General features: G+C 41.5%; 2 protein-coding genes across 2 annotated transcripts in view; both read right to left on the bottom strand.

Annotated features, from left to right (window-relative positions):
• igsf9b (immunoglobulin superfamily, member 9b) overlaps nucleotides 1-23,637 on the bottom strand; it is a 105,872-nt gene extending 82,235 nt beyond the window's left edge. The window contains exons 1-2 of the mRNA XM_039804050.1: nucleotides 22,341-23,637; nucleotides 18,623-18,740 (exon numbers count right to left, since the gene is read on the bottom strand). The gene's annotated coding sequence lies outside the window, so the exon portion shown is untranslated. The remainder of the gene's footprint in view (nucleotides 1-18,622; nucleotides 18,741-22,340) is intronic.
• A 2,491-nt stretch (nucleotides 23,638-26,128) lies between these two features.
• Nucleotides 26,129-44,857, bottom strand: tmem230b (transmembrane protein 230b). Its single transcript, XM_039802032.1, has 3 exons — nucleotides 44,502-44,857; nucleotides 43,069-43,209; nucleotides 26,129-26,436 (listed from the first exon to the last, which is right to left on the bottom strand). Exons 1-3 carry the CDS (start codon nucleotides 44,580-44,582, stop codon nucleotides 26,296-26,298), a joined length of 363 nt encoding a protein of 120 aa, XP_039657966.1. The 5' UTR covers nucleotides 44,583-44,857; the 3' UTR covers nucleotides 26,129-26,295.
• Nucleotides 44,858-72,089: the final 27,232 nt, after the last annotated feature.

Raw genomic sequence — 72,089 nt, 5'->3', positions numbered from 1 at the left:
TCCTAAACTCACTGTCACAGAATAGCATCAAAGAGTGGCATCTTGGGGTCACGAAGTCTCAAAAACAACATCAGACGCTCTCTACATGCCAACAAGCTGTTTGGGAGGCATGCATGGAAAAAGCCTTTTCTCACTAACACTCACAAACATAAACGTCTGGAGTTTGCTAAGCGGCACTGGGACTTCAACTGGGATCGTGTGCTTTGGTCAGATGAGACTAAGATTGAGCTTTTTGGCAACAAACACTCTCACACTGGGTCTGGCGTAAAACAAAAGATGAGTATGCCGAAAAGCACCTTCACCACCGTGAAGTATGGTGGAGGATCTGTGATGCTTTGGGGCTGTTTCTCTTCCAAAGGCCCTGGGAACCTTGTTAGGGTGCATGGCTCATGAATGCTTTGAACTACCGGGACATTTTAAATAAAAACCTGATGGCCTCTGCCAGAAAGCTGAAGATGGGTCGTCACTGGGTCTTTCAGCAGGATAATGATCCTAAACATGTGGCAAAATCTACACAAAAATGGTTCAGCAGTCACAAACTCAAGGTCCTCCCATGGCCATCTCAGTCCCCAGACCTCAACCCAATCGAAAACCTGTGGGGTGAGCTAAAGAGGAGAGTGCATGAGAGAGGACCCAGGACTCTGGATGATCTAGAAAGATTGTGCAAAGAAGAATGGTCAAAGATCCCTCTCTCTGTGTTCTCCAATCTTGTGAAATGTTATAGAAGGAGATTAAGTGCTGTCTTGTTGGCAAAAGGGGGTTGTACAAAGTATTAACATCAGGGGTGCCAATAATTGTGGGACACATGATTTCAAGTTTTTTTTTTCTAAATGTGTGATTTTTTTTTTTTACCACAAAAGTAATGTACTTAAATAAAAGGTTGGATTTTTCTCTTTTTTTGCATTTGAGTTCTATGTTGTTTAAAAAAAAGGAGAATTTTTAGAAGTCCATGACCCCATCTTAAACAGGGGTGCCAATAATTGTGGAGGGCACTGTATTAGCTGCTGCTCTAACTAGGTGCACAGTACTCAATCACACGACGGACATGTCTAGGCCCTTGGTGGTTATATTTGCACTAGGGTAAACAAACATCGCAGAATAGAGCAGCAGAAAGATGCATTTATTTTCTAATAATTGACTGACAGGGTTAGGACTGTTGCTGCTGGAGCTGGATGCGAAACACTGTGGTAACTAGGGATGTAACTAGGGTCGGGCATCCTTTGGATGTTCACAATTCTGATTCTGCTCGTCGATTCTGGTTCTTAACGATTCCTGATTCCGTACGCTGACCGTAACCCTCCCGAAATGACACAGGGTCCAAAATCCATCGGGCCAGAAAGACGTTACCCTGCGTGCTCTTCTCTCCGAGACTTTGCTCGCAGCACGGAGACAGACACAGGCAGACTTGTTACCTTCATACATGAAATGGCGACCTATATAAACAACAAGGTAAAACGCAAAATAACAAATACCGACTCCTCCTCCCATCCTCAGTCCATGAACACAGTAAACACATGAATGAAGTAAACAGGGACTGTCCTTCCTTTGCCGTACCTGAAGTTGCTGCATTCTGGTTGCTGTCTGGAGATTCCTTCGTGCACAACTCGTATTCTTTCAGATGTTTCAGACCAGATGTTGTCACAGCGGCCATGTTGTGTATAGTTTAGGGTCCTCGCCACCACCAGACCAATCAGCATTGAACAGATTGAACATGTAGCTGAGTAGGGCTGCTCTCTCTTAGTCGATTAGTCGACTAATCGCTGGTTTTGGTCTTAGTCAACTTAGATTTCTTTAGTCCATTAGTCATGTCTGATGCTTTTTTCACACTGAATGACTTATTTCCAAGAAACGTACGAGCACATCTCTGGTAAACACAAGAATTAAAGTGGTGCTTTAGCGTGCCTCTTTGCGGAGAAACTCAGATTTACAGATCTGTCGAATGAGTGTTAATCGACTAAGAATTTCTTCAGTCGAGCACAGCCCTAGTGGTTGGACTTGAATGGCCTTCTTTTGACTGAAAGTACTGCCAAACAACAACTTTTTCTGCTCACCAGATCCATGTCCACTTCCTCCCAGCCTACTGCTCACCAGATCCATGTCCACTTCCTCACAGCCTACTGCTCACCAGATCCATGTCCACTTCCTCACAGCCTACTGCTCACCAGATCCATGTCCACTTCCTCACAGCCTACTGCTCACCAGATCCATGTCCACTTCCTCACAGCCTACTGCTCACCAGATCCATGTCCACTTCCACAGTCTACTGCTCACCAGATCCATGTCCACTTCCTCACAGCCTACTGCTCACCAGATCCATGTCCACTTCCTCACAGCCTACTGCTCACCAGATCCATGTCCACTTCCTCACAGCCTACTGCTCACCAGATCCATGTCCACTTCCTCACAGCCTGCTGCATTGAACGCTCCACCTACGTAAACACCTTCCCGTCATTACGACGAGCAACGTAGCGCGCCGAGTGCAAGCGTAGGGTTCGGTTCCCTGGGGACAAACTCTAAAGGTTCAGCAGAAACCGAAACCCCGTCAAAAAGCCCAACATTCAGCCGAATCAGAAGCCCAATCCTGGATTCGGTGCATCCCTGGTTTTGTCCTCTGTCTCCAATAAATAAAAATAAATACATTAAAACTGAAGAGGAGTGGGACGAAAGCGCATTAGAGCTTTACAGTTAAAGCTGATGAAGAGGGGAGGATGGCACGAATAAAAGCTGAGGTCTGTAGTTTCTGCACGACAGAATGTTTGTTAATGAGGAAAGGATTACTCCCACTGAGCAAACATTACTTACTCAGTGGGGGTCTCGGGGGAAAGAAGGACTCTTATAATGGATTTAAAGAAATAAATTCCGTCTAATCATTTGTGTTTCACCTCCAGCAGTCACAGAAACGATGGAAGTGATTGCACATCACTGGCGGTCATCTTCACAGTCACTTTAACGACATGACAGCAAAAGTAATGAGCAAATCCTCTGAAATATCTAGAGTTCTAGCTCATATCTGCACCTTGAGTTACTTTTGACAATGTGAAGATTAGGGTTGGGCATCGTTTGGATTTTAACAGATAGTTTGGGGGCATTTTCAGGCCTTTATTGACAGCTGAACACATTTTTATTTTGAAAGGCCAGTTATTTCATGGATCCAGGATACTATGCATCCTGATAAAGTTCCCTTGACCTTTGGAATTAAAATAGCCCCCCAACATCATCACATACCCTTCACCATACCCCCCACATCATCACATACCCTTCACCATACCCCCACATCATCACATACCCTTCACCATACCCCCAACATCATCACATACCCTTCACCATACCCCACATCATCACATACCCTTCACCATACCCCACATCATCACATACCCTTCACCATACCCCCCACATCATCACATACCCTTCACCATACCCCCACATCATCACATACCCTTCACCATACCCCCACACATCATCACATACCCTTCACCATACCCCCCACATCACATACCCTTCACCATACCCCCACATCATCACATACCTTCCACCATACCCCCCATCATCACATACACTTCCTACCATACCCCCACATCATCACATACCCTTCACCATACCCCCACATCATCACATACCCTTCACCATACCCCCACATCATCACATACCCTTCACCATACCCCCACATCATCACATACCCTTCACCATACCCCCACATCATCACATACCCTTCACCATACCCCCACATCATCACATACCCTTCACCATACCCCCACATCATCACATACCCTTCACCATACCCCCCCATCATCACATACCCTTCACCATACCTACAGATTGGCATGGGGTACTTTCCATAAGATCATCTCTCAATGCAAATCAAACCAGCTATTAGTCTAACTGAAATAAAACCATTTTTGTATTCCTCTTTTTAGTCAACTTTAGCATGGGTTCATAAACTTATGAGCGCCACTGTATGGTGGCCGGGTTGGTTCAGTGGGTCGAGCAGGCGCACGTGTGCTGAGAGGTTTATGCCTTGACGCAGAGGTCCAGGGTTCAAATCTGACCTGTGATGATTTCCTGCATGTCTTCCCCCTCTCTCTCTCCTTTCTCGCCTAGCTGTCATGTCAAATTAAAAGGTGGAAAAGCCCCCCAAAAAATGACATGTATATGACAACTCCTTTCTTCCCTTCGGCTCTGCCTCCACACCAGAATCCATAATAAATGACTAGCTTGTGGCAACAGACAGACGCGGACTTAACCGACTTATGGAGGAAGCCCAGGGGTGGTGGGGGGTGGGGGCTTTGTCTGCAGGTGCACGAGTAGACGGATGACAAACAGGTTATTTCCTCAGGCAGCCGAGCAGAGACAAGGGGCCATTTAATTGGATATAGAAAAGACCTCAGAAAAGAGCTCAAAAGGTTAAGACAGAACACAACATGAATTGCGTGTCTGTGACAAGTCAAAAACAGCCAAGCAGCATTGTGATAATATTAGACACTTGCAGACATTATGGAAAGGATCCCTACAGAGATAGACCTTTTTGTTAAAGAGTAAGATCCTTTTAGTTTAACATGAAACAGCCCCGAAATCACCATCACCAAACTCCACCAGACTCCATGTAAATAATCAGGACTTTTAGCGTGTAGAGAGCCAGCATATCTCCACCAGACTCCATGTAAATAATCAGGACTTTTAGAGTGTATAGAGCCAGCATATCTCCACCAGACTCCATGTAAATAATCAGGACTTTTAGCGTGTATAGAGCCAGCATATCTCCACCAGACTCCATGTAAATAATCAGGACTTTTAGCGGTATAGAGCCAGCATATCTCCACCAGACTCCATGTAAATAATCAGGACTTTTTAGCGTGTATAGAGCCAGCATATCTCCACCAGACTCCATGTAAATAATCAGGACTTTTGTGTATAGAGCCAGCATATCTCCACCAGACTCCATGTAAATAATCAGGACTTTTAGCGTGTATAGAGCCAGCATATCTCCACCAGACTCCATGTAAATAATCAGGACTTTTAGTGTGTATAGAGCCAGCATATCTCCACCAGACTCCATGTAAATAATCAGGACTTTTAGTGTGTATAGAGCCAGCATATCTCCACATGTAAATGGGTGAATTAAGGGTTTATTTCAACCAAACCAGAGAGGTGATTGTTGGAACAGTGGAAAGATGAACCAAGACGGCTTTTGATAGTTTTATTTAGTTTCTGTCCACTTTGAATGAAGTGTGTTTTATGATGATAAAAGTCCTGATTATTTACTATGGAGTCTGGTGTGGAGTTTGGTGATGGTGATTTCGGGGGCGTTTGATGTTAAACTAAAAGGATCTTACTCTTTAACTAAAAAGGTCTATAGTGATCCTTTCATAATATTGTCAGATTCTCTTAGCAATTAATCTGATACCATCGAATGGATCGCTTTCATGCCTGGTATTTTACCCTACGGATAGCGTACTACGCATCAAGGGGTTACCGGGGCTACTCCTACGACGATATCCCCGACTTTGATGATTGAAAACGCCAAAGCTTCAGCCACAGTCTTCCTGTACTCACGTATACTCTTAATATTCTGCTTCGGCTAATTCGAGGGCACTGATATTTTAAAAGAAGATGAGTTTAAAAACATAGTGTGTAAAAAAAATAACAGACGTAGCAGCTGTGACGTCACCCATTGGTTTGTGGACTTGGCCGTTTATTTAACAGCCTCGTGTTTTGGCATTTTGGCCATCGCTGTCCTGTTTTGATTTTTAATGGACGTGATGATCGACGATCTGTGAGTTCATCTAAATCTGAATGATTTGGATGTTATTGTCATGAGGTTATATGACCGCCTGCTGTTAGGAAGCCCAGTCAGTATCAGACGTTGTTTGATTAGTATATTTGTTGTTTTAGCTTGATAAATTAATTAAAGTTTATGTTAAAGAGTATAATAATAATCTGAGTCTGTCAGCGGCAACAACAGAAATTTTAGTGGACGCAAATTGAAGTTAAATGTCCAGTAAATGTTACATTGCAGCTTGTTTCGCCACTGCCGACTGCAGCGGTCTTGCTTAAAGGCTCTCAAAGACACCCACACAGGTGTTTTCAGGTAACCTGGCTTAAGACTGATTGACTGACAGTCTCCGGTTAGCTTTGCTGCACATTTAAAGTGATGGTTCAGAGTAATTTCACCCTAGGGTCCTTTGCACCATGACCTCGAGCCAAACACCCCCCCAGAAGCTTTTTTCACCTGGGTCTAACATTGGGCGAGTTAGCGTAGAGTAGCGTTATCAGCTGAATAGCTTAGCGCAGAGGCTAATGGATCCACGTTTGTATCTCGTAAATGACCCCACTAATAATGCCCGAAATGATACCAAACGTCTACAGTAGTACAAACAGGTTATGCTCTCATAAAACGATGGATTGGAAAGTTTGTAAGTACACCAGAAGTTTATGAACACTTGCCTGCTCTCTTCTGCTGCTGCTGCTACCTGCAGTTAGACGAGTGCTTAGGGACGTCTACAAATTACTACACCGAAAAGAGATACAACAAAAATATTTATTAATTTAATGATTAAATAAGATAATGTCTCCAAACTTACCTCAATTATTACTTGTCTCCTGCTAGTTATACTACAGCACTTACGTAAAAAAAAAAACTTAAATTAATAAATATTTTTGTTGCATCTCTTTTCGGTGTTGTAATTTGTAGACGTCCCTAAGCACTCGTCTCACAGCAGCAACAACAACAGCAGAGAGCAGAAGCCAGCAGGCAAGTGTTATTTACATAAACTTCTGGTGTACTTACAAACTTTCCAATCCATCGTTTTATGAGTGCATAACCTGTTTGTACTACTGTAGACGTTTGGTATCATTTCGGGCATTATTAGTGGGGTAATTTACGAGATACAAACGTGGGTCCATTAGCCCCTGCGCTAAGCTATTCAGCTGATAACGCTACTCTACGCTAACTCTCCCAATGTTCGACCCAGGTGAAAAAAGCTTCTGGGGGGGGGGTGTTTGGCTCGAGGTCATGCTGCAAAGGACCCTAGGGTGAAATTACTCCGAACCATCACTTTAAGGGCAGGACAAATGAGCTTTAACATTCTTCTAGGTAGAAAATATTTGTGACCTAATACACTTCTCCATCTAAGCTTCAACATGAGCAGAGATCTAATCAGCCTGAATAACTGAAATCACCTGTGTGGCTGTTCAGAGGCTTTTATACAGCACCTCAAAAAAATTTCTCACAGTGGCCAGGTTAGCTCAGTTGGTAGAGCAGGCCCACATATACGGAGGTGTATGCCTCGATGCAGAAGGTCTAGGGTTCGAGTCCGACCTGAGACAATTTCCTACATGTCATCCCCCTCTCTCTCCCCATTAAAGGCTGAAATGTAAAAATGTAAAAATAAAAATTGCTGTCACTTAGACACAAGGCTTAGGCTACATTCAGACTGCAGGAAAAAGTGGCCCAAATCTGATTATTTTTGGGGTCATGTGACCAGGTCAGACTTCTTCAGAAGTAGTGTGAACACTCAAATCAGATTCAGACCACTTCCATATGTGGTCCTGAATCAGACCCAGGTCAGATTTATTTCAATGCGGCCGCAGTGTGAACAACCGAGGTGGATTTAATGCGACTTTTAAGAAAATTGAGCACCTGCAGCGCGTTTAACGTAGACTCACGAAACTTGGTACACATATGTAACATGTCAAGATGTACAAAAAACTTCATTAGAGCCATACCCTAAACCCAACAGGAAGTCCGCCATTTTGAATTGAACGTTTGAAATTAGTGCGATTTTGGCCATTTCCACATGTCGTACTTTAACGAACTCCTCCTAGAGATTTCATCCGATCAACTTCAAACTCGGTCCGTGCCATCTTAAGACGTTAAAGATGAAAAGTTGTTAAAAGAAAAACGTTTCGTCATAGGGCGTGGCCGTGGCGGGGCGGCCATTTTGTGCGTTTCACCATCAAAGCAGGAAGTGGGTGTATTATTGGTCTTGTGCGCATTTGCGGGTCATCTGGAAACCGCACAACAGTTCCCACTGGAGTCTGATATAGGCCGCATTTTAAAAATGTAAACGACAACAAACAAAAACAAATCAAATCTGAGCAAAAAACAAAATCAAAATTCAGCATTAAAGGTCCCATGGCATGAAAATTTCACTTTATGAGGTTTTTTTAACATTAATATGAGTTCTCCCAGCCTGCCTATGGTCCCCAACTGGCTTGAAATGGCGATAGGTGTAAACCGAGCCCTGGGTATCCTGCTCTGCCTTTGAGAAAATGAAAGCTCAGATGGACCAATCAGGAATCTTGCTTGTTATGAGGTCATAAGGAGCAAGGCCTATATAAAAGAGACTTCAGATACAGTATTAGGGGACCACTAAGGTCTATATAAAAGAGACTTCAGATACAGTATTAGGGGACCACTAAGGCCTATATAAAAGAGACTTCAGATACAGTATTAGGGGACCACTAAGGTCTATATAAAAGAGACTTCAGATACAGTATTAGGGGACCACTAAGGTCTATATAAAAGAGACTTCAGATACAGTATTAGGGGACCACTAAGGTCTATATAAAAGAGACTTCAGATACAGTATTAGGGGACCACTAAGGTCTATATAAAAGAGACTTCAGATACAGTATTAGGGGACCACTAAGGTCTATATAAAAGAGACTTCAGATACAGTATTAGGAGACCACTAAGGTCTATATAAAAGAGACTTCAGATACAGTATCAGGGGACCACTAAGGCCTATATAAAAGAGACTTCAGATACAGTATTAGGGGACCACTAAGGCCTATATAAAAGAGACTTCAGATACAGTATTAGGGAACCACTGAGGTCTATATAAAAGCATCCAAAGAGCACCATGTCATGGGACCTTTAAGACTTGCGGTGTGAACGCAGCCAAAAACATGGGAAAATAGGGTCCAGCTTGCAAAAAGAAATACCAAAAGTTACCCTTTAAGAAAAGGTTTTTCCACTTGAGGATTTCCTGCCGTAGCACGAGAAGCGTAGCTCCGCGACACGCGTCTGGACACACTTCACTGCTCCGACGTTTGACTGGATTTCAATGACACAAATTGCTTTAGATGTGGTCATGACTTAGCCTTCTGGTCTGGACATTTCTAACACCCTGACTAATCCTGCCGTACCGCTGCGAGTGCCACCGGTGTAATTGAATTAGAGATCAAATTGGGGAGACAAATCAAGGACACACATGTCATCTGGCTGCGCAGTGATCAATCACGGGCAAATGAAGTCACTAAGCACTCCAGATTACTCGCTGGGAGTCCATAAAACCCTCGGTGGAGATAACACGGACGGTTTGTTTGCGGTACAGCCAGCAGGCCGAGACACCTTTTAGAGAAACCACAGACAACGGGGGAAACAACGTGGACCTTGGCTCAGAGTGGATCGATGATCCTTTGTAACAGATCACTGATCCTCCTCTGTGGCAGAAGCTACTTTACTAAACTTCTAATAAATCGAGTAGTTAATATTAAATTAATCGCCAACTATTTTGATAATCAGTTTAAGTCATTTTTTTAATGGGGAAACAAGTCAAACTTGTGTGATTCCAGCTTGTTAAAATGTGAATGTTGTTCTAGTGTCTTCTCTCCTCTGGGACAGGAAACTGAAGATATTTGAGTTGGGGACACAACAAGACATTTGAGGACGTCATCTTGGGGCTTTTTGGGGAAACACTGATCCAGATTTTTCACCATTTGAGAGACTAAACTGGGGCGGCAGTAGCTCAGTCCGTAGGGAGTCGGGTCAGGAACCGGAGGGTTGCTGGTTCAAGTCCCCGTACGGACAAAAGTATGGAGGTGGACTGGTGGAGCTGGTGAGATGCCAGATCACCTCCTGGGCACTGCCAAGGTGCATTTGAGCAAGGCACCGACCTCCCCCCCCAATCGCTCAGAGTACCTGTTCAGCAGTCTCAACCCCCCCCACCACACACTCTCTCGTTGTGTGTGTGTGTGTGTGTGTGTGTGTGTAACAAGGGCGTAACATTGGGGGGGTTGAGATCGTTTTTAAAAACGAAGGGAGAAAAAAACCCTCAAAAAGCGACAAAAAAAACCTTGAAAAATATACTAAAAAGGCGAAAAATGCCGAAAAAAGCAGCAAAAACTCTGGAAAATAACCTTGGAGACATTTCTCCGTGTGTGTGTTATTAATGTGTTATATGTTTGTGTATGTAAGGGCGTAACTTTGTGTTCAACATTGGGAGTGAGATTGTTTTAAAAACGAAGGGACAAAAAAAACTGTTGAAAAAAACCTCAAAAAGCGACAAAAAAACCTTGAAAAATATACTAAAAATCGACAAAACATCAAAAAGGCAAAAAAAAGTGTCAGAAAAGGCCACAAAAACTAAAAAAAAAAAAAAGCAGCAAAAATGTTCTAAAAGCGTTTAAAAAAAAGAGCCCACTTTTGATTATTAAATTACGCTTATGTATGCACCAATCCCCTCTTTTCTGTTTCTGTATTTATTCGTATTAATGTGTAATATGTTTGTTTGTATGTATGCACCGATCACCAAGTCAAACTCCACGTACTTGTAGTCACAGCTCCATTTAAAAAACCTGAGCCAAAGTTTCTCTGTGTGAGCGAATGACAAACATTCAGTCGCTGCTCATTACTAGAGAGTTCCCTGCAGAAGCACGTGTTAGGCTACCAGCGATCTCTACGCTAATCCATACACAGTAGGCTTTCCCTCTCACGAGACCACAGCTAATCTCCCAGTGGGGGGCCCAGCTCATTTCCTTTAGTCCAAACTATCGTCGATACTAAACTGGGTTGCCGAGCCGGGGACCGAATCTATGAATTGATTGCTGTGATGTGAAGGCTGGTTCAACCAGCCGAAGGTTGGCTTGGTGGTTTACAATCTGTGTCACATGAACCGTCAGGGCTTCCCTGCATAGGAACCCCAGAGAGGTTTGAGCCAGCCCCCAAATAGAGCTGTAACAAGGCCCTGAGCCCGACAAGCACATTTAGATTGACATCTTTTTAAAAGCTCGAACCCGTTTACAGCCCGACATTATTCAAATGTGCGCACGCGCACACAGCTCTTCTGCCAAGAATGATTTATTTATACATCTTTCTTGCATCTTTTGCATTTCACATTCAACCCACTGGCTCATTATTCTCATTATGCAAAGGAGTCAAAAGTTTTCCACACCTCAGACTTTGCTTTCTTTGCCGGTGCAACCAAAACATAATCGCCAGAGGCCAGCCTCCCGTTTCACCTCCTCAGCATCCATTTTAGCGCATCACCTGACCCGCTCATGTACCGCGCAAGCCCGAGCCCGAGCCCGGCCCGAGCCCAGCCCGTGTAAAATGATAGAAATTAAGACCGAACCCAACGATCTTCAGCTGTAGAAGCATCACCAGCACCAAAATGGCAAGAATTGAGAATAAAAATAGCAATTCTAAATGTGTTTCATGCCAACCTTCCACCGTCTCAGACTAACGTCTGAATGAAGAGAGTCTCGTCGCTGTCTCAGACTAACGTCTGAATGAAGAGAGTCTCGTCGCTGTCTCAGACTAATATCTGAATGAAGAGTCTCGTCGCTGTCTCAGACTAATATCTGAATGAAGAGAGTCTCGTCGCTGTCTCAGACTAATATCTGAATGGAGAGAGTCTCGTCGCTGTCTCAGACTAATATCTGAATGGAGAGAGTCTCGTCGCTGTCTCAGACTAATATCTGAATGAAGAGTCTCGTCGCTGTCTCAGACTAATATCTGAATGAAGAGAGTCTCGTCGCTGTCTCAGACTAATATCTGAATGAAGAGAGTCTCGTCGCTGTCTCAGACTAATATCTGAATGAAGAGAGTCTCGTCGCTGTCTCAGACTAATATCTGAATGGAGAGTCGTCGCTGTCTCAGACTAACGTCTGAATGAAGAGTCTCTTACTCTCAGACTAATTCTGAGAAGTCTGTGCTGTCTCAGACTAATGTCTGAATGGAGAGTCTAGTCGCTGTCTCAGACTAATATCTGAATGAAGAGAGTCTCGCGCTGTCTCAGACTAATATCTGAATGGAGAGATCCTGCTGTCTCAGACTAATATCTGAAGGAAGAGTTCTCGCTGTCTCAGACTAATATCTGAATGAAGAGTCTAGTCACTGTCTCAGACTAATATCTGAATGAAGAGAGTCTCCCTGTCTCAGACTAATATCTGAATGAAGAGAGTCTAGTCACTGTCTCAGACTAATATCTGAATGAAGAGAGTCTCGTCGCTGTCTCAGACTAATATCTGAATGAAGAGAGTCTAGTCGCTGTCTCAGACTAATATCTGAATGAAGAGAGTCTCGTCGCTGTCTCAGACTAATATCTGAATGGAGAGAGTCTCGTCGCTGTCTCAGACTAATATCTGAATGAGAGAGTCTCGTCGCTGTCTCAGACTAATATCTGAATGAAGAGAGTCTAGTCGCTGTCTCAGACTAATATCTGAATGAAGAGAGTCTCGTCGCTGTCTCAGACTAATATCTGAATGAAGAGAGTCTAGTCACTGTCTCAGACTAATATCTGAATGAAGAGTCTCGTCGCTGTCTCAGACTAATATCTGAATGAAGAGAGTCTCGTCGCTGTCTCAGACTAATATCTGAATGGAGAGAGTCTCGTCGCTGTCTCAGACTAATATCTGAATGGAGAGTCTCGTCGCTGTCTCAGACTAATATCTGAATGAAGAGAGTCTCGTCGCTGTCTCAGACTAATATCTGAATGAAGAGTCTCGTCGCTGTCTCAGACTAATATCTGAATGGAGAGGTCTCGGTCTTCTCAACTAATATTGAATGAAGAGAGTTCGTCGCTGTCTCAGACTAATATCTGAATGGAGGAGTTCGTACTGTTCAGACTAATTCTGAATGAAGAGAGTCTCGCTGTCTCAGACTAATTCTGAATGAAGAGAGTCTCGTCGCTGTCTCAGACTAATATCTGAATGAAGAGTCTCGCTGTCTCAGACTAATATCTGAATGGAGAGAGTTGCTGTCTCAACTAATGTCTGAATGAGAGAGTCTGTGTGTGTCTCAGACTAATATTGAAGTTTGTCCTTATTGTTTCTTCTCAGACTAATTTGAAGGAAGAGAGTCTCGCTGTCTCAGACTAATATCTGAATGGAGAGAGTCTGGTCGCTGTCTCAGACTAATATCTGAATGAAGAGAGTCTCGTCGCTGTCTCAGACTAATATCTGAATGAAGAGTCTGTGCTGTCTCGTATTGGGAGGTTTCCTATTTGGGTTCGCTTTCAGACTAATATTGAATGAAGAGAGTTCGCGCTGTCTCAGACTAATCTGAATGAGAGCGTCGCTTCTCAGACTAATATCTGAATGAAGAGTTCGTCGCTGTCTCAGACTAATATCTGAATGGAGAGATCTCGTCGCTGTCTCAGACTAATGTCTGAATGAAGAGAGTCCGCTGTCTCGAACTTGTGTGTCTCACTAATATCTGAATGAAGGTCGTGCTGCTCGATATTCGAATGGAAGAGCTGCGTGTCTCAGACTTACGTTGAATGAGAGAGTGGTGTGTCTCACTAATATCTGTGGTGGCTGCTATGAAGTGTCTTAATAATTTGTGTCCAGACTAATTTGAATGAAGAGGTCTGTCGCTGTCTAGACTAATATCTGAATGAAGAGCGTCAGCTGTCTCAGACTAATATCTGAATGGAGAGAGTCTCGTTTTAATTCTATGAGAGAGTATTTCAGACTATTCTGAATGAAGAGCTGCCTGTCTCAGACTAATATCTGAATGAAGAGAGTTCTGCTGTCTCAGACTAATTCTGAATGAAGAGAGTCTAGGCTGTCTCAGACTAATATCTGAATGAAGAGAGTCTCGTCGCTGTCTCAGACTAATATCTGAATGGAGAGTCCGTGCTGTCTCGACTAATATCTGGAGAGTTCTGTTCACTAACGTCTTGTTCTTCGCTTCTCAGACTAATCTGAAGGAGAGAGCTGTCGCTTGTCTCGACTAATTCTGAATGGAGAGTCTGTCGTGTCTCCTAATTCTGAAGAAGAGGTCTCGCTGTCTCAGACTAATATCTGAATGGAGAGGTCTCTGCTGTCTCAGCTAATATGAAGGATTCTTCAATAGGCTGTCTCAACTAATTTATGTTGTCCCTAACTGATGGAGAGTCTAGTCGCTGTCTCAGACTAATGTCTGAATGGAGAGAGTCTAATCGCTGTCTCAGACTAATATCTGAATGAAGAGAGTCTTCGCTGTCTCAGACTAATATCTGAATGAAGAGAGTCTGGCTGTCTCAGACTAACGTCTGAATGAAGAGAGTCGTCGCTGTCTCAGACTAATATCTGAAGGGAGAGAGTCTGTCGCTGTCTCAGACTAATGTCTGAATGGAGAGTCTAGTCGCTGTCTCAGACTAATATCTGAAGGAAGAGAGTCTCCTGTGTCTCAGACTAATATTATAATTGTTTATATTGGAGAGAGTGTGCTGTCTCAGACTAACATCTGAATGAAGAGAGTCTAGTCACTGTCTCAGACTAATATCTGAATGAAGAGTTCCGTACTGTCTCAGATATAGGCTGTCTGTCTCAGACTAATATCTGAATGAAGAGTCTCTTAGCTGTCTCAGACTAATATCTGAATGAAGAGAGTCTAGTCCTGTCCAGACTAATGTCTGAATGGAGAGAGTCTAGCTGTCTGCTAATTCTGTGGAGAGTTAGTTCTGTCAACTAATAGTCAGACTAATTTGGGGTCAGTTTTATTTTGCTGTCTCAGACTATATTGCGTGGCTGTCTCAGACTAATATCTGAATGGAGAGTTCGCGCTGTCTCAGACTAATATCTGAATGAAGAGAGTCCTCCGCTGTCTCAGACTAATATCTGAATGGAGAGTTCGCTGTCTCAGACTAATATCTGAATGGAGAGAGTCTCGTCGCTGTCTCAGACTAATATCTGAATGGAGAGAGTTCTTCGCTGTCTCGACTAATTCTGAATGGAGAGAGATCTCATCGCTGTCTCAGACTAATATCTGAATGGAGAGTCTCGTCGTGTCTCAGACTAATATCTGAATGAAGAGTCTCGTCGCTGTCTCAGACTAATATCTGAATGAAGAGAGTCTCGTCGCTGTCTCAGACTAATATCTGAATGAAGAGTCTCGTCGCTGTCTCAGACTAATATCTGAAGGAAGAGTCTCGTCGCTGTCTCAGACTAATATCTGAACACAGACTCATTGCCTTTACTGTACGTGGACCAGAAATGCTCACTGACATGTGTAGCCCCACACACACACGCACACACGCACACACGCGCACACACACACACACACACACACACACACACACACACACACACACACACACACACACACACACAGAAGGCCCATTCTGAGTCTGTTGGTGCAGACCTGCTGTCTTTACTGCCTCCGTCTGACATCGTTCACCTGGGAAAGTTCCTGCCTGAGTTTTGTAACTCCTGTTTGCTGCAGGCTCGTTTCCACGGCTACGGCCTCGGTCAGGATTAACCGGGATTACTGAGAGAGTAATGCTGTTTCTTATCAGGTCGCTGAAATCATCACTGATGACTCTGCTTACAGTAGGTACAGAATGGGATAACACACACACACACACACACACACACACACACACACACACACACACACACACACACACACACACACACACACACACACACACACACACACACACACACACACACACACACACACACACACACACACACTGACATCAGATCAAAAAGGTGACTTTTGGTGTCTGCTTTTTGGTGTCCTGAGTGTCGGAGAAGATGCTGAAGACTGCAGAAGCCACAAGATGGAACTGCTGCACTGGGGTACACCTGCACAGTAATGCAGGATGTAATGTGAACCACTCTAAAACTGTTCTACAGCCGTTTAGGTTGCTTGTTTGCTGTTACTCTCCTTTCTGGGGATAATCTTTGCCCTTCTCCTTCCCCACCACTACCTGATCTACATATACCAACTACATATAACATATAACATACATAAATAAATAACATACAAACCTTTTATATTACTTCTTTCTCATAACTCTCTCTCTCTCTCTCTCTCTCATATCTATTTCTTTTCACATATTATGTGTGTGTGTGTTGATATATATGTCACATACATATATACATACATTCACATACATATATATACATACATATGTCTATACATACATATGTATTCAAAAACCCCCCCACACACACACCCCAAACATGTGTATATGTTTATGTCACATAACCTATCCTGATCACACACACACACACACACAAGCACACCCCCCACCCCTGTGATGTTGGACCAGGGTTGGCCCTTTTGCTGAAGGCTGATTATGAAGTAAGCTGATATTTATGAAAGTAAACAGTGTTCCTAATATACAGCCTTACAGAACAACACAGAGATTACAGGCAGCCGGAGAAACGAGTGCACCTTAACGAGAACAACAACAACAACAACAACAACAACACAGGAACAGGAAGGGAAACACTACAGCAGGGAGGATGTGCACTAAACAGCCCAAATTAGGATCATCAGGTGAAGCAGCCGGCAGGTAATGGCTCTGTTCCACGGATGCAACCTGTTAGTTAGTCGTCTGGTCTCTAAAATGTCAGGAAATGGTCCATCTTTTCCCTCTGTCAAGACTTAAGTGTATATAGCGCCACCTCACCGTGTTTATTTATCTTGATGGTCTTTTCTGAGTGTCTGTACTTCAACTGTCACACTGAGAGCAATAAAGATCTATTATATCTAAAACTATGGACCAGTGTTTCCGCAAAAAGACGTCCCTCAAATGTCTTGTTGTGTCCACAACTCTCCTGTCCCAGAGGAGAGAAGACACTAGAACAATATTCACATTTAACACGCTGACAGCAGAGAAGGTTGAGTCGTTTTCTTATAAATAAATGACTGAATAGTTGGGGATTCATTTAATATTTGACAACCAATCGATTAATCTCTGCAGCTCTATGAAACAGGCAAGTCAAGCTATTTATTCTACACACACACACACACACAGACAGACAGACAGACAGACAGACAGACAGACAGACAGACAGACAGACAGACAGACAGACAGACAGACAGACAGACAGACAGACAGACAGACAGACAGACACACACACACACACACACACACACACACACACACACACACACACACACACACACACACACACAGACAGACACACACACACACACACACACACACACAGAGACACACAGAACAGCGCTTCACACACACAGAGACACACACACACACACAGAGACACACACACACACAGCGCAGCGCACACACAAAGAGACACACGTGTATTTATTGTAAAACACACACACACACAGAGACACACACACACAGACCCGAACACACACACACACACACACACACACACACAGAGACACACAGTGTATTTATTATACAACACACACACACACACACACAGATACACACACATACACACACACACAGAGACACACACACACACACACAGAGACACAACACAGACAGCAACGCACGCACACACACACACACACACAGAGACACACACACACAGACACACACACACACACAGAGACACACAGTGTATTTATTGTAAAACACACACACACACACACACACACAGATACACACACATACACACAGACAGACACACACAAACACAGAGACACACACAAACACAGAGACACACATGCACACACACACACACACAGATACACACACAGAGACACATACACACACAAACACAGAGACACACACACACACACACACAGAGACAGACAGAGAGACACACACACACAGACACACACATACAGACAGACAAACAAACAAACACACACACAGACACACACACACAGTGTATTTATTGTCAAACACACACACACACACACACACACACAAACACAGACACACACACACACACACACACACAGACAGACAGACACACACACACAGAGACACACACACACACACACAGTTTATTTATTGTCAAACACACACACACACAGGAACACACACAGTGTATTTATTGTCACACACACACACACACACACACACACACACACACACACACACACACACACACACACACACACACACACACACACAGACACACACACACATACACACTGCATCCCTACAGTGAACTGTGGTGCTCAGAGCTCCTGTAAACAGGTGCATCTTTTGTCTGCCTCAGTGAGTCTGAAACCAGCTGAGAGGAGGCAGCTCAGGATAACACACACACACACACACACACACACACACACACACACACACACACACACACACACACACACACACACACACAGCCGAGAGGAGCGAGCTCAGGATAAAACATAAATAAATTAAAAAAATTTAAAAAACACCACTATTTTGTCTGTCTATTGTTCTCATTATTTGAAAGCTAGGAGTTCACTTCCAGGGGATTACAGCGCCTTACACCTTTTCACTATCAGACTAATAAACAGTCAATGGCACATTATACAAGTGCATGTGTGTGATACACTACATGTAAACAAAGGCGCCGCAGTTTATCTTAGTATTACAGGACACACACACACACACAGACCCACACACACGCGCGCACAAACACGGGACATTTTGCAGGGACTGTGTACTACATGCGAATACGGCCTTTAGCGGATGGGGCGACTTCAGCTTCTTACCTTGCTCGAGGCACTTTTCCCACTTGAAGCTGAAAGTATAATCTTTCAATCCATTGAAGCTCTTCTTTTTAGACTCGTCTTTGCAGCCCAAATTCACCCGATTCCTCCCCTCTCTCTTCTGGGAAAAGTCAGATAAAAAACACAAACAAGACGGACTTTTCAAATTAAAAGAAGAAAAAGTAGAGCGTTGGATTAAAAAAAAAAAAAAATGTAAAAAAAAAAAAAAGCAGGTGGTCACATTGTTGTTCTCATAGTGCGTGCGTGGATCAAAACAAAATCAAATTAATCCGCGGCATCCATGGGTGTTTATATTCTTCCTAAAAAAATTTAAATTAATGTTTTTTTTGTGTTAATTAAATCCATAAACAGTCCGCTTCATGAGTGCGACATCAGCCCATTTAAAGTCCATTTAAACTTCTCCACGCCTTCACGTCTCCGCAATCGTCGTTGCCCAAAACTTGCAGGAAGAGCATTAAAATCACACGTGAGAGTTGATATTAAATATCCTAAATGTGTAGAAATGTCTCTCGGTCGACGCAGGGAACACTTCTCATCAAACAGGCGCAAATCTCATCCGAGTGCGAGCTCACACTGCACGTTTCTGTTGATAGTCTCTCACTCCGTCTCTCCTCCCATTCTCACGGGTCCCTCCTCCTACTACGGAGCCGCCGTCAAGCGACGTGTAATACTACACTACACTTCCGGGTATACCTTTCAAAATAAAGCGCCGAGTGACGAACAAGAAGGGCGCAAAAAGAAATACAGATGCATTGTTAAAAGTTTGAAATTTAGACGAATAGGCCAGCTGTCGAGCAATTAAAACTATTATTATTATTACACAAAAACACACACTGAGACACACACACACACATACACACAGTCAGACACTCAAAGACACACACACACACAGTCAGACACTCAAAGACACACACACACACACACACAGTCAGACACTCAAAGACACACACACACACACACACGTGTACACACACATACACACAGTCAGACACTCAAAGACACACACACACACACACAAACACACACAGTCAGTCAGACACGCACACAGAAACACACGCGCACACATACACACACGCACGGCATACACACAGAAACACACACACAGTCAGACACTCACAGGCAAACACACGCACACACACACACACACACACACACACACACACAGTCAAGACACACACACACACAGAGACACACACACACACGCAGACACACACACACACACACGCACACACAGAGACACACACACACGCAGACACACACAGAGACACACACAGACACACACACATACCCGCAGACACTCACACACACATACACACACACAACTTGTTGATTATTCGTTGCAGCTCTGAAACTCAAGACTACTTTTAAACCTCAGAAATTCTAAATTACAATCTGAATTTTCCACAAAGTATTTTTTTTAAAAGGCTGTTAAATAGTGTAGAGTCAAGTTTTTGGTCAGAGCATATTCAGTATGTGGTGGTCAGAGTCTAAGAATCAGTCACTGGATAAAAAATTAAATTTAAATTTAAAAAAAAAAAAGCTTTTATTTTGAAGTTAAAATAATCCACTTCCGGTAGTCTGTCCTGTGTCACCGTGTGACTTGATGCTGCTGGTAATTAAGCGGCCCAGACAAAAGCGCCTTCTTGTGGGAAAGATTTAACAAAAGGCAAACTAACACCTAGCTAAGGGGAACATTGAGCCGTTTGGTAGCCAGCATATTTAAAAATATTTACAAATAAAAAACATATGTTGTTAGGAGACATCTCCAAATGTCAGGTAAAGACGTCATTTCTCCAGTATGTGAAACGGCTGTTATATATTCAAAATGTCATTTCAAGTAAATGATTAATGAGATAGATTTTACACACACACACACACACACACACACACACATACACAGTCATATATATATATATATATATATATATATATATATATATATATATATATATATATATATATATAATACACACACACACACACACACAGTCACATATAGACACACACACACACACACACAGACACACACATAGTCAGTCACATATATATATATATATATATATATATACACACACACACAGTCATATATAGACACACACGCACACACACACAGACAGCCGCAGTCACACACATAGTCAGTCACACACACGCAGTCACACAGACACACGCACACACATATATATATGTATATATATATATATACACACACACACACACAGTCATATATAGACACACACGCACACACACACACAGACACGCAGTCACACAGACACACACACACACAGTCACATACACACACACATAGACACACACACAGACACACACAGTCACACAAACACACACACACAGTCTGGAAGAAGCTATAACGTTGTATGTGTAGTTAGAGGAGAAGCTAATTAAACATGTAATGTGTAGCTAACCTCCCTTTACAAGCTCATTCAAATATTAAGCTAAAGTAAGCTAGCTACATCTAACGTTAGTTACCGTTAGCTAACGGCTCAAGCTAGCATTGGCTAACGTTAACGGTTAACCGTTATTAATTATACATTTATTACCAACGAAGTAAACCAGTTAGTAAGTTTTAGCTGTTATTTTGTTAACGGAGATGTTATTGTACCCAGAATAGAGTTTGGTAACGTTATGTTAAGTTAGAAGACTCATTCATAACTTACCTTTTGTTTCTTGACTACTGTTCAAAGTTTCTAACGGTTTCTTCTGACCGTTGGGGACTTTTTTTTTTTTTTTTACACCGCCGCGCGCTAACTCGCCGCCTTCTCTCCAGTCATTTCAATGAGGAGTAGGCGGCAGACGGGAAGCGGTTTTGTATGATCACGGCGGAAAGCCTTGGAAGCGGTTGCCGCCCACCTGAACGCGCTCAGATTCTACTCTGCCGCCCAGAGTTCACCCAGAGTGCTGAACTTCTAGCGGTAATCCCCATGCGGCAGGAACTACTTCTTTTTTTGGGAAACGCTCTTGTAGGTAGGCGGTAATCAGAGCGGTTGCCGCCCACTTGAGAGCGCACAGATTCTACTCTGCCGCCCAGAGTTCACCCAGAGTGCTGAACTTCTATCGGTAACCGCCATGCGGCAGGAACTAGGCCTACTTTTCTTTTTTGGGAAACGCTCTTATACGTAGGCGGTAATCAGAGCGGTTGCCGCGCGGCAGGTTGAGAAAAAAACACTTTTATCGCTTTTCCTGATGTTTTTGGCGTTTTTCAAGCTTTTACGAAGTTTTTGCCACTTTTTTGTCACTTCTTTCAATGTCTGTCAATTTCTTCTGCACTTTATTTTAAGTTTTTGTTTTTTTTCCCACGTTTTTGAAGCTTTTTTTCACAACATTTTTATCACTTTTTTCAACGCTCTTTTATAATTTTTTTTTTTCAAATGCTATACAATTAAATAACACTCCCATATTCAATGGAAGTACTGAACTGATCATTTATTTAACTTGTTAAGAGCGTGATAGGGAACCATCCACGTTACTTTTTTTTGACAATTTGTCCCAAAAAAATTGACAATTTGAAAGAAACCTACATTTTGGATAAAGAAACTTTGAAAATGGGTCATAAAATAATCATATATATATATATATATATATATATATATATATATATATATATATATATATAGAGAGAGAGAGAGAGAGAGAGAGAGAGAGAGAGAGTTTTGTTACTTTACTATCAATATTTCCATAATCTTACCTCAAAACCAGGACTTTTGATTTGTTACTGAGCAGATATATGAGCTACTGGAACTCTACTTCATACAGTCTCTGATGAAGATGTGGCCGGTTGGTTTACTGGGGTCATACAGTCTCTGATGAAGATGTGGCCGGTTGGTTTACTGGGGTCATACAGTCTCTGATGAAGATGTGGCCGGTTGGTTTATTGGGGTCATACAGTCTCTGATGAAGATGTGGCCGGTTGGTTTATTGGGGTCATACAGTCTCTGATGAAGATGTGGCCAGTTGGTTTATTGGGGTCATACAGTCTCTGATGAAGATGTGGCCAGTTGGTTTATTGGGGTACACATTGCTGTGTTTGTTGTTTACAGGTATCACCACAAGGGGGAGGCACATAATTTCATTTTGTTTATTGAATTGTCATTTTTCTGTCCTTTAAAAGTGTCCATTATTACACTACTACAATGATAAGTAGTGTCTCTCTCTCTCACACACACACACACACACACACACACACACACACACACACACACACACACACACACACACACACACACACACACACACACACACACACACACACACACACACACACACACACACACACACACACACACACACACACACTTTATTAAATAGGCTATAACATATGTTTTCTATCAGACAAGAAATAGAAAATGATGTATGATGCAGGTACATCACTCTGCCTATAATCTTTATCTGAAAGGGTAAAACTTTGGTATTTTTGTAACTTGGCCCCTAATTTTCCATGTTTTTGTGTCAACGTGACTGATGGGAACAACCATCTTTGAAACTGTATTTGTTTGCAGATTGTAGAAATATATTGGGCTGTTTAGAATAAGAATGTCCCGTAGCCTGGCATGGCCTCGCTGTCTCCTCCGGTCAAATTTAGTGGAGCAAAAAGTGCTCCTGATTAAATTTGATGAACATTTGAAACAGAAATGCACCTAATGAAATATCTTAAAGCAACAGACAGACAATCTTTAGGCAGTGCGAGAAGAAGAGAATGAGAGCGACCCCAAGGCTATAGCAGCGCAACTTTGCCATCTTCTCGGAGACAGAAAGTCGGGGTGATATCCAACCGACTGGCGGCCCAGACGCCATGGCGCGAGGAGGAACCTGAAGATGGATAAAAGAACAGGTCCGGTGTCAGACCCGGAGAGACTTTGTTTGCTGGCTAGGGAGTGAAAGTCTTGAAGGAGCGGCTGATCCATATTAGAGGTGTTGAAATTAATCAAATAGTCGATGCATGGAATCGTGGACGTGGACGATGCTGCATCGATAATCGGCCGGCTCATAATCAATTATTTCTGTTTACAATTTAATGTAAAGTAGGCCTAACAACATTTCTGTTTACATATTCTGGTATGTTAACACATTCAGGAAGAGCCATGTGCTCAGTGCTGTATAGTTTTATGTATCCAAGTTATTTAGTATTAGAGCACTGCAGAATGTTTGGTTTTTGAAGCTTGAAAAGCTATGAATTAAATATCCTACATGGCTTTAATAGAAACATGGATTTGACGCATCGTTTTGCATCGAGATATCGAATCGCTGACATGATAATCGTAATGGAATCGGCAGATCAGTGAAGATTCACACCTCTAACCCATATGCATATGAAAAGTCTGTTTGCAATATCATTTTACTAAAGATTGTTTTAGTTTAACTGAACGAATCCTGAGTATTCATTTCCTGGTCTGCCTTTCAACGAACAGCATCTTTTCCTACAAGGTATCACCACAAGGGGGGGGGTACTGTCCATCAGCAGGAACAGAAACACATGAGACTTTCATCAGTCCACAATGATTTAGCCTTGACAAGGTTACTTATACATTAAGATATCAACTGTGCACAGACATACCTTAAAAGGGAAGGGGTTTTGAATAGCAGACCAGAATACCAACATATAGGAAATATTGTTAAATGTTAACCTTCTCCATCAGGAAGATGGATCAGCTGAATTGGTGACTTTTTAAAATCAATTTAGCATCCTTTTCGTGGTCTTTTTACATGGTGATTTCACACACACACACACACACACACACACACACAAAAAAAAAAACACACACACACACACACACACACACACACACACACACACACACACACACACACACACACACACACACACACACACACACACACACACACACACACACACAGTTTTATCAAACCAATAATAGCCTTTTATTAAATATCTGTTTTCTATCAGACAAGAAATAGAAAATGATGTATGATGCAGGTACATCACTTAGCCTATAATCTTTATCTGAAAGGGTAAAACTTTGGTATTTTTTTTTTTTAACTTGGCCCCTAATTTTCCATGTTTTTGTGTCAACGTGACTGATGGGAACAACCATCTTTGAAACTGGTCCAAAAGAAACAGGCTGCAACGTAACGTTAACGATCAGCGTCCACTAAAAGTTCTGTTATTATTATTATTCTAAGTGTCTGACAACATTATGGGATGGATCCCTACAGAGATAGACCTTTTAGTTAAAGAGTAAGATCCTTTTAGTTTAACATGAAACAGCCCCGAAATCACCATCACCAAACCCAACCAGACTCCATGTAAATAATCAGGACTTTTAGCGCGTATAGAGCCAGCATATCTCCACCAGACTCCATGTAAATAATCAGGACTTTTAGCGTATAGAGATACACCATATCTCCACCAGACTCCATGTAAATAATCAGGACTTTTGGCGTATATAGACCGCAGCTATCTCCACCAGACTCCATGTAAATAATCGGACCTTTAGTGTGTAGAGCCAGCATATCTCCACCAGACTCCATGTAAATAATCAGGACTCTTAGCGTTATAGAGCCAGCATATTTCCACCAGACTCCATGTAAATAATCAGGACTTTAATCATCGTAAAAAACACACTTCATTCAAAGTGGACAGAAACTAAATAAAACTACCAAAAGCCGTCTTGGTTCATCTTTCCACTGTTCCAACAATCACCACTCTGGTTTGGTTGAAATAAACCCTTAATTCACCCATTTACATGTGGAGATATAATGGCTCTATACACGCTAAAAGTCCTGATTATTTACATGGAGTCTGGTGGAGATATGCTGGCTCTATACATGCTAAAAGTCCTGATTATTTACATGGAGTCAGGTGGAGATATGCTGGCTCTATACACACTAAAAGTCCTGATTATTTACATGGAGTCTGGGTGAGATATGCTGGCTCTATACACTAAAAAGTCCTGATTATTTACATGGAGTCTGGTGGAGATATGCTGGCTCTATACATGCTAAAAGTCCTGATTATTTACATGGAGTCTGGTGGAGATATGCTGGCTCTATACACGCTAAAAGTCCTGATTATTTACATGGAGTCTGGTGGAGATATGCTGGCTCTATACACGCTAAAAGTCCTGATTATTTACATGGAGTCTGGTGGAGATATGCTGGCTCTATACACCCTAAAAGTCCTGATTATTTACATGGAGTCTGGTTGGGTTACTGAGTTTAGATTATCTAAATGTAATAATATATAAAATAATATAAAAAAAATAAAAGATACTCTTTAACATAAACTTTAATTAATTTATCAAGCTAAAACAACAAATATACTAATCAAACAACGTCTGATACTGACTGGGCTTCCTAACAGCAGGCGGTCATATAACCTCATGACAATAACATCCAAATCATTCAGATTTAGATGAACTCACAGATCGTCGATCATCACGTCCATTAAAAATCAAAACAGCACAGCGCAGGGCAAATGCGCAAAAAACACGAGGCTGTTAAATAAACGGTAAGTCCACAAACCAATGGGTGACGTCACAGCTGCTACGTCTGTTATTTTGTTTTTACACACTATGTTTTTAAACTCATCTTCTTTTAAAATATCAGTGCCCTCGAATTAGCCGAAGCAGAATATTAAGAGTATACGTGAGTACAGGAAGACTGTGGCTGAAGCTTTGGCGTTTTCAGTCATCAAAGTCGGGGATATCGTCGTAGGAGTAGCCCCGGTAACCCCTTGATGCGTAGTACGCTATCCGTAGGTGGTAAATACCAGGCAGGAAGACGAGGATCCCGATGATGAGGACGGGTACGGTTCGGTCCGAGTGCTGAGAAAGAAGAGAGAGAGAAAAACATTTCAGTGAGGCATCCAGTTTAAAAAGGTCCCATGGCATGAAAATGTCACTTTATGAGGTTTTATTAACATTAATATGAGTTCCCCCAGCCTGCCTATCCTGCAAATTATTATTCTAAGTGTCTGACAACATTATGGAAAGGATCCCTACAGAGATAGAGCTTTTAGTTAAAGAGTAAGATCATTTTAGTTTAACATGAAACAGCCCCGAAATCACCATCACCAAACTCCACCAGACTCCATGTAAATAATCAGGACTTTTAGCGTGTATAGAGCCAGCATATCTCCACCAGACTCCATGTAAATAATCAGGACTTTTAGCGTGTATAGAGCCAGCATATCTCCACCAGACTCCTATGTAAATAATCAGGACTTTTAGTGTGTATAGAGCCAGCATATCTCCACCAGACTCCATGTAAATAATCAGGACTTTTGCAGTGTATAGAGCCGCCATATCTCCACCAGACTCTATGTAAATAATCAGGACTTTTAGTGTGTATAGAGCCACCATATCTCCACCAGACTCCATGTAAATAATCAGGACTTTTAGCGTTATAGAGCCAGCATATCTCCACCAGACTCCATGTAAATAATCAGCTTTTAGGAGGTATAGAGCGCATATCTCCACTCAGACTCCATGTAAATAATCAGGACTTTTAGCGTGTATAGAGCCAGCATATCTCCACATGTAAATGGGTGAATTAAGGGTTTATTTCAACCAAACCAGAGTGGTGATTGTTGGAACAGTGGAAAGATGAACCAAGACGGCTTTTGGTAGTTTTATTTAGTTTCTGTCCACTTTGAATGAAGTGTGTTTTACGATGATAAAAGTCCTGATTATTAACATGAAGTCTGGTGGAGATATGCTGGCTCTATACACGCTAAAAGTCCTGATTATTTACATGGAGTCTGGTGGAGATATGCTGGCTCTATACACGCTAAAAGTCCTGATTATTTACATGGAGTCTGGTGGAGTCTGGTGATGGTGATTTCGGGGCTGTTTCATGTTAAACTAAAAGGATCTTACTCTTTAACTAAAAGCTCTATCTCTGTAGGGATCCTTTCCATAATGTTGTCAGACACTTAGAATAATAACCTGAGTCTGTCAGCGGCAACAACAGAACTTTTTAGTGGACGTAAAAAAATAGGGTCCAAGGTTGAAAAACTCAAAAGTTAATTTTAACCTTTAATAGAGATCGCTCCATACTGTGAAATACTGTAAAAACTCTGTTCCTAATACTCACAGTGACCCCGAAGTATCCAGCCAGGAGAAGAGAGCCGATGATGATCAGCAGAGAGCCGATTAGGAAGAGGACTGTGGCAGCGCTATGGCTTTGTGTCTGCACTTTTGGGGGGCCCTTTGAACTGCAGATTGGGAGAAATATTTCATTAAAACACCTTTCTCTGAGACACAGCAGGCTTTCTGTTGTATTCCGTGTTTTTTCCCTACCATGTACTAAAACTTGACGGCAAAGTGTAGTCTCATTATGCGCTTGGAGTTGTGAAAAGGAAAGCCAGTGACTGTCTGACAGATGAATGACCGTAGTGAGCCATGAAACTATCCTGCTACATTTAGTCTGAAGAGGTCCATGGGTTCTTTAGGCATGGAAACTGTTTTTACAGAAGTTATGGGTGTTCATTTTAAAAAGGGTAAACCCACACGTTTACACACAAAGATCAATTAACCGGGTCAACACACACAAACCACACACCACACACACACACACACACACACACACACACACACACACACCACACACACACACACAAAACACACACACACACACACAACAACACACAGAGAGAACACACACAAACAGAGAGACAGACACAGACACACAGAGAGACACACACAAACAGAGAGACAGACACAGACAAACACACATACCAAGACGGACAGAGACAGAGACACACACACACACACACACAGAGACAGTGACAGACAGAGACACACACACAAATACACACACAGAGACACACACACACACACAGAGACAGTGACAGACAGAGACACACACACAATACACACACAGAGACACACACACACACACAAGACAGACAGAGACAAACACAAAAATACACACACACACACACACACACACACAGACAGACAGAGACACAAACACAAATACACACACAGAGACACACACACACACACAGACAGACAGAGACACACACACAAACACACACACACAGACACACACAACACACACAGACAGACAGACACACACAACACAAAACACACACACACACACCCACACACACACACGCGACAGACACACACAAAAACAACACACATACCACAGACACACACACAGACAGACGATAGACAGACAGACAGACAGACAGACAGACAGACAGACAGACAGACAGACAGACAGACAGACAGACAGACAGACAAACAACACACACACACACACACATACACACACACACACACCCACACATCACACACACACAATACAAGGATCAAGTCTTTTGGGAGCTTTGACCCATAGCCTACGGTTTGAAGCTGTCAATTTGTCAACTCAACACTGACAAAATGTCGTCACATGTTCAGTGACATAGTGCGCAGAAGTGACATCATTTGCCCAAATGATACTGAGCTAAGAGTGGTCTTTTGTTGTCTTCTTACCTGTAGGTCGATGTGCGCCGTCATCATCAGAGGCCACCCGGGAGTACCCGACTCTACCCGACACGACGTTCCGAGCAGGCATCTTCTTCAGCCGCTTCCACGCTGTTCACGCTGTTTCAATCTACCGACGCCGTCATAACGTCACCAAGTCAAGCGGAATATTAACGTTACTGCGACGTGATGAGGGCTGCTAGCTGTTATTCCCTGAAACTAGCTAGCTAGTTTGAGGAGGTTACAGCGAGCTGTTGTTCGTTACCAAGGCTTCTATGACCGTTAAACCGCCTCTGGCTGGCTGCTGAGACTCTTAACGGCTCTTCCGTGTTTATGCCTCGTGTACGTGCGTGCGCAGCGCACGGCGGCACAACGAAGCGTCATCGGATAATGTAGGCTATAAAACAACATCCGCAAACCAAAACATGTACAGTAACACACACATGGTATAAATACACACACACTACAACACACACGTACACATGTACACATGTACACAGTACATACACACAGACACACACACACGCACACACACCTGTACACGCACGCACACACACGCACACACACACACACACACACACACACAAACACACACACACAGACACACACATACACACATACACACACCCCCAAAACGCACACACACACACACATATACACACACACGTAGATATGTACACACACACATCAAACACACGCACATGTAGGCCACACATACACACATTACACACATGTATACGCGCGCGCCCGCAACACACACATACACACGTACACACACTCCAAAACACACACACACACAACACACACTACGTACACACACATACATGTACACAGACACACACAACGCACAATAATACGCACACGCACACACACGCACACACACACAAACACACACCACACACAGACACACACATACACACACCCCAAAACACACACACACAACACGTAGACATGTACACACAATACTCAGACACACATGCACATAGTACACTTGCACACCCCTAACAACGTACACATGCACACAACACGCACACGCACACGCACGTACACACATAAACACAACACAACACACACGCACGCACACACCACACAACACACACACACACACAAATTCCAAACATGTACAGTAATCTTATTGGTTTAATTTATTTAATTTGACTTCACAAAATAAAAAATAACACATCTTAACCGCTTTAAAATGCATTTGTATGTGAATTAAAAAATATGTTAAGACTCTCAAACTCAAAACACCACCAACAAAAAAAAGTAACACAATTGTCAAATTGTAGAACTTTTTGTTCATTTTTAGTCTGTCATTTGTCTTATTGACGTCACTCTGGAAAAATTCATGTCAGTCATTGTCCCCAACTCAAAGATATCCAGTTTGATGTCACAGGGGAGGAGTGAAGAGATACGAAAAAATTCACATATAAGAAGCTCTGTTGAAGAAGATCTCTATACATGAATATTATTATTATGATGAACGGTCTCCTTGATGGCGACGTGCACTGCTCCATGTCCGCTACACGGGGCGCGGGGGGCGCGTCTTTAGAGACCAGGTCCTGACGCTGTGGTGTCAGGATTCATCTCTTTTGTGTCCGTGTTCATTTCCCTGAGATGTTCTCGCGGGGTCAGATTTTAATAAAAACCGCGTGCTCTCTTGAAGATAAGGTGTCTGTCTCCACTGCAGGTTTTAACACACAGTCAGACGGTGACCTCTTGAAGGCTGCTTTTGAGCTCTGGACCACACACACACACACACACACACACACACACACACACACACACACACACACACACACATACACAGACACACTTTTAACCATTTTATTATATTTCCACGTGGAAAAATAGTAGCCTACAGGGACAACAAATAATACAGATGCAGTACACTATACACAAACTCATGGACCAGTGGCACGTGTGCATATCTTCACAATATCACTTTACAGTTTTTCACAATCGTATGACACTTTTATCAATACTTTTAATAACTTTCCTAAACTCTTAAGGCACCAACACACCTACAACACCCCCATTGGCAAAACAGTTAATTTCATGCTCAAAATCACACATTGTAAACTAAACTCCAACACTGATTTTCAAAATACAATAATTCACTAACATAATACACTATTTACCAAAACAATGCAATCATGTCTCAAAATCAAATAATTCTTCCAAAACACTAACACATGTTCCTCTCCCAACAGGAATATTTAGTCAATCATAGCACAATGTCATACAAAACACTAACATCCCATGGAATTACAGAAATCTGCATTATTTTAAATATGTCAGGTCTGCCCTTATAGAATAGACAATAGTGATTGTATTGATCATAGGTTGTGTTTTGCACTGCAGTCTCTTTGAAGCCTCTCACATTTTTGTTCTTGTTGGTTTTAGTAAATTTTTAAAGATTATTTTTTGGCCTTTTCCCTTTAATTGGACAGGACAGCTAGTTGAGAAAGGGTTCTTAGAGAGAGAGAGAGAGAGGGGGAGAGACATGCGCAATAGTCACAAGTCAGATTTGAACCCTGACCTCTCAAGGCCGAGGCATAAATCTCCAACATATGTGCTCTGCTCTACCCACTGAACCCAATCTCGCCTCCATTTTTGTTTCTTTTGCTGCAGAGATTCAATACAAAAAGGATTAACCCATCTCTAGAGTAGCTTTATAGAATGTGGGTTTATGAAAAAAAGGAGACAGAGACAGAATTGTCCTGGTACTCCTCTTCCTCTCACTCTGTGGAAGGCATTTTTCTTATTTCTCTGTGTTCATCTACAGTATATTGTTCAAATAGGTCCCTCTTTACTGTACTACCATATGATCATGTGGATGGAAGGAACCTCAACACCTGAGTGTGTTTCCTAGAAGGAACCAGCTGTGATCGATCTTATAACTTCAATCAGCTGTTTCTCAATAAATGCATGTATAAAACCAGGGATATATTTTAGTGTTTCAATTTACACATGAACAGCTGTCTCACTTTGACTTTAGCCTATAAGTTAGGGTTTAGAACATGATGTTATCTGTTCTGACATACAGTGTGAAAGCATTTGTAACTTTGGCAGTGAAGATCCATTGTTTTGGTTTCTTGTGGAGCTTGTATGTATAAGCAGTTCAAGCATTTAAAATTTTATGCTAAATACACATGCATTTTGTGTCAAAGCAACAAGAAATGTGTTAATTTTATAGCCTACACAGACGGATGTTGTGCTAACTGTGTTAAGAGTTTAGGAAAGTTGTTAAAAGCATTGAAAAAGTGTCATAGCCTTACTGTAGCAACTGTAATAAGTAATAACACTCACTAGTAGATAAGTAGTACCAATACTCACTCTTAAGAGATAAGTAGCACAATACTCACTCTTAAGAGGATATATAGCACAATACTCACCTTTTTATGGAGTATAAGGGTAATTAACACCTCACTCTGATAAGGTAAGCCACACAAACACTCACTCTTAAGGGTATAAGTAGCACAATACTCACTTCTTAGGCCCAGAGGATAAGTAGCACAATACTCACTCGGTATAAGTAGCACAATACTCACTCTTAAGAGGATAAGCAGCACAACACCTACTTCTATGGGTATAAGTAGCAACAACACTCACTCTTAAGGGTATAATAGCACAATACTCTCCTAAGAGGATAAGTAGCACAATACTCACTCTTAAGAGGATAAGCAGCAATCAACACCACTCTTGCATATAGTATAAATAACAATACTCACTCTTAAGGGCATAAGTAGCACAATACTCACTCTTAAGGTATAAGTAGCACAATACCCACTTCTTAAGAGGATAAGTAGCACAATACTCACTCTTTAAGAGGAAAGCAGCACAAAACCTCACTCTTAAGAGGATAAGTAGCAAAATACTCACTCTTAAGAGATAAGTAGCAACCACAATACCTCCACTTCTAAGGATAAGTAGATACCACTTTTAAGAGGAAAATCCAAGTACAACAAAAACCTCACTCTTTAAGAGGATAAGTAGCACAATACTCACTCTTTAAGAGGATCAGGCCACATACTCATCACTCTCTTAAGAGGATAAGTAGCACAACACTCACTCTTATGGTATAAGTAGCAACAACACCACTCTTAAGAGGATAAGTAGCACAATACCACTCTTTAAGAGGAAAAGTAGCACAAACACACTTACTTTAAGAGGATAAGTAGCACAATACTCACTCTAAGAGGATAAGTAGCACAAACCTCACTTCTTAAGAGGATAAGCAGCACACAATACTCACTTCTTAAGAGGATAAGTAGCACAATACTCACCCTCTTAAGAGGAAAAAGCACAATACTCCACTCTTAAAGAGGGTAAAAAACCAAAAAAAAAAAAAATTAAAAAAAGCACACACTCATTAACAAAAAAAAATAAGTAGCACAATACTCACTCTTAAGAGGAAAGTAGCACAAACCTCACTTCTTAAGAGGATAAGTAGCACAATACTCAACTTCTTAAGAGGATAAAGTAGCACAATACTCACTCTTAAGGTATAAGTAGCACAATACTCACTCTTAAGAGGATAAGTAGCACAATACTCACTCTTAAGAGGAAAAAGTAGCACAATACTCACTCTTAAGAGGATAAGTAGCACAATACTCACTTCAATACTCTAAGAGGATAAGTACCCACAATACCTCACCCTCCATGGGTATAAGTAGCACTATCCACTCTTAAGAGGATAAGCCCCACAAGAGCAAAAGTAGCACAAAAACTCAATTTTAGATAGCACAATACTCACTTCTTAAGAGGAAAAGTACACACAACCCAATTTATAAGAGGATAAGTAGCACAATACTCACTCTTAAGAGGGATGGAAGCACAATACTCACTCTTATGAGGATAAGTAGCACAATACCTAACTCTTAAGGGCATAAGTAGTACAATACTCACTCTTTAAGAGGATAAGCAGCACAATACTCACTCTTAAGAGGAAAAAGTAGCACAAACTCACTTCTTAAGAGGATAAGTAGCACAATACCCCACTCTTAAGAGGATAAGCAGTACCCATAACACCACTTCCTTAAGAGGATAAGCAGACCAATACTCACTTCTTAAGGGAAGTAGCACAATACTCACTCTTTAAGGGTATAAGTAGCACAATACTCACTTCTTAAGAGGATAAGTAGCACAAATACTCACTTCTTAAGAGGATAAGTAGCACTAATACTCACTTCCTCAAGAGGATAAGTAGCCACAATACTCACTTCTATGTATAAGGGTAGAAAGCACAATACTCACTCTTTAAGAGGATAAGTAGCCCCGCCCCACCACCAAAAGCACAATACCCTCACTCTTTAAGAGGAAAAGTAGCACAATACTTCCACTTCTTAAAGGTGATAGAATGCAAAACCGATTTTCCCTTGTCATAGTTGAATAATGATGGGTAACTAGGACATACATAGACGCCTAAATCCCATTGACACTCTCTTTCCGCTAAGTCTCACTCATTTGAAACTGCCTCTGACAACTCAATCAAATCTCCATGAGCTCCCTCCTTATTTGGCTCTTAGTCATATAGGCTAGCACCACTGATCTGGAGGTCAGCAGTCTTCAGAATAGGTCGGCAGATCCTTGTGAAATTAGCATACATTGTTCATATGCTATTTTACCATTCAATCCACTTCTGAGACTTTTCACGCTGAAATGAACTACGAGGCTCAATATGGGCCGCTTTAGGGAAAATGCACGACCTAAACCGCCTGGGTGTGAGGGAGATGGAGTCTGTCCCTATAGGAGACCTTGAGCGCCTTTTTCAGTCCCTCCAGAAAAACGTCCGATCCCATAAATCAACGCTGCAATCAGGTCCAAAGTCTCGGCACATACTTTTCCGTACCGCATTTCCAAAAAATGTAAGCGGTGTGCTTGGCTGATTCTCATAAACGCCGTACTACAGCAAAGTCACATATACATACATATATTCTCAGCAGAAAGCAGCCATAACGCTATGAAGGCTATTGTTGTATATTATTGTATTGTTGTAAATTATTGTATGACCGAAAAGATTGTATAGCTGTATTTTGCATATCCATTTTACTTTTGTATAATAAGATTTTGGGAAATAAGGGGCAAGGATCCACCTTTGTGTGTGTGTGTGTCTCTGTGTGTGTGTGTGTGTGTGTGTGTGTGTGTGTGTGTGTTTGTCTGTGTGTGTGTGTGTGTGTGTGTGTTGGTGTGTGTCTCTTGTGTGTGTGCGTTCTGTTTCGTGTGTGTGTGTGTGTTCTGTGTGTGTATCTGTGCGTGTGTGTGTGTCTGTGTTCTGTGTGTGGTTTGTGTGTGTCGTGTGCTCCGTGTCTGTGTGTGTGCGTGTGTGTCTGTGTGTGTGTGTTGTGTGTGTGTGTGTGTGTGTCTGTGTGTCCGTGTCTGTGTCTGTGTGTGTGTGTGTGTGTGTCTGTGCCCCGTGTGTGTTGTGCGTGTTCGTGTCTGTGTGTGTCTGTGTGTGTGTGTGTGCGGTGTGTGTGTGCGGTGTGTGCGTCGCGTGTAGGTTCGTGTGTGTGTGTGTGTCTGTGTGTGCCCTGTGGGTGTGTGTGTGTGTGTAAGTGTCTTGTGTGTGTATCTGTTTTGTGTGTGTGTGTCTGTCTGGTCTGTGTGTGAGTGTGTGTCTGTGTCTGTGTCTGTGTGCGGCGCCCGCCCCCCCCACCTGTGTGTGTGTCTGTATCAGTGTGTGTGTGTGTGTGTGTGTGTGTGTGCGTGTGTCTGTGGTTCTGTCTGTGTGTGTGTGTGTGTGTTGTGTGTCTGTGTTCAGTATCCTGGTGTGTGTGTCCGTGCGTCTGTGTGTGTGTGTGTGTAAAATCTGTGTGTTGTGTGTCTGTGTGTGTGTCTGTCTGCGTGTGTCTGTGTGTCTTCTGTGTGTGTCTCTGTGTCCGTGGTCTGCAAGTGCAGTTCAGTGTGTCTCTGTGTAGCGTTGTGTGTGTCTGTGTGTAGGTCTGTGTGTTGTGTTTCTGTGTGCGTCTTTGTGTGTGTGTGTTGTCTGTGTGTTCTGTGTGTGTCTTGTGTCTGTGCGTCTTGTGTGTGTGCTGTAGGTGTGTCTCTGTGTGTGTCCTGTGTGTGTGCCCGTGTGTGTGCCCTGTGTGTGCTCCTGTAGTTCTGTGTGTGTGTTCCCCTGTGTGTGTCTGTTTCTGTGTGTGTCCTGTGTGCGCCCTGTAGGTTCTTTTGTGTGGTCTCTGTGTGTGTCTCTGTGCGTCTCTGTGGTGTCTGTGTCTCGGTGTGTGTGTCCCGTGTGTCTCCTGTGTGTCTCTGTGTGTGTGTTCTGGGGTTCTTGTCTCTGTGTGTGTGTGTCCCTGTGTGTCTCTGTGTGTTGTGTCTGTGTGTGTCCCGTGTGTGTGTCTCTGGTGTGTGTCTCGTGGTCTCTGGTGGTGTCTTCTTTGTGTGTGTCTCTGTGTGTCTGTGTGTGTGTCTCTGTGTGTGTCCCGGTGTCTGTGCGTGTGTGTGTCTCGCCTGTGTCTGTGTGTGTTCCGTGTGTGCGTCTCTGGTGTGTTCCCCGTGTGTGTCTCTGTGTGTGTGTGTCTCTGTGTGTGTCTCTGTGTGTGTTCTGTTTGTGTGTGTCTCTGTGTTCCCCTGTGTGTGTCTGCGGGTTTGTGTTGTGCGTCTCTGTGTGTGTTCTGTGTGTGTGGTTCCTTGTGTGTGTGCTCCTGTGTGGTTCTGTGTGGGTTCTGTGTCTCTGTGGTGTCTGGGGACTCAAATGAGCTTATTTTGCTCTTGCCTGCTCCTCTCGAACGTAATCCTTTCTCATATTATTTTTCTTTTTGTTGTTAGATTCTTTGTGCTCTATTGAATGTTTGGTAACATTGTTGATTGTTCGGGATAAACTAAACTAAAGTTGACCTTAATTCACATGTGGAACGCTTCATCGGTAGCTCAACAGTTTTTCTCTTTTCATCAAACCAAGTAGTTTTGCAAGTTCCCTGCACCTCATCGCGATACAATTGCATAAATATCATACCGCATTATTCCATCGTGATTTTTAAGAAAACCGTACGCATAATTAAGGATTTTTCTGGAAGGACTGGTTCTCATGGTCCAGGATCAGGAGGATGAGAGCCAGTGTCCTCACTGTTCAGCGGGTTCAGAAGGTGCTGGTGTAGACCCCCCATGTTTGTACTGACTCCTTCCCACCTGAGGAAAGATAATGTCAGTTGTGTGTGTGTGTGTGTGTGTGTGCGAGTCCAAACCATTTTCACACTGGAGCTCACTTTGTTATTATTCATTTCACCTTACACGCGACACGTTTCTTAATATAAAATAACACGTACGTATACACACACATCGCGGTCCCAATAATATACCACATAACGCTACATCGGGCCAATAATATAACAATATCCGGCCATCGCCAATCACACACACTCGCCGTACTCCACACACACACACATTACGTACACGCATATGTACACACACATACATCAGACACACAAACTACACCCACACATACACATCACACACACACATATAAACCAAGCAGACACACACACACACACAGCACATAATAATATACTTCACACAGTAGCCATTACCGTATGCCACACACATCATACACACACGATAACACACACACACACATCATCATCATCACACAATACACACACACACAATAATAATAACGTACATCATCACATACAGCACACGGTAACCGTACATTCGACACACACAATACTAACAATAGCCAAATGCAAATAATACAGAATATCAACTACCAATAATAAATACAATCACACCCCCCAATACCCCTGAAATGAATAATGCATGCTGCTGTAGGTGTCTCCTGTGGCCTTCCATTCCCCTGCTGCTCTGAGGAGAACTGGCCGGTCCTGTAGACAAATATAGACTCGAGCGCCAGGATGCTTTCTGGGGCATACTACGTCATGATACCTGCCTCTCAGGGTAAAGGGTGCCATAATAACAGTAGATACATCTGCTCTGTTGACCACGTTATTAGCACAGTATATGCATATTCTTATTAGATGGGCTGGTAAGCAGCCAATAACACACCTCATGTTGCCTCTTACAGTTATAGAAAACCTTGACGGCAGGTCGTGACCGGTCGCCCTTCTGGAGGGGAAACAAACCCTGATTCATTCCTTTGTGTCCTGTGTGTGTGTGTGTGTGTCTGTGTGTGTGTGTGTTTGTGTGTGTGTGTGTGTTGGTAAGTTGTGTCTAGTGTATAATAAGCATAATACCATCCTCTGTGTTTCAGAATTCTCTTGTCTTCCACCGTACGCCCATGAATCATTGTTCTGCTAACCGCGTGTGTCCTGTGTAGTCTGTGTGTCTGTGTGCGTATGTCTGTTTGTGTGTGTCCGTGTGTGTGTCCGTGTGTGTGTGCGTATGTCTGTTTGCGTGTCTGTGTGTGTGTCTATGTCTGTGTGCGTCTGTGTGTGTTCAGTGTGTGTGTGTGTGTGGTTCGTGTATAGTGTGTGTCTGTGTGTGCGGCTTGTTTTACTATATCTCGTGGGTCCAAAACCAGGGAATAAGCATATTTGTGGTTCTGTACATTGTGCTTTGTGGGTCTAAAATGCTGGACCCCTACAAGATTAAGCAATTGATGAACATTGAAACAGAAATGCACCTAATGAAATATCTTAAAGCAACAAGACAGACAATCTTTAGGCAGTCACGAGAAGAAGAGATAGGAAGGCTGACTAAGGCTATAGCGCCTTTATGCATCTTCTAGGAGACAGAAATTCGGGTGATATCCAACAGAGGCTAGTATTGGTATAAAAATAGAAGAGATGGATGAAAAAGAAATTGGAGTCAGTGTCAGACCGGAGACTTTGTTGCTGGCTAGGAATTGAAAGTCTTGAAAGGAGGCGGCTGATCCATATTAAGTGTTGAAATTAATCAAATAATTCGATGCATTAATGGAATCGTGGGCGTGGGCGATGCTGCATCGATGTCGGCTGACTCATAATCAATTATTTCTATTTACAATTTAATGTAAAGAAGTAGGCTAACAACATTTCTGTTTACATATTCTGGTATGTTAGCACACATTCAGGAAGAGCCATGTGCTCAGTGCTGTATAGTTTTATGTATCAAGTTATTTAGTATTAGAGCACTGCAGAATGTTTGGTTTTTGAAGCGCTATGAATTAAATATCCTACATAGCTTTAATAGAAACATGGATTTGACGTATCGTTTTGCATCGAGGATATCGAATCGTGACATGATAATCGTAATGGAATCGGCAGATCAGTGAAGATTCACACCTCTAACCCATATGCATATGAAAAGTCTGTTTGCAATATCATTTTACTAAAGATTGTTTTAGTTTAACTGAACGAATCCTGAGTATTCATTTCCTGGTCTGCCTTTCAACGAACAGCATCTTTTCTCCACAAGGTATCATCACCACAGGGGGTACTGTCCATCAGCAGGAACAGAAACACATGAGACTTTTATCAGTCCACAATGATTTAGCCTTGACAAGGTTACTTATACATTAAGATATCAACTGTGCACAGACATACCTTAAAAGAAGGGAAGGGTTTTGAATAGCAGACCAGAATACCAACATATAGGAAATATTGTTAAATGTTAACCTTCTCCATCAGGAAGATGGATCAGCTGAATTGGTGACTTTTTAAAATCAATTTAGCATCCTTTTCGTGGTCTTTTTCACATGGTGATTTCACACACACACACACACACACACACACACACACACACACACACACACACACACACACACACACACACACACACACACACACACACACACACACACACACACACACACACACACACACACACACACACACACACACACACACACACACACACAGCTTTTATCAAACCAATAATAGCCTTTTATTAAATATCTGTTTTCTATCAGACAAGAAATAGAAAATGATGTATGATGAGTACATCACTTAGCCTATAATCTTTATCTGAAAGGGTAAAACTTTGGTATTTTTTTTTTAACTTGGCCCCTAATTTTCCATGTTTTTGTGTCAGCGTGACTGATGGGAACAACCATCTTTGAAACTGGTCCAAAAGAAACAGGCTGCAACGTAACGTTAACGATCAGCGTCCACTAAAAGTTCTGTTATTATTATTATTCTAAGTGTCTGACAACATTATGGGATGGATCCCTACAGAGATAGACCTTTTAGTTAAAGAGTAAGATCCTTTTTAGTTTAACATGAAACAGCCCCGAAATCACCATCACCAAACTCCACCAGACTCCATGTAAATAATCAGGACTTTTAGCGTGTATAGAGCCAGCATATCTCCACCAGACTCCATGTAAATAATCAGGACTTTTAAGCGGCGTTATAGAGCCAGCATATCTCCACCAGACTCCATGTAAATAATCAGGACTTTTAGCGTGTATAGAGGCCAGCATATCTCCACCAGACTCCATGTAAATAATCAGGACTTTTAGTGTGTATAGAGCCAGCATATCTCCACCAGACTCCATGTAAATAATCAGGACTTTTAAGTGTATAGAGCCAGCATATTTCCACCAGACTCCATGTAAATAATCAGGACTTTAATCTCGTAAAAAACACACTTCATTCAAAGTGGACAGAAAACTAAATAAAACTACCAAAAACCGTCTTGGTTCATCTTTCCACTGTTCCAACAATCACCACTCTGGTTTGGTTGAAATAAACCCTTAATTCACCCATTTACATGTGGAGATATAATGGCTCTATACACGCTAAAAGTCCTGATTATTTACATGGAGTCTGGTGAATATGCTGGCTCTATACACGCTAAAAGTCCTGATTATTTACATGGAGTCTGGTGGAGATATGCTGGCTCTATACACACTAAAAGTCCCTGATTATTTACATGGAGTCTGGTGGAGATATGCTTGGCTCTACTCCACACTAAAAGTCCTGATTATTTAATGAGTCTGAATGAGTATGCTGGCTCTATACACTAAAATCCTGATTATTTACATGGAGTCTGGTGGAGATATGCTGGCTCTATACATGCTAAAGTCCTGATTATTTACATGGAGTCTGGTGGAGATATGTGGGCCTCTATACACGCTAAAGTCCTGATTATTTACATGGAGTCTGGTGGAAATATGCTGGCTCTATACACGCTAAAAGTCCTGATTATTTACATGGAGTCTGGTGGAGATATGCTGGCTCTATACACCCTAAAAAGTCCTGATTATTTACATGGAGTCTGGTTGGGTTACTGAGTTTAGATTATCTAAATGTAATAATATATAAAATAATATAAAAAAAATAAAAGATTTCTCTTTAACATAAACTTTAATTAATTTATCAAGCTAAAACAACAAATATACTAATCAAACAACGTCTGATACTGACTGGGCTTCCTAACAGCAGGCGGTCATATAACCTCATGACAATAACATCCAAATCATTCAGATTTAGATGAACTCACAGATCGTCGATCATCACGTCCATTAAAAATCAAAACAGCACAGCGATGGCCAAAATGCCAAAACACGAGGCTGTTAAATAAACGGCCAAGTCCACAAACCAATGGGTGACGTCACAGCTGCTACGTCTGTTATTTTGTTTTTACACACTATGTTTTTAAACTCATCTTCTTTTAAAATATCAGTGCCCTCGAATTAGCCGAAGCAGAATATTAAGAGTATACGTGAGTACAGGAAGACTGTGGCTGAAGCTTTGCGTTTTCAGTCATCAAAGTCGGGATATCGTCGTAGGAGTAGCCCGGTAACCCCTTGATGCGTATGCGCTATCCGTGGGGTGGTAAATACCAGGCAGGAAGACGAGGATCCCGATGATGAGGACGGGTACGGTTCGGTCCGAGTGCTGAGAAAGAAGAGAGAGAGAAAAACATTTCAGTGAGGGATCCAGTTTAAAAAGGTCCCATGGCATGAAAATGTCACTTTATGAGGTTTTATTAACATTAATATGAGTTCCCCCAGCCTGCCTATCCTGCAAATTATTATTCTAAGTGTCTGACAACATTATGGAAAGGATCCCTACAGAGATAGAGCTTTTAGTTAAAGAGTAAGATCATTTTAGTTTAATGCATGAAACAGCCCGAAATCACCATCACCAAACTCCACCAGACTCCATGTAAATAATCAGGACTTTTAGCGTGTATAGAGCCAGCATATCTCCACCAGACTCCATGTAAATAATCAGGACTTTTAGCGTGTATAGAGCCAGCATATCTCCACCAGACTCCATGTAAATAATCAGGACTTTTAGCGAATTATAGAGCCAGCATATCTCCACCAGACTCTATGTAAATAATCAGGACTTTTAGTGTGTATAGAGCCACCATATCTCCACCAGACTCCATGTAAATAATCAGGACTTTTTAAGCGTGTATAGAGCCAGCATATCTCCACCGAACTCCATGTAAATAATCAGGACTTTTAAGTGTATAGAGCCAGCATATCTCCACCAGACTCCATGTAAATAATCAGGACTTTTAAGCGTGTATAGAGCCAGCATATCTCCACATGTAAATGGGTGAATTAAGGGTTTATTTCAACCAAACCAGAGTGGTGATTGTTGGAACAGTGGAAAGATGAACCAAGACGGCTTTTGGTAGTTTTATTTAGTTTCTGTCCACTTTGAATGAAGTGTGTTTTACGATGATAAAAGTCCTGATTATTAACATGAAGTCTGGTGGAGATATGCTGCTCTAACACGCTAAAAGTCCTGATTATTTACATGGAGTCTGTGGAGAGATATGCTGGCTCTATACACGCTAAAGTCCGATTATTTACATGGAGTCTGGTGGAGTTCTGATGGTTGATTTCGGGGCTGTTTCATGTTAAACTAAAAGGATCTTACTCTTTAACTAAAAGCTCTATCTCTGTAGGGATCCTTTCCATAATGTTGTCAGACACTTAGAATAATAACCTGAGTCTGTCAGCGGCAACAACAGAACTTTTTAGTGGACGTAAAAAAATAGGGTCCAAGGTTGAAAAACTCAAAAGTTAATTTTAACCTTTAATAGAGATCGCTCCATACTGTGAAATACTGTAAAAACTCTGTTCCTAATACTCACAGTGACCCCGAAGTATCCAGCCAGGAGAAGAGAGCCGATGATGATCAGCAGAGAGCCGATTAGGAAGAGGACTGTGGCGAGCGCTATGGCTTTGTACGGCACTTTGGGTGGGCTCCTTTTGAACTGCAGATTGGGAGAAATATTTCATTAAAACACCTTTCTCTGAGACACAGCAGGCTTTCTGTTGCAATGCCGGTTTTTTCCCGCCCATGTACTAAAACTGGACGGGCAAAGTTAGTCTCATTATGCGCTTGGAGTTGTGAAAAAAGTGAAAGCCAGTGACTGTCTGACAGATGAATGACCGTGTGAGCCATGAAACTATCCCGTTACATTTAGTCTGAAGAGGTCCATGGGTTCTTTAGGCATGGAAACTGTTTTTACAGAAGTTATGGGTGTTCATTTTAAAAAGGGTAAACCCACACGTTTTACACACAAAGATCAATTAACCGGTCAACACACACACACACACACACACACACACACACACACACACACACACACACACACACACACACACACACACACACACACACACACACACACACACACACACAGACACACACACAAACAGAGAGACAGACACAGACACACAGAGAGACACACACAAACAGAGAGACAGACACAGACAAACACACATACCAAGACGGACAGAGACAGAGACACACACACACACACACACACACAGAGACAGTGACAGACAGAGACACACACACAAATACACACACAGACACACACACACACACAGAGACAGTGACAGACAGAGACACACACACAAATACACACACAGAGACACACACACACACACACAGACAGACAGAGACACACACACAAATACACACACAGAGACACACACACACACACAGACAGACAGAGACACACACACAAATACACACACAGAGACACACACACACACACAGACAGACAGAGACACACACACAAATACACACACAGAGACACACACACACACACACAGACAGACAGAGACACACACACAAATACACACACAGACACACACACACACACACACAGACACACAGAGACACACACACAAATACACACACAGACACACACACAAACACAGACAGACAGACAGACAGACAGACAGACAGACAGACAGACAGACAGACAGACAGACAGACAGACAGACAGACAGACAGACAGACAGACACACACACACACACACACACACACACACACACACACACACACACACACACACACACACACACACACACACACACAAGGATCAAGTCTTTTGGGAGCTTGACCCATAGCCTACGGTTTGAAGCTGTCAATTTGTCAACTCAACACTGACAAATGTCGTCACATGTTCAGTGACATAGTGCGCAGAAGTGACATCATTTTGGCCCAAATGATACTGAGCTAAGAGTGGGGTCTTTTGTTGTCTTTCTTACCTGTAGGTCGATGTAGCCGTCATCATCAGAGGCCACCCGGGAGTACCCGACTCTACCCGACACGACGTTCCGAGCAGGCATCTTCTTCAGCCGCTTCCACGCTGTTCACGCTGTTTCAATCTACCGACGCCGTCATAACGTCACCAAGTCAAGCGGAATATTAACGTTACTGCGACGTGATGAGGGCTGCTAGCCTGTTATTCCCCTGAAACTAGCTAGCTAGTTTGGAGGGAGGTTACAGCGAGCTGTTGTTCGTTACCAAGGCTTCTCTATGACCGTTAAACCGCCTCTGCTGGCTGCTGAGACTCTTAACGGCTCTTCCGTGTTTATGCCTCGGTCTGCAGTGCGCCTGCGCACAACGAAGCGTCATCGGATAATGTAGGCTATAAAAACAACATCCGCAAACCAAAACATGTACAGTAACACACACACGTGTGTACACACACACACACACACACACGTACACATGTACACATGTACACATGTACACACACACAGACACACACACACGCACACACACCTGTACACGCACGCACACACACACACACACACACACACACAAAAAACACACACACAGACACACACATACACACATACACACACTCCCAAAACGCACACACACACACATATACACACACACGTAGACATGTACACACACACACAGACACACGCACATGTAGGCTACACATGCACACATACACACATGTATACGCACGCGCGCGCACACAGACACACACACACACGTACACACACTTCAAAAACACACACACACACACACACACACATGTACACAGACACACACACACGCACACACACGTGTACACGCACACACACGCACACACACACAAACACACACACACACAGACACACACATACACACACTCCCAAAACACACACACACACACGTAGACATGTACACACACACAGACACACGCACATGTACACTTGCACACACACACACACGTACACATGCACACACACACGCACACGCACACGCACGCACACACACACACACACAGACACACACGCACGCACACACACACACACACAGACACACAATTCCAAAACATGTACAGTAACTTATTGGTTTAATTTGGTTAATTTGACTTACAAAAATGAAAAATAACACATCTTAACCGCTTTAAAATGCATTTGTATGTGAATTAAAAAAATATGTTAAGACTCTCAAACTCAAAAACACCACAAAAAAAAGTAACACAATTGTCAAAATGTAGAACTTTTGTTCATTTTTAGTCTGTCATTTGTCTTTATTGACGTCATTTGGAAAATCTATGTCAGTCATTGTCCCCAACTCAAAGATATCCAGTTTGATGTCACAGAGGAGTGAAGAAAATAGAAAATATTCACATATAAGAAGCTCTGTTAAGAAGATCTCTATACATGAATATTATTATTATGATGAACGGTCCTCCTGATGGCGACGTGCACTGCTCCATGTCCGCCACACGGGGGCGCCGTGGGGTCTTTAGAGGACCAGGTCCTGACGCTGTGGTGTCAGGATTCATCTCTTTGTGTCCGTGTTCATTTCCTGAGATGTTCTCGCGGGTCAGATTTTTAATAACACCGTGTTCTCTGAAGATAAGGTGTCTGTCTCCACTGCAGGTTTTAACACACAGTCAGACGGTGACCTCTGAAGGCTGTTTTAGCTCTGGACCACACACACACACACACACACACACACACACACACACACACACACACACACACAGACACACTTTAACCATTTTATTATATTTCCACATGCGGAAAAATAGTAGCCTACAGGGACACAAATAATACAGATGCAGTACACTATACACAAACTCATGGACCAGTGGCACGCAGCATATCTTCACAATATCACTTACAGTTTTTCACAATCGCTATGACACTTTTATCAATACTTTTAATAACTTTCCTAAACTCTTAAGGCACCAACACACCTACAACACACGATTGGCAAAACAGTTAATTTCATGCTCAAAATCACACATTGTAAACTAAACTCCAACACTGATTTTCAAAATACAATAATTCACTAACATAATACACTATTTACCAAAACAATGCAATCATGTCTCAAAATCAAATAATTCTTCCAAAACACTAACACATGTTCTCTCCCAACAGGAATATTTAGTCAATCATAGCACAATGTCATACAAAACACTAACATCCCATGGAATTACAGAAACTGCATTATTTTAAATGTGTCAGGTCTGCCCTTATAGAATAGACAATAGTGATTGTATTGATCATAGGTTGTGTTTTGCACTGCAGTTTCTCTTGAAGCCTCTCTACATTTTTGTTTTGTTGGTTTTAGTAAATTTTTTTAAAGATTATTTTTTGGGCTTTTCCGCCTTTATTTGACAGGACAGCTAGTTGAGAAAGGGTTTTAGAGAGAGAGAGAGAGAGGGGAGAGACATGCAGTAAATAGTCACAAGTCAGATTTGAACCCTGGACCTCTGCGTCGAGGCATAAATCTCCAAGTATATGTGCGCCTGCTCTACCCACTGAACCCACCCGGCCTCCATTTTGTTTCTTTTGCTGCAGAGATTCAATACAAAAAATGATTAACCCATCTCAGAGTAGCTTTATAGAATGTGGGGTTTATGAAAAAAAGGAGACAGAGACAGAATTGTCCTGGTACTCCTCTTCCTCTCACTTGTGAAGGCATTTTTCTTATTTTCTGTGTTCATCTACAGTATATTGTTCAAATAGGTCCTCTTTTACTGTACTACCATATGATCATGTGATTGGAAGAACCTCAACACCTGAGTGTGTTTCCTAGAAGGGAATCAGCTGTGATCGATCTATAACTTCAATCAGCTGTTTCTCAATAAATGCATGTATAAAATCCAGGGGATATATTTGTGTTTCAATTTACAATATGAACAGCTGTTCACTTTGACTTTAGCCTATAAGTTAGGTTTAGAACATGATGTTATCTGTTCTGACATACAGTGTGAAAGCATTTGTAAATTTGGCAGTGAAGATCCATTGTTTTGGTTTTGGTGGAGCTTGTATGTAAAAGAAGTTCAAGCATTTAAAATTTGCGTTAACTACATGCATTTTGTGTCAAAGCAACAAGAAATGTGTTAATTTTATAGCCTACACAGACGGATGTTGTGCTAACTGTGTTAAGAGTTTAGGAAAGTTGTTAAAAGTATTGAAAAAAGTGTCATAGCGATTGTGAAAAACTGTAATAAGCACAATACTCACTTCTTAAGAGGATAAGTAGCACAATACTCACTTCTTAAGAGGATAAGTAGCACAATACTCACTTCTTAAGAGGATAAGTAGCACAATACTCACTTCTTAAGGGTATAAGTAGCACAATACTCACTTCTTAAGGGTATAAGTAGCACAATACTCACTTCTTAAGGGTATAAGTAGCACAATACTCACTTCTTAAGAGGATAAGTAGCACAATACTCACTTCTTAAGGGTATAAGTAGCACAATACTCACTTCTTAAGAGGATAAGTAGCACAATACTCACTTCTTAAGGGTATAAGTAGCACAATACTCACTTCTTAAGGGTATAAGTAGCACAATACTCACTTCTTAAGAGGATAAGTAGCACAATACTCACTTCTTAAGAGGATAAGTAGCACAATACTCACTTCTTAAGGGTATAAGTAGCACAATACTCACTTCTTAAGGGTATAAGTAGCACAATACTCACTTCTTAAGGGTATAAGTAGCACAATACCCACTTCTTAAGAGGATAAGTAGCACAATACTCACTTCTTAAGAGGAAAAGTAGCACAAAACTCACTTCTTAAGAGGATAAGTAGCACAATACTCACTTCTTAAGAGGATAAGTAGCACAATACTCACTTCTTAAGAGGATAAGTAGCACAATACTCACTTCTGGAGGGAAAAGTAGCACAAAACTCACTTCTTAAGAGGATAAGTAGCACAATACTCACTTCTTAAGAGGATAAGTAGCACAATACTCACTTCTTGAGAGGATAAGTAGCACAATACTCACTTCTTAAGGGTATAAAGTAGCACAATACTCACTTCTTAAGAAGGATAAGTAGCACAATACTCACTGTGGAAGAAGTAGCACAAAACTCACTTCTTAAGAGGAATAAGTAGTACAATACTCACTTCTTAAGAGGGATAAGTAGCACAAAACTCACTTCTTAAGAGGATAAGTAGCACAATACTCACTCTTAAGAGGATAAGTAGCACAATACTCACTTCTTAAGAGGAAAAGTAGCACAATACTCTAACGCTTTAGGGATAAGTAGCACAATACTCACTTCTTAAGAGGAAAAGTAGCACAAAACTCACTTCTTAGAGGGATAAGTAGCACAATACTCACTCCTTTAGAGGATAAGTAGCACAATACTCACTTCTTAAGGGTATAAGTAGCACAATACTCACTTCTTAAGAGGATAAGTAGCACAATACTCACTTCTTAAGGGAAAAGTAGCACAATACTCACTTCTTAAGAGGATAAGTAGCACAATACTCACCTCTTAAGAGGATAAAGTAGCACAATACTCACTTCTTAAGGGTATAAGTAGCACAATACTCACTTCTAAGAGGATAAGTAGCACAATACTCACACTAAGTAAGGAAAAGTAGCACAAAACTCACTTCTTAAGAGGATAAGTAGCACAATACTCACTTCTTAAGAGGATAAGTAGCACAATACTCACTTCTTAAGAGGATAAGTAGTACAATACTCACTTCTTAGGTTATAAGTAGCACAATAATACTCAATCTTTAGAGGATAAGTAGCACAAAACTCACCTCTTATCTTAAAGAGGCACAAATAACACAAAACTCACTTCTTAAGAGGATAAGTAGCACAATACTCACTTCTTAAGAGGATAAGTAGCACAATACTCACTTCTTAAGAGGATAAGTAGCACAATACTCACTTCTTAAGGGGATAAGTAGCACAATACTCACTTCTTAAGGGTATAAGTAGCACAATACTCACTTCTTAAGAGGATAAGTAGCACAATACTCACTTCTTAAGAGGATAAGTAGCACAATACTCACTTCTCAAGAGGATAAGTAGCACAATACTCACTTCTTAAGGGTATAAGTAGCACAATACTCACTTCTTAAGAGGATAAGTAGCACAATACTCACTTCTTAAGAGGAAAAGTAGCACAATACTCACTTCTTAAAGGGGTGATAGAATGCAAAACCGATTTTCCCTTGTCATAGTTGAATAATGATGGGTAACTAGGACATACATAGACGCTCTAAATCCCATTGACACCTCTTTCCTCTGCAAGTCTCACTATTTGAAACTGCCTCTGACAACTCAATCAAATCTCCACGAGCTCCTCCTTATTTGGCTCTAGTCATATAGGCTACACCACTGATCTGAGGTCAGGTAGTCTTCAGAATAGGTCGTGCAGATCTCAGAAATTGTATACATTGTTCATATGCTATTTTACCATTCAATTCACTTCTGAGACTTTTTCACGCGAGAAATGAACTACGTAGAGGTCAAATATGGGCCGTTTTAGGAAAATGTACGTCTAAACCGGCCTGCTGTGAGGGAGATGGAGCTCCGTTCCTATAGGAGACCTTGCGTCTTTTTCAGTCCCTCCAGAAAAACGCGATCCCATAATTCAACGCGTAATCAGCCAAAGTCTGCACATTTTTTCAAAAATTGCCGATTTCCGCGCAAAATGTGCGGTGCTTGCATGATTTCATAATCGCTGCATTTTCGTTGCAAAAAAAGTCATATATACATACATATATTCTCAGCAGAAAGCAGCCATACGTTATGAAGGTATTGTTGTATATTATTGTATTGTTGTAAATTATTGTATGACCGAAAGATTGTATGCTGTATTTGCATATCTATTTTACTTTGTATAATAAGATTTTGGGAAATAAGGGGCAGGATCAAATGAGTGTCTCTGTGTGTGTGTGTGTGTGTGTGTGTGTGTGTGTGTGTGTGTGTGTGTGTGTGTGTCTGTGTGTGTGTGTGTGTGTGTGTGTGTTGTGTCTGTTTCTTTGTTGTGTGTGTGTGTTTGTGTGTGTATCTGTGTCAGTGTGTGTGTGTGTCTGTGTCTCTGTGTGTGTGTGTGTGTGTTTTGTGTGTGTGTGTGTGTGTGTGTGTTGTTGTGTGTGTGTGTTGTTGTGTGTGTCCTGTGTCTGTGTGTGTGTGTGTGTCTGTGTCTCTGTGTGTGTGTGTTGTTGTGTATGTTGTGTTGTTGTGTGTGTGTTGTGTGTGTGTGTCTGTGTCTGTGTGTGTGTGTGTGTGTTTTTTGTGTCTGTGTTTCTGTGTGTGTGTCTGTGTGTGTCTCTTGTGTGTCTGTGTGTGTGTTTTGTTGTGTGTGTGTGTTGTGTCTGTGTGTGTGTGTTGTTGTTTGTTTTGTGTGTGAGTGTGTCTGTGTCTGTGTCTGTGTGTGTGTGTCTGTGTCTGTGTCTGTGTGTGTGTGTGTGTGTGTGTGTGTGTGTGTGTGTGTGTGTCTGTGTCTGTGTCTGTCTGTGTGTGTGTGTCTGTGTCTGTGTCTGTGTGTGTGTGTGTGTGTCTGTGTGTGTCTGTGTGTGTCTGTGTGTGTGTGTCTCTGTGTGTGTCTGTGTGTGTGTCTGTCTGTGTGTGTCTGTGTCTCTGTGTGTGTGTCTCTGTGTGTCTCTGTGTGTCTGTGTGTGCTGTGTGTGTCTGTGTGTGTGTCTCTGTGTGTGTATCTGTGTGTGCGTGTGTGCTGTGTGTGTCTGTGTGTGTGTCTGTGTGTGTCTCTGTGTGTCTGTGTGTGTCTGTGTGTGTCTGTGTCTGTGTGTGTCTGTGTGTGTGTCTGTGTGTGTGTCTCTGTGTGTGTCTGTGTGTGTGTCTGTGTGTGTGTCTCTGTGTGTGTCTGTGTCTCTGTGTGTGTGTGTCTCTGTGTGTGTCTCTGTGTGTGTCTCTGTGTGTGTCTGTGTGTGTGTCTCTGTGTGTGTCTCTGTGTGTGTCTCTGTGTGTGTCTCTGTGTGTGTCTGTGTCTCTGTGTGTGTGTGTCTCTGTGTGTCTCTGTGTGTGTGTCTCTGTGTGTGTCTGTGTCTCTGTGTGTGTGTGTCTCTGTGTGTGTCTCTGTGTGTGTATCTGTGTGTGTCTGTGTGTGTGTCTCTGTGTGTGTCTCTGTGTGTGTCTCTGTGTGTGTCTCTCTGTGTGTGTCTCTGTGTGTGTCTGTGTGTGTGTCTCTGTGTGTGTCTCTGTGTGTGTCTGTGTGTGTCTGTGTGTGTGTGTCTGTGTGTGTCTGTGTGTGTGTCTCTGTGTGTGTCTGTGTGTGTGTCTCTGTGTGTGTCTCTGTGTGTGTCTCTGTGTGTGTCTGTGTCTGTGTGTGTGTCTCTGTGTGTGTCTCTGTGTGTGTCTGTGTGTGTGTCTCTGTGTGTGTCTCTGTGTGTGTCTGTGTGTGTGTCTCTGTGTGTGTCTGTGTGTGTGTCTCTGTGTGTGTCTGTGTGTGTGTCTCTGTGTGTGTCTGTGTGTGTGTCTCTGTGTGTGTCTGGGATCAAATGAGCTATTTGCTTCTGCCTGCTCCTTCTCGAACGAATCCTTTTCATATTATTTTTTCTTTTTTGTTGTTAGATTCTGATTGTTTGTGTTTTATTTGAATGTTTTGCAACATTGTTGATTGTTCGAGATAAACTAAACTAAAGTGACCTAATTACGCGATGTGAACGTCATCGAAAAGCAACAGTTTTTTCTCTTTTTCATCAAACCGCAGTTTTTGCAAGTTCCCGCAATTTCATCGCATACAATTGCATAAATATCATACAGCATATTCCATCGCATTTTTTAAGAAAACGTGGCGCATAATTAAGGATTTTTCTGGAAGGACTGGTTCTCAGGTCCAGGATCAGGGAGGATGGAGCCAGCTGTCCTCACTGTTCAGCGTGTTCAGAAGATGCTGGTGTAGACCCCCTCTATGTTTGGTACTCGCAGCCCCCCTTCCCACTGGGGTGAAAGATAATGTCACGGGTGCTGTGTGTGTGTGTGTGTGTGTGTGTGTGTGTGTGTGTGTTGAGTCCAAACCATTTTCACACTGAGCTCACTATGTTATTATTCATTTCACTCTTACACACACACACGTGCACTCACACACACACACACGTGTACACGTACACACACACACACGTGTACTCACACACACACACACATGCGATTGCATACCACACACACACACACGCGTGTGCGTACACACACCGTGTGCTCACACACACACACACACACACCTGCATACAGCATACACACACATACATGTACAGACACACAACCAATACCTACACACATACACACACACACACATGTACAAACAGACACACACACACACCACGATACACACACACACACAACGTAATAGTGTACACACACACACACACACATGTTCACACACACACACACACACACACACACTACACACACACACACATCGGTGTGCACACTACGTGTACCTACGTGTACACACACACACACACACACCGTTGTACACACACACACACACACACACACACACACACACACACACACATACGTGTACACACACACACACACACACCCCAATACCCTGAGAATGAATAATGCATGCTGCTGCAGGTGTCCTGTGGTATTTCTCCCATTCCCCTGCTGCTCTGAGGAGAACTGGCCGGTCCTGTAGACAAATATAGACTCGGGAGCGCTGTGATGCTTTCTGGTGGCATACAGTCAAGGATACCTGCCCTCAGGCAGCGTTAAATAACACAGATACACTGCTCTGTTGACCAGTTATTACACAGTATATGCATATTCTTATTAGATGGGCTGGCAGCGTCAATAACACACTCATGTTGCCTTTACAGTTATAGAAAACCTTGACGGCAGGTCGTACGGTCGCTCTCTGGAGGGAAACAAACCCTGATTCATTCTTCTGTGTGTGTGTGTGTGTGTGTCTGTGTGTGTGTGTTTGATGATGTTATTGTGTGTGTGTTGTGTGTGTTGTGTCTGTGTATAATAATGTATAATAATTCTTCTGTGTTTCAGAATTCTCTTGTTTTCCACTGCATGCAATATGAATCATTGTTCTGCACCGTGTACCTGTGTGTGTCTGTGTGTCTGTGTGTGTGTGTCTGTGTTTGTGTGTGTGTGTGTGTGTGTGTGTGTGTGTGTGTGTGTCTGTGTGTCTGTGTGTGTTGTGTGTGTGTGTGTGTGTGTTATTGTGTGTGTATTGTACGTGTGTGTGTGTGTGTGTGTATGTGTGTCTGTGTGTGTGTGCTTGTTTTACTATATTCGTGGGGTCAAAAACCAGGGAATACATATTTGTGGGTTCTGCACAGCTTGTGGGCCAAAATGCTGGACCCACAAGATTAAAGGGCTGTTTTAGGGTTAAAGACTTGGTTGTAGGGTTAGGGTTAGAATTGGGTTATGGTTAGGGTGAGTATAAGGGTTAAGGTTAGGCATTTAGTTGTGATGGTTAAGGTGAGGGTAAGGGTTAAGGTTAGGCATTTAGTTGTGATGGTTAAGGTGAGGTTGAGGGGCTAGGGGATGCATTATGTCAATGACCGGTCTGTGTCTATCTGTGTATGTTTTTGTGTGTGTCTCTGTCTGTGTATTGTGTCTCTGTCTTATTGTTGTTGTTGATGATGTGTTGTTTGTATGTATGTGTATTGTGTGTGTGTTGTGTTGTTTCTTTCTGTTTTTTGTGTGTTGTTCTTTTGTGTGTTTGTTTTTTCTGTGTTATGTGTTATTATTATTATTGATATTTTTTTTTTATGTGTGTATTTTGTTATTGTTATTGTGTGATGATGTGTTGTTATTGTGTGTTTTTTTGTTTTTTTTTGTCTCTTCTCTGTTTTGTGTGTATTATTATTATTGTTTGTGTTATTGTGTGTGTGTTAGTATTGATTTTATTTGATAATGTATATTAATTCAACTGTGTTTTTTAATTCTTGGTCCCTGTGTATATGTCTGTTCTGTGTGTTACTCTTCTGGTGCATTTTTGTATATCCTATTTATCTAATTTCTTTGTTTGACACATTATTACTATCCATCTCTATATTATAGCATTTGTTCATTTCCATATGTTCTTCTCAACTTATTCAGTGTATTGATGATGTGTGTGTTTATTATTGTGTCGAGTGTGTGTTTAATGATATTATTGATGATGTGTATGTGTTTGTTGTGTGTTGTGTGGTGTTGTGTGTTATTGTGTGTATTTTTATTTTTTGTGTTGTGTCTCTGTTGTTGTGTTGTTCTTGTATTGTTGTTTTTGTTGTGTGTATTGTGTTGTATTGATGTGAATTTGTTTGTTATGTGTGTTATGTTTTGTTTGTTGTTTATTGTATGTGTGTTACTATGTTTATTGATGTTATGTTATTGTATGTGTGTGTGTGTCTGTGTGTTATTGTGTGTCTGTTTTGTGTGTGTGATGTATTATTGTGTATATCTGTATGTGTTTGTGTTCTGTCTGTTGTGTGTTGTCTTATTGTGTATGTTGTGTGTTGTTTGTATTGTGTGTTATTATTGATGTATTATGTTGTTGTAGTTTGTGTTGTGTGTGTTTGTGTTGTATGTGTATTGTATAATGATGTTGTTGTTTTGTTGTGTGTTGTAGTATTGTTATTTTTTGTGTGTTTGTTTTTATTTTTTTGTTATTGATGTGTGTGTGTTGTGTATTTTTTTTTTTTTGTGTATAGTATGTCTCTGTGTGTGATATTATTATTATTGTTCAGTGTGTCTCTGTGATGTGATGTGTGTTTATTTGTTATGTTATGTGTGTGTGTTGTGTTGTGTTATTGTGTTGTGTGTTATTGTTTGTTTGTGTGTATTTTGTGTGTGTGTGTCAGTGTGTCTCTGTTATTGTTTGTGTGTGTGTGTGTATTTGTCTTGTGTTTTTGTTTGTGTGTGTGTGTCTCTGTGTGTATTATTGTGTGTGTGTGTGTGTCTTGTGTATGTCAGTGTGTCTCTGTGTGTGTGTTCTCTGTGTGTGTGTGTGTGTGTGTCTGTGTGTGTGTCAGTGTGTCTCTGTGTGTGTGTGTGTGTGTGTGTGTGTGTGTCTCTCTGTGTATGTCAGTGTGTCTCTGTGTGTGTGTCTCTGTGTGTGTGTGTGTGTGTCTGTGTGTGTTCAGTGTGTCTCTGTGTATGTCAGTGTGTCTCTGTGTGTGTGTGTGTGTGTGTGTGTGTGTGTGAGTCTGTGTGTGTGTGTGTGTGTGTGTCTGTGTGTGTCTGTGTGTGTGTGTGTGTGTGTGTGTGTGTGTGTGTGTGTCAGTGTGTCTCTGTGTATGTCAGTGTGTCTCTGTGTGTGTGTCTCTGTGTGTGTGTGTGTGTGTGTGAGTCTCTCTGTGTGTGTTCTTTTCCAGCTCTCTATTCCAGAATAGAACATTATATAAGCCACCTTTATGTTTCCTGAAATAGGTGATTGTGCAGACGTGCATCCTGCCATCCTTCGCTGTGTTACTCACAATAACAGAGGTGACCTTCGCCTTTTTTTTTTTTTTTTTTTTTTTATTTTTTTTTTCCCCCCCCACCCACCCCACAACTTTTATTTCCTCATTGAATATAGAAACATGGCATTTCATTTGTGTGTGTGTGTGTGTGTCTGTGTGTGTGTGTGTACTTGTTTCTCTGCGTGTGTGTGTGTGTTTGTTCGGTTTGTGTGTGTCTTTGTCTGTGTGTGTGTATGTGTGTGTTTATGTGTCTGTGTATGTGTGTTTATGTGTGTATGTGTGTGTTCATGTGTGTGTGTGTGTGTGTATATGTGTGTGTGTGTGTGTGTGTGTGTGTCTGTGTGTGTATGTGTGTGTATGTGTATTTATGTGTCTCTGTCTGTCTGTGTCTGTGTGTGTGCGTCTGTCTATCTGTGTGTGTCTGTGTGTGTCTGTCTGTGTGTCTGTGTGTGTCTGTCTGTGTGTCTGTGTGTGTGTGTGTTTGTGTGTGTGTGTGTGTGTGTGTGTGTGTGTGTGTCTATGTCTGCGTGTGTCTATCTTATCCGCTCCTCCACCTTGAATATAAAACTGTGTGTCTGTGTCTATGTATGTGTGTGTGTCTCTGTGTGTGTTTGTATGTGTCTCTGTGTGTGTGTGTGTGTGTGTGTGTGTGTGTCTGTGTGTGTCTCTGTGTGTGTTTGTGTGTGTGTCTGTGTGTGTCTCTCTGTGTGTGTGTCTATGTGTGTGTGTGTATTTATGTGTGTGTATCTGTGTGTGTCTGTGTGTGTCTCTGTGTGTGTCTCTGTGTGTGTGTGTGTGTGTGTCTCTGTCTGTGTGTGTATCTGTGTGTCTGTGTGTGTCTCTGTGTGTGTCTGTGTGTGTGTGTGTGTGTGTGTGTGTGTGTGTGTCTCTGTGTGTGTGTGTCTATCTTATCCGCTCCTCCACCTTGAATATAAAACTGTGTATCTGTGTTTTCAGCATCATCACAGGTTCATAAAGACAACTGTGATTAAAAACACCATCATCATTATTCTGCTGTTATAATAAAGCAGGGGTCAGGGGTCAGGGGTCAGGGGTCAGGGCAACCTTCACTATCAACAGACACCTTTCTAACCATTACAAATTAACAGATAGCAGCCTATTACAGTTGTTTTTTACAACAGCTTACAGATGTTTTCAAAAACTCTACACACTGAGTCCCCAAACTGTGATGTAGATATAGGCCTATCAAAGACAGCAGTGTGTACATGGTACATCCCTATCATTTACTATGGGCCATCTGGAGCTGTGATTTATTAATGAGATGATGGAGGTCCTGTCAGCTGTCAGCTGGGGTGGAGGAGGAGGAGGGGGGGGGCAGAGAGCGTTGCCATGTCAGATAAACCCCCCCCCACTAGAGACCATAATGCTGCTAACACACTGAGCCTCAGGATGTGTGTGTGTGTGTGAGTGTCTGTGCATATCTCTGTCTGTGTGTGTGTCTCTCTCTGTGTCTGTGTGTGTGTGTGTGTGTGTGTGTGTGTGTGTGTGTGTGTGTATCTGGGGGCAGAGAGCAGTTGCTAACACACTGAGCCTCAGGATGTGTGTGTGTGTGTGTGTGTTTGTGTGTGTGTTATTGTGTGTGTGTGTGTGTGTGTGTGTGTGTGTGTGAGTGTGTGTGCATATCTCTGTGTCTCTGTGTGTCTGTGTGTGTGTGTGTGTGAGTGTGTGTCTGTGCATATCTCTGTGTTTGTGTGTGTGTGTGTGTGTGAGTGTCTGTGCATAGCTCTGTGTCTGTGTGTGTGTCTCTGTGTGTGTGTGTGTGTGTCTCTGTGTGTGTGTGTGTGTGTCTCTGTGTATGTGTGTCTGTGTGTGTGTGTGTCTGTGTGTGTCTGTGTGTGTATGTGTGTGTCTGTGTGTGTGTGTGTCTCTGTGTATGTCTCTGTGTATGTGTGTGTGTGTGTGTGTGTGTGTATGTGTGTGTGTGTGTGTCTCTGTATGTGTGTGTGTGTGTGTGTGTGTGTGTGTGTGTGTGTGTGTGTGTCTGTGTAACCCCAGGCTTGGACCCTGACCAGCCAGAGAGCACGGTTCAGGCTGTAATTAGTCCTGTTCTGTCTGCTGAGATAATGAGCTCTGTCTTCATTACAGTAAGCGACTGGAGCCGAACTAAAAGGCCGATACCATTACAGGACCTGACCATCGTGCACCACCTCCCCGTGGCGCTGCCTTTTAACTTTTTAATCCTCACTGTTAAAAAAAAACAAAAAAAAACCCTCTAAAACATAGAAATATACCAGCATGCAGGGCGCCAAAAAAATCCTTTGTGCAGGTTCTTCTTGTTATTTCATCATGTAAATTCACAGTCTAGTTTTGTAATCGTTTGACAACGTTGTGTTTTTAAAAAACACAGAAAATAATCTGTAATATGAATAAATCCGTAAAAATCATAGAAAGTTAAAGTAACTGTACTACCAGATCCTGTCTCTCTGGATGGAGACCAGTGAAGGATGTCAGAAGTCTCTTTCCCGGTGCTGGCTGAGCGTTACTGAGCAGCCTCCAACTGAGCTTGAAGACGTAGATGTGACGTGAGCAACCTGTCTGAAAGTGTGAAGTCTTCTGGTAGCTGTGCCGAGAGAAATCTCAATCATTCCCAATCTTACAGAGACGGAGAGCGTAGGGTATATGTAAGGAGATAACATAGGCACAGGCTAATTACTGATCACTAACATGATAGTTAACATTAGTAATTAAACCTAAACAGATAATGGAAGTCCAAACTGCCTGTGAGCTTCTCCTGTACTATACGGTAATCCCTCTACTGTGAGACAGTAAGTCTCGTGGTTATGACCCAATCGTTAGCCTATTGTTATAAAAGCGTCTGCTACGGAGCCATAACGTGAGCTACAAGGTAATGGAGCCTTTTATACATTGTCGTGTTTCTTTAGAAATAAACAACGGAGCCATAGATATGTACATTTTAAATTCTGCCATAGGGCTTATTTAACACCGAGAATAAGACACCAAATGGGTCTGGTCTCTGATCCATATTGTTCATTCTGCCCCCACGGAACCACTGGCTCCTTTATGCATGTTATGTGGGAATGCCCAGGGGTATCTGGTCTGTGGAGGGAGGTGATTTGTGTTATTGCCGATTTAACAGGTGTCCAGTTCCCAATGGATCCTGCGGTGCATCTCTTAAATGATGATTCCCGTCTTGGTCTTCCAGAGAAAACTCGTAAAGTTTGGCTAGCAGGTTTAACTGCAGCCAAGAAGATAGTAGTTCAGCGTTGGAAATCTCATGATATCTCTAGGGTTCACTGGCTCCGGTCGTTTTTGGATATCTCTTACCTAGAATTGTCGTCAGCAAGAATAAATGATGCTCAGCCGCATACAATTTTGATATGGGAGAAGTTGATATCTGATTTGAAAGATCTTTTGTTGAGATAAGAATGCTCTGTCTGTGTTTGTATTAACAACCTGCTGGAGGGTGGAGGGGAGGGGGTTTGACTTTAGAATGTGTTAGAAATTTGAGGTGTGTGTATGTACTTTCTTATATGTTAATAAAAAATTAATAACAAAAAAAGAAAAGAAATAAACAACGGACAAATAGAGTCTTTAAACGCTTCAGATGTAAAGTTATTCGCTGTCAAAGTGACGCCAAAATGAATGGGAGTCAATGGGATGCTAACGGGAGGTGATGGCTCGGTAGCATCAAAATGGCGCCATAGGAGGTAGGCTACGCTCTGTGGAGAGAGGCTTACACCCCTTGGTAAAAATACAGCTGTTTGTTGTTGTTGTTGTTGTTGTTGTTGTTGTTGTGTACAGTACACAGCTGATATATAATGTGGCGTGCGAGCGGTCCTCAGGTGCTGCTGAGTCACTGGAGCACAGTATCACATTTTGTGTGTCTGTATTTGTTTGTCTGAGGATGTGTGTGTGTGTGTGTGTGTGTGTGTGTGTTGTGTGTGTGTGTGTGTGTGTGTGTGTGTGTTTTGTTTTGTTTGTGTTTGTCTCTGTGTTGTTGTGTCTGTGTATGTGTGTCTCTGTGTTTGTGTATTTTGTTTTTGTTGTGTCTTGTCTGTGTGTGTGTGTATGTGTTGTCTGTGTCTGTTTTGTGTGTATGTGTCTCTGTGTTTGTGTGTGTCTGTGTATGTGTTCTCTGTGTTTGTGTTATGTGTGTGTTTGTGTTGGCGTTGTGTGTGTGTTTTATGTTGTGTGTTTGTCTGTGTGTATGTGTCTGTGTGTGTATTATTGTGTGTGTATTGTGTCTCTGTGTGTGTGTTTTGTATTCTCTGTGTGTGTTGTTATTATTATTGGCTGTTGCTGTCAGGCCACTTGTTCTTAGCTCAGTTATGATGTGTATTGTTTGTGTTGTGTTGTGTTTATTATTGTGTATGTGTGTATGTGTTTTGTGTGTTATTATGTTTTTGTTTTGTGTTGTTTTGTTTTGTGTGTTATAGTTTTGTTGTTTGTTTTGTGTTGTTGTTATTATTATTAATATGTGTGATAGTATGTGTGATGTGATGTGTATGTTGTTTGTTGTGTTGTTTGTGTTTATTATTGTTGGTATTGTGTTGTGTTGTATTGTGTGTTTGTTATTGTGTGTGTGTGTGTGTTTTGTGTGTGTGTGTGTGTGTGTGTGTGTGTGTGTTTTGGTGTTGTAGTATTATTGTGTTTGGTGGTGTGGGGGGGTATTTTATATTGTTGTGTGTGTCTGTGTGTGTGTTGTGTGTGTGTGTGTTTTTGTGTGTGTGTGTGTGTGTGTGTGTGTATGTGTGTGTTGTTGTGTGTGTGTGTCTGTGTGTGTCTGTGTGTGTGTCTGTGTGTGCTGTGTGTGTGTGTGTGTGTATGTGTGTGTGTGTGTGTGTTGTGTGTGTGTATGTGTTGTCTGTGTATGTGTGTGTGTGTGTGTGTGTGTCTGTGTGTGTCTGTGTGTGTCTGTGTGTGTGTGTGTGTATGTGTGTGTCTGTGTATGTGTGTGTGTGTGTGTGTGTGTTGTGTGTGTCTGTGTGTGTGTTGTGTGTGTGTCTGTGTGTGTGTGTGTGTGTGTCTGTGTTGTGTGTGTGTGTGTGTGTGTGTGTGTGTGTCTGTGTGTGTCTGTGTGTGTGTCTGTGTGTGTGTGTCTGTGTGTGTGTCTGTTGTCACTGTCAGGGCCAACAGTAGTTCCAGGTGCTCGTCTCTGGATTGTTGCCTCCGTGACAGGAAATGTTTCCGTCGTTGCAGAGATATTGATTTCGGTATCTTTCAAACTCAGCAGCCCGCCTCGCTGCGTGGGCGCCTCAGAAAGGTAATTACTTCCCCCCCCCCCTGCCCCCTTTCTCCCAGCAGGTTAGAAAAGACTCTTAATAATATAATAAGCACAAGAAGAAACATGGAAGCACCTTTTCACTCCTTCATTATGGGTCTAATCTTTCTTCAGCGTAGGATTGTGTCACCGCTGTGTTTTAATGCAAAGATAAATGACATGTTAAACACACACACACACACACACACACACACACACACACACACACACACACACACACACACACACACACACACTTTGCACTATCCTTGTGGGGACCTGTCATTGACATAACTAGTGCAGAGCCCGTTGAAAATGTTCCTGTTTGGAACGGGCGATTGCTTGGCGTGGTGGCATTGCTGCTTGTAGAAATCATCAACACCAAATTGTAGCCTACCCCAAAATTACTTAATAAATTAGGCCTACAGAAGGACCCCAAACCACTTCAAATACAGCTCCCCTGTATACCCAACTACTGACTTACTGATGTACCTGACAGAGACTGTTGCACATTCAGAATTTAATCACAAAATACCACAATGAAAATGTGGAGTGTGCTTCTTTTACCTATATATTTAACGATATCTTCTGCGTTTCTTCTCCAAACGACATCAAACTTGGCACTGCACTTACTTGTGCCCGTAGCAAGACACCTGTCAAGTCTGAAATCCATCGGGGGATCCTCTGCCATTCTTCCTAACAGATCCTCTCCAGTTCCATCAGGTTGGATGGTGAACGTTGGTGAACAGCCATTTTCAGGTCTCTCCAGAGATGCTCAATTGGGTTTAGGTCAGGACTCTGGCTGGGCCAGTCAGGAATGGTCACAGAGTTGTTCCGAAGCCACTCCTTTGTTATTTTAGCTGTGTGCTTAGGGGTCATTGTCTTGTTGGAAGGTGAACCTTCGGCCCAGTCTGAGGTCCTGAGCACTCTGGATGAGGTTTTCTTCCAGGATATCTCTGTACTTGACCACGTTCATCTTTTCCTTCAATTGCAACCAGTCGTCCTGTCCCTGCAGCTGAAAAACACCCCCATAGCACGATGCTGCCCCCACCATGTTTCACTGTTGGGATTGTATTGGGCAGGTGATGAGCAGCGCCTGGTTTTCTCCACACATACCGCTTAGAAGTAACGCCAAAAAGTTCAATCTTTGTCTCATCAGACCAGAGAATCTTATTTCTCACAGTCTGGGAGTCCTTCATGTGTTTTTTGGCAAAACTCTATGCGGGCTTTCATATATCTTGCACTGAGGAGAGGCTTCCATCGGGCCACTCTGCCATAAATGCCGACTGATGATCTGATGAGCCCACATGGAGGTTTTCCAGTCTGTGTCAGCTATCTCTCCTGAAGCCACAGCAGAAAACCTAATTCTGAGGTAAAATAAGATAATATTCTGTTCAGTACTTCTACTGTTGTAGATCATGTTGTATGAGTTATATCAGGTCAAACTGTAGCTTCTCTAGTAAAAAATGTCTTATCAACCTCCTGCTAATTTCAAAGCACCATGCTAATACAGCTAGCTAAACAATGGGTGTTAGTGTGGTGGGGTTGTGCCGTGTTATGAAAGTATTATAACCATGAAGTGGGGGTCAAGTGTTGTTTTGCAGTTTTGGGGACCCCAGGCATGCACTCCAATTTCATTGTCACCATTTTGTCTCTGTGTAGCGCTATTTAATTAAGTTTGTTCTTGTCACCATTGTGGTCTGTAGTTCTTGTGTTCTTCTGTCTTTCAATTGGTTTTTATTTATTTTTTTTCTCTTTTTCTCCTTTTATTTTACTTTTTTATTTATACACACACACATAACACATACCATACACACACAACACACATACCTACGTGTCTGCATTCCTCTCCATATTCACAGATATGTGATATGTGTGTTACAACCTACCCCAGTGTGTGTTTACAACCTACCCCAGTATGTGTTACAACCTACCAGTGTGTGTGTTACAACCTACCGGTATGTGTTACAACACCCCAGTGTGTTACTACTTACCCCAATTATGTGTTACAACTTACCCCAGTATGTGTTACAACTTACCCCAGTATGTGTTACAACCTACCCCCAGTATGTGTTGTTACAACTTACCCCAGTATGTGTTACAACCTACCCCAGGTATGTGTTACAACTACCCCAGTATGTGTTACAACCTACCCCAGTATGTGTTACAACTTACCCCAGTGTGTTACTACTTACTTCGTATGTGTTACAACTTACTCGTATGTGTTACAACCTACCCCAGTATGTGTAACAACCTACTCCATATGTGTAACAACTTACCCCAATTATGTGTTACAACCTACCCCAGTATGTGTTACAACTTACCCCAGTATGTGTTACAACTACCCCAGTATGTGTTACAACCTACCCCAGTATGTGTAACAACTTACCCCAGTATGTGTTACAACCTACCCCAGTATGTGTTACAACTTACCCCAGTGTGTGTTACTACTTACCCCAGTATGTGTTACAACTTACCCCAGTATGTGTTACAACTTACCCCAGTGTGTGTTACAACTTACCCCAGTATGTGTTACAACTTACCCCAGTGTGTGTTACTACTTACCCCGGTGTGTTGCTTACCCCAGTATGTGTTACAACTACCCCAGTATGTGTTACAACTTACCCCAGTATGTGTTACAACTACCCCAGTGTATGTTTACAACTTACCCAGTGTGTGTTACTACTTACCCCAGTATGTGTTACTTAGTGTGTGTTTACAACTACCCCAGTTATTGTGTTACTACTTACCCCAGTTATGTGTTAACCTACCCCCAATTATGTTACAACTTACCCAGTATGTGTTACAACTTCACCCCGTATGTGTTACAACTTACCCCGTATGTGTTACAACTTACCCCAGTGTGTGTTACTATACCCCAGTTATGTGTTACAACCTACCCCCAGTATGTGTAACAACTTACCCCCAGTATGTGTTACAACCTACCCCAGGTATGTGTAACAACTTACCCCAATAGTGTGTTACAACTCACTGATGTGTTACAACCTACCCCAGTGTGTGTAACAACTTACCCCAGTTTGTGTTACAAACCTACCGTATGTGTTACAACTTACCCCCGGTGTGTGTTACTACTTGCTGTGTGTTACAACCACCCGTATGTGTTACAACCCCCAGTGTGTGTTACTACTTACCCAGTATGTGTAACAACCTACTAGTATGTTACACCCCAGTGTGTGTTACTACTTTCCGTATGTGTAACAACCCTACTATTATGTTACAACACCCCAGTATGTGTTTCACTACCCCCAGTATGTGTTACAACTTACCCCAGTTGTGTGTTTAACTTACCCCAGTGTGTTACTACTTACCCCAGTATGTGTTACAACCTACTCAGTATGTGTAACAACTTACCCCAGTATGTGTTACAAGCCTACCCCAGTATGTGTAACAACACCCATAGTATGTGTAACAACTTACCCCAGTATGTGTTACAACCTCACCCCAGTATGTGTTACAACTTACACCCCAGTGTGTGTTACTACTTGGTGTATGTTACAACTTACCACCAGTATGTGTTTACAACTTACCCCAGTGTGTGTTACTACTTACCCCATAGTATGTTACAACCTTACCCCAGTATGTGTTACAACTTACCCCAGTATGTGTTAACAACCTACCCCAGTATGTGTTACAACTTACTCAGTATGTGTTACTACTTCACCCAGTATGTGTTACAACTTACCCCAGTATGTGTTATACTTACCCCAGATGTGTTACAACCTACCCCAGTGTGTGTTTACAACTTACCCCAGTGTGTGTGTGTTACAACCTACCGTATGTGTTACAACTTACCCCAGTATGTGTTACAACTTACCCGGTATGTGTTACAAAACCCTACCCCATTATGTGTTACAACTTACCGTGTGTGTCCACAACTTACCCCAGTATGTGTTACAACTTACCCCAGTTATGTGTTACAACTTACCCCAGTATGTGTTACAATCCTACCCCAGTATGTGTAACAACCTACCGTTGTGTGTTACAACTTGTGTGTTAACAACTTACCCCAGTATGTGTTACAACCTACCCCAGTATGTGTAACAACTTACCCCAGTATGTGTTACAACCTACCCCAGTATGTGTAACAACTTACCCCAGTATGTGTTACAACCTACCCCAGTATGTGTTACAACTTACCCCAGTATGTGTTACAACCTACCCCAGTATGTGTTACAACCTACCCCAGTATGTGTTACAACTTACCCCAGTGTGTGTTACTACTTACCCCAGTATGTGTTACAACCTACCCCAGTATGTGTTACAACTTACCCCAGTATGTGTTACAACCTACCCCAGTATGTGTTACAACTTACCCCAGTATGTGTTACAACCTACCCCAGTATGTGTTACAACCTACCCCAGTATGTGTTACAACTTACGTAATGTTACAGCCTTGTGTGTTACAACACTCTAGTATGTGTTACAACTTACCCCAGTATGTGTTACTACTTACCCCAGTGTGTTACAACTTACCCCAGTATGTGTTACAACTTACCCCAGTGTGTGTTACAACCTACCCCAGTATGTGTTACAACTTACCCCAGTATGTGTTACAACCTACCCCAGTATGTGTTACAACTTACCCCAGTATGTGTTACAACTTACCCCAGTATGTGTTACAACTTACCCCAGTATGTGTTACAACTTACCCCAGTATGTGTTACAACTTACCCACGGTGTATTGTAACAACCTACTCCCAGTGTGTTACAACTTACCGCCAGTGTGTTGCTAACCCTACCCCAGTATGTTACAACTTACCCCAGTGTGTGCTTACAACGTACCCCAGTGTGTAATATCTACTTACCCCAGTATGTGTTACAACTACTCCCGTATGTGTAACAACCACTTAGTATGTGTTACAACCCACCAGTATGTGTAACACTTATACTTCTTCCCCAGTATGTGTTACCAACTTACCCTGATATGTGTTACTCTTACCCCAGGTGTGTTTACAACCCTGCAGTGTGTTACCACCCCAGTATTGTGTTTACAAAACTTACCCCCAGTGTGTGCTTTAGTATGTGTTACAACTTAACCCCCAGTATGTCTACAACCTCCCCTAGTATGTGTTACAACTTACCCCCAGTATGTGTTACAACCTTACCCCAGTATGTGTTAAACTTACTCATTGATGATTCGCTACCATGTGGCTTAAAACCCCCCAGTATTGCCACCTTCACCTAAGTATGTGTTACAACCTACAGTGTGTGACCACCTTTGTGTGTGTTCCTACTTTATTGTGTACTAACTTACCCGGTATTGTTTTCTACCCCAGTGTGTGTTTACTTACCCCAGTGTGTATTACAACCCTGTTATGTGTTACAACCTACCCCAGTATGTGTTACAACCCTTACACACTATGTGTTACAACTTACCCCAGTATGTTATTTACAACCTACCCTCAGTATGTGTTTACAACCTACCCCAGTATGTGTTACAACTTACTCCCTTGTGTTACAACTTACCCGTATGTGTTACAATCTACCCACAGTATGTGTTAACCACCAGTATGTGTTACAACTTACCCCGTATGTGTTACAACTACCGGTATGTTACAACACTTATTATTTTACCCAGTGTTACAATCACACCCCAGTATGTGTTACAACCACCCGTATGTGTTGCCCTACCCCAGTATGTGTTCAACTTACCCCAGTATGTGTTACAACTTACCCCAGTATGTGTTACAACTTACCCAGTATGTGTTACAACCCCCCCAGTGTGTTTTAACACCGTATGTGTTACAACCTACCCCAGTATGTGTTACAACCTACCCCAGTATGTGTTACAACTTACCCCAGTATGTGTTACAACTTACCCCAGTATGTGTTACAACTTACCCCAGTATGTGTTACAACTTACCCCAGTATGTGTTACAACTTACCCCAGTATGTGTTACAACTTACCCCAGTATGTGTTACAACCTACCCCAGTATGTGTTACAACTTACCCCAGTATGTGCACAGTATGTGTTACAACCTTTTACCCCGTTTACAACTTACCCCAGTATGTGTTACAACTTACCCCAGTATGTGTTACAACCTACCCCAGTATGTGTTACAACTTACCCCAGTATGTGTTACAACTTACCCCAGTATGTGTTACAACCTACCCCAGTATGTGTTACAACTTACCCCAGTATGTGTTACAACTTACCCCAGTATGTGTAACAACCTACCCCAGTATGTGTTACAACTTACCCCAGTATGTGTTACAACTTACCCCAGTATGTGTTACAACCTACCCCAAAAAGTCCCGTAATATATCTTAGCAGGAAGTTGAAATTGTTTTGCGTTTACTTCACAGAAGAGCAGCCATTTTCCCCTGTTGCCATGGGAACGTTATGAAGTTATGTAATTACGCGACGTGAACATCATCGAAAAGCATTTGACATTTTAAGTTAGTATCCAATAAGAAAGCTATCTTAATATCTGATGTCTACTCAAATCTCTTTAAGTGCTCCTGCTGCCTATATTATTATTATTATTATTATTATTATTATTATTATTATTATTATTATTATTATATTATATATTATTATTATTATTATTATTATACATTATATTATTATTATTATTATATACTATATTATTATATATTATTATTATATAGTATTATTATATAGTATTATTATATATTATATTATTATTATTATTATTATATATTATTATTATTATTATTTATTATTATTATATATATTATATATATTATATATTATTATTATACATTATATTATTATTATTGTTATTATTATTATTATATATTATATTATTATATATTATTATTATATAGTATTATTATATATTATATTATTATTATTATTATTATTATTAACTTGATTATTTGTCTCTTTTGTATCTTTTATTTCCCTCTGTTTAGACTATTACTTTTATTTTACTTTAATATTATATTAATTGTATATATTTTTGTATCTTATTTGTTTACTTATATCTGTAAACTATTTTTGGAAATTAAGTAAAAAAAAAAGCAGGGTGTTGGGGGGGAATCACTTTTTTTTCTCTTTTTCATCAAACCGCAATTTTTGCAAGTTGCCGCAATTTCATCGCATAAAATTGCATAAATATCATATATAGCATATTCCATCGCAGTTTTTTAAGAAAACGTGCCGAATAATCAAGGATTTTTGCCCGAAACAATCACAAAAAAACTGTTTTGTTTTTCTGGAAGGACTGTCTTGTGTCATTTTGAATGGCAGTGTTTTTGAAATGGCAAACATGTGACTTTATGTCAGATCGTTGTGTCTTATGCAGAGAACCGTGTTCAGTGCATTTAAAAAAGTGACATTTTTGTGTGTGAAGCTGACTCGAGAAGAGGTTTTTGCTCTCTGTGTGTCAGTTTAAATAATTGGGCTATGGATGATGTCATTTTAGCGTGTTAGCAACTGGAAAAAAACTCACTCTGTCGGTCTGTCTGTCTGTCAGAAAACCATTAAGGTTACGGTTAAAGTAGAGCTTGTCTGCTCAGTGCTCTGGGTCTTTGTGTACCTGCTGTTACTGAATATATCGTGACGACAAATCCACTTTGTCTTGTCAGCCCCCCCACCCCCCCGAACTCTCTGAAAGCAATCACATCAGCTTAAAACACTGAGCAACAGAAACACAACACACTCTCAGAGACATTACTCAACCAGTCCTCTTACCGTACCACCTGTGTGTGTAATCACTGTATGTCGTGATATTGATGTGTGTGTCTCTATTGTGTAATGTATCTGTGTGTTGTGTGTGTGTGTGTGTGTATGTGTGTGTTCTGCCGTTGTGTGTCTATCGTGTGTACCTGTGTGTATGTGTGTGTGTGTGTGTTTGGTGAGTGTGTGTGTGTCTATGTGTCTTAGTCAGTGTCAGTGTGTGTGTGTGTGTGTGTATGTGTGTGTGTGTGTGTCCTCTGTATGTGTGTGTGTGTATCTCCTGTACATGTGTGTATTGTATCTGTATGTGTGTGTATAGTGTTGGTATTAATCTTTCTGTTGTATTGTATCATGTGTGTGTGTGTCTAGTATTGTGTGTGTGTGTGTATGTGTGTGTGTGTATATGTGAATGTTGTCTTGTCTGTGTGAAATTTTCTGTGTTGTGTGTATGTGTGTGTTTGTGTGTATTGTTTGTTATGTACTGTATGTGTGTGTGTGTTCTGTGTGTGTGTGTATATTGTTATGTTTGTTGTTGTGTTGTGTATTGTTGTCTATGTGTGTTTGTTTGTATTTCTGAGTCTTTGTGTTTATTGATGTATTTAGTATATGTATTGTTGTTGTGTGTGTATATTGTGTATTGTTGTTGTTATTGATGTAGGTGCTTTGTATACTTATAGTAGCTAAGGTGTGCATATGTACAAGACTTTGATTTTGAGAAATAATGCTATATGAGTTTGGTTGCAGAGTGCTTCATTTTTGCAAGGATATATAAATGAAGGAGTATTATTTTGCAGGATATATGTATGTATTTTGCAGGATATATTGCCAGGATATATATGAAGGTATTTTTGCGGATATATACGAGATTATATTATTTTGCGGGATATATATGTAGGAGTATTTTACAGGATATATTATGAGGAGTAATTTTTGGGATATAAAAAGGAAGTATTTTGCTGGATATATAGAGGTATTTTTACAGGATATATGGTGTATTATTTTTGCAGGATATATCCTGTATATGAGGTATTTTGCCAAGGATATATATGAGGGAATTATTTTACGGGATATAAATTCGGTATTTTGTAGGATATAGAATGAGAGTGTTTTATTGGGATATATAAATGGGTATTTTTTGGGATATATAAGGGTATTTTACCAATATATGTAAGGGAGTATTTTGCAGGATATATATATATGAGGGAGTATTTTGTGGATATAGTTGAGGTATTTTGAGAATTCTATATATATGCAATATATTAAGTATTGCAGGATATATATATATAGGAGGTATTTTAGCAGATATCTCCATAGTGTATTTTGAGGATATACTGTATATGATGTATTTTGCAGGGATATAAATGTAGGAGTGTTATGCGGGATATAAATGAGGGTATTTTGGGATATAAATAGAGGTATTTTTGCAGGATATATATGAGGTAGTTTGCCTAGGATATATATATAGGGAGGTATTATTTTGCGGGATATAAGTGAGTGTATTTATGGGGATATGGGAGGTGTTACTGGGATATTTGTGGGATATATAGGAGTTATTTGCAGGATATGCTCCTATATGAAGGTATTTTGCCAGGATACTAAATGGGGGTATTTTTGCAGGATATATATAGAGGGTATTTTGCCCAGGATATATATGAGGAGTATTTTGCAGGATATATATATATGAAGGAGTATTTTAGGGATATAAATGGGTTATTTTGGGATATATAGGATGGTATATTGAGGATATTTTGCTGGATATAAATGAGGTATTTTGCAGGATATATATAGAGGGTATTTTGCCCAAGATATAGAAATGAGGTATTTTTGCAGGAGATATATAGGAGGTATTTTGCAGGATATTTTGCCAGGATATATATGAGAAGTATTTTGAGGATATATGTAAGTGTTACTTAGGATATATATAGTTATTTTGCAGGAATATAAAGTGAGGTATTTTTTTTGCGGATACTAGATAGGAGTATTTTACTTGGGATATATATGAGGTATTTTGCAGGATATAAATGAGGGTATTTTGCAGGATATATATGAAGGGAGTATTTGCACTTGGGATATTTTGCAGGATATTATAAAGGAGTATTTTTACAGGATATATAATGAGGTATTTTGCAGGGTATGCCATATGAGGAGTATTTTGCGGGATATGAAAGAGTGTATTTTGCAAGATATATAGTGAGGTATTTTGCAGGACTATAAAATGGAGTATTTTGCAGGAATATAAATAGAGGAGTAATTATTTTGCTGAGGATATATATAGAGGTATTTTTGCAAAGGATATATAGGAGGGTAATTTACTAGGATATATATAGGGGTTTTTGGTATAAATGAGGTATTTTGCAGGTATAAATGAGGTATTTTGGGTATATAGGTATTTTGCAGGATATCAAATGAGGTATTTTGCAGGATATATATAAGGAGTATTGTACAGGATATAAATGGGAAATTATTTTGCAGGATATATATGAGGAGGTATTTTGCAAGATATATATGAGGTATTTTTGGGAGTTTGGGTGTATGGTTTTTGTGGATTGTGTTAAGTATTTTTGATAAAAGAACCAGCCCTAGTTTTTTACTGAAATTGTGTTTAGCAGTTGGCAATCTAGTCATCACTTGGCAGCCCTCAGGTACACCTTCCATATCTGAGGAAAACTGGGAAAACTAGAGTCCTTAAACCCACTAAAGAAAAGTTGTCCACAGTGGGAAGAAAAAGAAATGGATCAGTCTTCAGAAGGAAAGAAGGAGAAAGATCAATGTAGCCTTGTGTGTGCTGTATTCATGTGTGCAAATTTCGTGGGTGTCAGTGTTTTCTGCTTTCGGTCTCTTAAAATGCAAAGCAATTAAAAAGAAGGAAAAATTGCAAAGCTTACAGGCTCTGAATAATAAGTCGCCCGGGGGGACATTGCAATGCAAGATGGAATTGCTGAAACACACAATACGCACGCTCACATATACATACACACACACCTTCTCTCTACACTCCTGCTCTATACACGCACATATAATACACACACTCACACACATATACCTCCACACACATATATATACACAGAGCACACAGGCAGTGGCATATTCGAGAATGGCGGTCCATTCATCCGAGGCACGATCGCGGTCTGAGGCAGGCAGGCAGCAATGAATTATCCATTCCGAGGCGGCACGACACAACATCACCAGCGAAGGCGGCGGCGGCACAATAATCAGCTGCTAAAGACCGGTCCGAGAGGTGCAGGCACGCGATGGGTCGCCGGCAATCGATAAGTAGTTCAGGCAGCACTGCAGC

The sequence above is a fragment of the Perca fluviatilis genome, chromosome 6 (genome assembly GCF_010015445.1).
Source record: "Perca fluviatilis chromosome 6, GENO_Pfluv_1.0, whole genome shotgun sequence".
NCBI lineage: Eukaryota > Metazoa > Chordata > Actinopteri > Perciformes > Percidae > Perca > Perca fluviatilis.
The sequence above is the reverse complement of the archived record's forward strand: the minus strand, read 5'-3'. Positions and strand labels throughout refer to the sequence as shown.

Excerpts from the sequence above, each read along its gene's own strand:
- tmem230b (XM_039802032.1), bottom strand. The coding sequence starts at position 44,582 with ATGCCTGCTCGGAACGTCGTGTCGGGTAGAGTCGGGTACTCCCGGGTG. Across the intron at positions 43,210-44,501 it reads ACGGCTACATCGACCTACAG|TTCAAAAGGAGCCCACCCAA; the intron begins GTAAGAAAGACA and ends CCCAATCTGCAG. Across the intron at positions 26,437-43,068 it reads CTGTGAGTATTAGGAACAGA|CACTCGGACCGAACCGTACC; the intron begins GTTTTTACAGTA and ends CTTCTTTCTCAG.